This window comes from Myotis daubentonii, chromosome 1 (genome assembly GCF_963259705.1).
Source record: "Myotis daubentonii chromosome 1, mMyoDau2.1, whole genome shotgun sequence".
NCBI classification, from domain to species: Eukaryota; Metazoa; Chordata; class Mammalia; order Chiroptera; family Vespertilionidae; genus Myotis; species Myotis daubentonii.
This window is the reverse complement of record NC_081840.1, coordinates 195,749,362-195,821,450: the sequence shown is the minus strand read 5'-3', so window position 1 is coordinate 195,821,450 and position 72,089 is coordinate 195,749,362.

The window sequence follows — 72,089 nt, the reverse complement described above, 5'->3', positions numbered from 1 at the left end:
ACATAGAATTAATGATATAGATGACATCATACACCAAAATTTATGAAATAATTGTGAAAAATTCTCCATTTTTCTGGGCATCAAAATTCACCAAAGTTCAAAAAGCACCAATTTTGGTTTTTATTTTAATGACCATATTTGTAGCACTTCAAAATAGCTCCTCAATAATTGAATATTTGTTTGTTTCTAATTTCCATTGCTTGCTTTAGAAAGGACATGTGCTCCCATGCTACATTTTATTCCATGTTACCAGATTTTAAACTGTCTGCTTTATGTATTTCTTACTAAGATTATGAGCTTGGAGTTAAGATTACGAATTATTTAACTTCTTTATCACAGTACCTAGCACATAGCTGAAACTAAAGTTAACTCACTTAATTGGTTATAACTATTTTAAAATTCTTAAAATATTATTTGGTCTTCTTGGAAGAGTTGAGGGAGGAGCAGACTTGTAGGATGTGGTAAAGTCAGTACCAATGTACAGCCTTACATGGTTATATTCCAAAAGGAAAAGTTAGAAAATAAATGAAATATGTCTAATAGGAGACACCCAAGACCAAGAATAATATCTTTCTGATTAGGATGAGAGAATCAATTTTAGGATATGACTCCCACCCACCCCCCCCAAAAAGCTATAAAGTTTACTACATATATAAAATTCAGTTTGTCAATAATACACCAAAGAATGAAAAAATAACCTACAAAGTGGAAGAAAATTCTTGTGCAACACATACTTGACAAAGATTTTAGTATCCAGAATAAAGAATGCTTACATATCATAAGAACAAGACACACAGATTTCATTTTGTATCTACTTGCTTGGCAAAATTTTAGAAGTCTATATTTGGAAAGGATGTGGATCAATGGAAACATTTATACATTACTCATGAAATGCAATGTGGCATTTTCTGGAAAAATTGAGCGTTCACATACCCTACTATCCAGCAATTTGATTTCAAGACACATTTCAAGAAACTCATGTACAATATGGATTACAAAAAATGTGTGAAATATGAATACAAAGTAAATGTCTGTAAATAAGAGAATTAATAATTACAGTATATTCACATGTGCCATATTAGATAACAGTGAAAATAAACATACTAGAGTCACATTCAACATATGAACAATTAAAGCATAATTTGGGCTTTAAAAATAAGTTTTAGCAAGTTTTGTACATACCACATATTATATGAAAAAAAAGCACATACTAGGGTAAAACATAAGAAGGAGATTAAGGAGAGAGAATGGGCTCTGGTGGAAAAGAAAGTGGGGAGGGATGCAAGAGATGCTGTCCCTGGAAGGAGAACTTATAATGAAACGTCTCTCTCTTGGCTATGAAATCTATGTTGATATTGGGGAATATAGAGTTTAACTCATGAATTTTAAAAGTACAATATTCCAACCAGCCACTTAAACCAAATTACAGTGCACAAATTGCTTAAGCTCTCAGTGCCTTCTTTTCCCAGGCATAAAATGAGACTGATAACAGTATTTATCTACCAAGACTGTGTTCATAATTAAATAAGGTAATATATGGAAAGCCTGAAGAACAGTGCCTGGAATATAGCAAATGTAAGATAACATTATCATTGGTAAGGTAAGTATTTATATTTGTACCCATATTCATTCAACCTTTATTATTGTTTCTGTTGCTGCTGTTATTATTAAATAGGGGTAAACAAGGGTATACGTTCTACACAAATGCTAGTTTCAATCTGAAAATAAAAGGGAGGAGACAAAGCTACTTTTGACTTCCTTCTCAATCTGGCAGAACCCCTTTCACACAGAAAGCATCTATATGTGCCCAGCCGGTGCTAAAGGGCAAGGGGAAAGCCAGGCCAACATGTTTCATCCTTGTCTGCTGTGTGTAGTCATCTCACTTCTGTTCATTCTTATATTTTTGGCTAAATAAATCAAGAAGTGATAGCTGGGCTCAGTTGGCATGGCTCAGTGGTTGAGCATTGACCTATGAACCAGGAGGTCATGGTTCGATTCCTGGTCAGGGTACATCCCAGTTGCAGGCTTGATCCTCTGTGGGGAGCATGCAGGAAGCAGCCAACCAATTATTCTCTCTCATCATTGATGTTTCTCTCCTCTCCCTTCCTCTCTGAAAGCAATGAAAATATATGGGTAATAAAATGAAGTTGTAGCTGGTGTGTGGATGGTACCTTTCTATCATTCCATACTCTATCAGATACATATTACATATGTAAAATATTCTTCTTAAAATAGTTGATGTAGTTCCAGACTTTGTAAAGGAGAAGTACTTTTTAAAGTGATAGCAAAATAATCTAAGTAAATATCTCTGTATTACTTAAAATCCAGGATTTACTAGGTGGAGATAGTTTTTACAATTTTACTTGCAAATATACATTTATATAAAACTTTGCAGCTCAAGAACTCATGTAATCTCCCTAGACCTTAAAAAGATCATTTGATCATTTACAGTACAATAATCTCAAAGAGTATATTTTGCCAAATCACAATTTCTTGAGAGAAACCACCAGCCTCAGAAAGAGTAACTCTTCTCCATTATAAAAATGGTTTGCAAAACAGGACCCTCTTTCCCCAAGACCAATATAAAAATAGTAACTCTGCGGCATCATGAGTCATTCAGTCAAATCCTCTATGTTACTAAATGGTGCTGCCTCTGGCTTTCAGAAAATGCTCAGAACCCCCAATGTCCCCTCAGCAGCCCACTTGATATTTTCTCTCCTACAATAACACTGGGAATAATTACACTGTTAAGAAGTTTCATAATGAAGCAACAAAACACAAACCAAGGCAAATAGTTTATGCTCATTTTATTTGCCTTCATTAGTATTTAAAGGTCAGAAAAACATTTACAATTTGGAAAAAAAGAATAAAACATAAATGCTCATTTCCTCTTGGTTCCACTTGGAAAAATATTAACATTGTTCTGAAGTGTAAACACAAAGGCAATTAAAAAGAAGCAATAATCTTTAGGATTAATGTATGTTGTATCATTCATTTGCAGTTTTCAAAATCTTAAACCAGAGTAGCCATGATGCTAAATTAAGAGAATGGTAGATTTTAACCCTTATTCTTAAATAATCAAAGAACTTCCCTTAAGTGTTATTTAGATTTGAGGAACACATTTTTTTACATGGCTGCTAGGATTTACATTTAATATACTAACCTCTTATTACCTTATTCAGATAAAGGCCATGCAGTCTAGGATAAAGAGCTAAAAAGCTCCAGGCAAAGTGGAAGTTCTTGGTTAAGTCAGGAAACCAATAATTCCATCACTGATTTTGAAGTCTATTTCCTGAAATTTATTTCTCCATGGGTTTATTATCCCTCAGAAGCAATTCATTTCACTTGGGAGAAATTTATCAAAGACCTATTTCAATTAATACTGCTAGACAGAAAATGAGGTCAATTTAAAATGGCTTGGTCAAAATAGCAAGCACTTTCATTCCCAAGTTATAGTATATTTTTATACATAAGAATAAAATTCTAAACAAATTTCCAAAAATCACATCAGATGCTGCTTTTTTTCTAATTTATTAATCCTTCTTTTGAGTACCAACAATATTCTTTCTACTATATCTAGTATAAAATTATTCTATGAAAAACAAGGAACAGAATTCTACTTGGGGAAAAAAGATACATCCGAAAGATTAACATAAGCATGATAAATTTTATTAACTCTACATCCCTTTGAATTTTCAATAATTTAGAAGGAATTTAAACTGAGGTTTATCTTAGTTTATCTACCCAATTCTTTTCAGATTCTATAAATGTATGGCATAGACAAAATAACTAGGGATTTATTTTAAAAAGCAAATCAAAGACCTATTTTCAAGAGTTTCTCTAACAATTTATATGTAGAAATATGTTAATTAAAATATTTTTCTAGTTATCTATTAAAATAGTTCTCCAGTGGTTTGCACTCAGAAAAGTATTTTAGGCTAGTCCATTTTTTTTTAGTTATTCCTCTGGGTAATTGTATGCCTCTAAAATTAAAATACTGTGTTTCTTTTCATTTTTGCCTAATTTAATTTTTAATTTATTAAAATGACCTTTACTACAAATCATCCTCACTGAAGAGAATTTTCATCAAAGCACTAAATAATACTTAATCTTCCTACTAGAACAGTTAAGAGTAGAGAATGTTTTGGGCCATTAAGGACACTTGAGGATCCTATTTATTATTATTAGATCTGTACTACAATAACTCATGCCTTCTAATTCTTGGCCTTTTTCTTTTCTTTTTTTTAAATATATTTTTTATTGATTTCAGAGAGGAAGGAAGAGGAAGAGAGAGACAGAAACATCAATGATGAGAGAAAATCATTGATCAGCTGCCCCTGCATGCCCCACACTGGGGATGGAGCCCACAACCTGGGCATGTGCCCTGACCAGGAATCAAACCGTGACCTCCTGGTTCATAGGTCAACCACTGAGCCTTGCCAGCTGGGCGTTCTTGAACTTTTTCTCATCTCACCTTATTATGTCTCTTAGAAAGCAAGTCTAAAGTCTATTCGATTCTGGAACACAGGAAACCCACAAACAAACCTCAAACAGCCAAATTTATTGCCAGTGGCTCCGCTCAGTCTTTGTGATGGCTAGTTTCATGTGTCAACTTGGCTAGGCCACAGTGCCCACATTTTGCATTTAAACGTTTCAGTGAAGGTGTTTTTTGGCTAGGATTAACATTTAAATCAGTGGCCTTGAGTAAAACTCCCTTCCATAATATGGGGTAAGTCTCATCCAATCAGTTGAAGGTCTTAAAAAAAAGACTGACTTTCACCCCACCCCACCCCCAGCAACCCTCTTCCCGCATCCAAGAGAGGGAATAATTCGTCCAACAGAATACCTTCAGATTTGAACTCAGCTCAACTTGGGTTTCCAGCCTGCAGACTTACCCTGCACCATTTGAACTTGCTGGCCTATACCACAACCACTTGAACCAATTCCATAAAACCTCAATCTCTCTCTCTCTCTCTCTCTCTCTCTCTCTCTCTCTCTCTCTCTCTCACACACACACACACACACACACACACACACACACACACACAAAGATATATATGATGATTGTGTACACATCCTATTGCTTCTGTTTTTCTGGAGAATCCTGACTAATACAATCTATAAAAGTGGGAAAAACAAACAATTTAGAAGAAAGTTATTTTACTATCTTCAGATATAATTGTTTAAAGAAATTATTTGATTATATTAAATTGCATATTAAATTATATAAAAACTCTAGGCCCAGTGCACGAAATCCATGTGGGGGTTGGGGTGGGGGGGAGCAGGGCTATCCCTCAGCCCAGCCTGCACCCTCTCCAATCTGGGACATTCCTTTCACAATCCAGGACTGCTGGCTTCCAACCACTCACCTGCCTGCCTGCCTGCCTGATTGCTCCTAACCACTCCCCTGCCAGCCTGATTGATGCCTAACTGCTCCCTGCTAGCCTGATTGCCCCTAACTTCCCTCCCTTACGAGCCTGATCACCCCCAACTGCCTTTCCCTGCTGGCCCGGTCACCCCTCACTCCCCTCCCTTGCCAGTCCGGTCACCCCTAACTGCCCTCCCCTGACGGCCATCTTGTGGCAGCCATTGTGTGTCCACATGGGGGTGGCCATCTTGTGTGTTGGAGTGATGGTCAATTTCATATTACTCTTTTATTAGATAAGATGTAATTATACTGATCTTTTACCATTAGTCTATAATTATTTTAAACATATTTTAGCAAAGTTAGATTTTCCTTTCACCATATGACCATGATGTGGAAAAACAGTAGACTTAAGGCTTTTTATAATTATAAAATAGAAATAACTAAAAAAATCCAATAATAAGTGGAATGGTTAATTAAAATTTGGTCCTTCCATATGATAAAACATTACTAAATAATTAAAAGTAATATTTATCAAAAAATGTTAATGTATTACATACAAAAGAGGCATTCTAAAGTGTATATAAAGTACAATCTTAACTCTGTAAAATACTGTATATAGGATATATATATATATAATTAGACATAAAGAAGAGCATGTCAAAATTTAATTAAAGGTTATATCTAGCTAACATGTGATATTATATGTGATTATCCTTCTATTCCCTTTTATATTTTCCAGATGATTTTCTTAACAAGTTCTCCAATGATTTCAGATGACACTGTCTTTCCATAGTATTTGTCATATGCCAATTTATGATCATTTTTATCTAGTGTACTGTAATCATCTATCTAGATATCTGTCTTCCATTATAGTCTGTGAGTTTTGCCTGTGTATGAGTTCATAATGCTTTTCATGATAGACAATACATAATGCCCACAGGTCTTTAATACTACCAACTATTAAAACTTAGTAATTGAGTCATGGCTGTCATCAATAGTATTATTTATTTTCCTAGGCAATAGGACGTTTCTTATTACCATCTGCTGTTTTATGAAAAAGTACATAAGAAAATTAATAGTGGTTGAAGTTAGCCTTAAATGATCTTCCTCTTCCCACCCCATACACCCTTGATTTCCCCCCCTAATTGCCAGGAGTGGGAATGGGAACTTGATGAGATATAATGCCTGTGATTATGTTTGGTTACATGACAAAAGCGATTTTGTAGATTTAATTAAGGTTACTAATCAATTGACTTTTAGTTAATTCAAAGGGAGATTATTCCTGTGAGTGGACCAAATCGAATCACATGAATCCTTTAAAAGCAGAGTCTCCTTTAACTGGTAGCAGAAGAAGAAATCAAAGAGATTCAAAGGATGGGAAAGACATGATTTGCCCTTGCCGCTGTGAAGATGAAGGAGGCCACGTGAAAGAATGCAGGTAGCTTCCAGGAATAGAGTAGTCTTTGGATGACAGCCAGTGAGAAAACAGGTACTTCAGACCTACAATCCACAAGGAACTGGTTCTACTGTCATTTGAATGAGCTTGAGGTAGATTTTTCCCTATAACAACCAGATAAGAGCCCAGGCTAGCTGATGATTTAATTTCATCCTTGGGAGATGAAGCAAAGAACCCAGTTGAGCTTGCCCCGGCTTCTGACCTACAGAACTATGAGCTAATAAATTAAGATTGTTTTAAGCTGCTAAACTTGTGATTTGTTCTAAAGCAATTGAACTCTAATACACTAATAAACTATCCTTATTTTAATGCAGAGATTTCCAATTATGAGAATGTTTTAACCTGTGAGTTATATTTTGCTGTGGTTATAAGACCCAAATGAGTACAGAACATCACATAAACGTGATGCCTAGAGGTACATAGAAAAGGTTAGCTCCTGTATTCTCTAAACATGGTCTAATCTTCTACCAAAGTGCGTCCCACATAGAAAAAAAAAAAAAAAAAAACTTACAGTATGTCAGTTTCCTGGTTGTATACTTTAAAGTCCAGATCCCCCAGAGAACTCTTTTAAAGAGTGTTTTGATTTTTTTTACTACTAAGAATTTCTAGGCCCATATTCCATCTTTTTTTAAAATATATTTTTATTGATTTTATCGAGAGGAAGGGAGAGGGATAGAGAGTTAGAAACATCCATGAGAAACATCGATCAGCTGCCTCCTGCATGCCCCCTACTGGGGATGGAGCCCACAACCAAGGTACATGCCCTTGACTAGAATTGAACCTGGGACCCTTTAGTCTGCAGGCCAACACCCTACCCGCTGAGCCAAACCGGTCAGGGCTATATTCCATCTTTACATTCTGCCCCTTTACTCTGTCCTTCCTCAAAGTGAGATGTGAGTATATTAGGAGGCTCTCATTGCTTTTAGGACAACAGAGTGAGGGAGTGCTGGAATGCTCTGGGTCCTTTGACTACTCTGGGTTCTGAGGAGGTTTCTTATGTGTCTGGCTGCTGCTCTCACTGCTGGAGTCCCCTGCTGTAATTCATAGCCCGGGCTCTGCAAGGCCTCCTAGACCTAGTGGCGAGGTCTGATTCCTAAGGTCTCACCTCAGCCCATGCAATTCTGTGAATCTCTTCTACATCTGCCATCCAGAATCTTAATTAGGCCGCCCACCTCTAACCTCTAACAAGTGCAGTGGGGTCATATTGCCTTAAAACTCCCCACTGGGAGCAGGGTCATGCAAGAATATTGCATTCTACTCACATTCATAGATAATACAAGCAACTCAGGAAAGCTAAACCATATCTCTTCTTCAGCCTAAGCATGCTGAGTTCCAAAGGTTAGTTTTTAATGGCCATCTGAGCAGCTATCTTCTTTCAGAGTTTCAGAAATGAATTTAGACAAGTACCCTTAGTCTTGGCAATTGTTTCAACTTATATAACAAGGTGTCCTTATGTCCAAGACAAAGTCTGCAAAAGGAGATTGGGGACCAGGTTTTTCACTCCTTCACTTACTTGCTTTTCTCTCCCTTTATTTCTCACAATTCCTCGGGATCAAAAAGGGTAGGCTCTGGGCTATCTATCTACTTATATTACATCACATCTTCTTACCATGGGTACCAAGACATAAAGACGATCCGTGAAGGTAGAAGTCGTGCCCTCTCTACATTTAGAGAAAATTTTTAAGAGTTTGTGCCCTTGATGTTTGAGCATTATCAGTACGTTAAGAAAATGTATGCCCTAACCGGTTTGGTTCAATGGATAGAGCATTGGCCTGTGGACTCAAGGGTCCCAGGTTTGATTCTGGTCAAGGGCATGTACCTTGGTTGCAGGCACACCCAGTAGGAGGTGTGCAGGAGGCAGCTGATCTTTATTTCTCTCTCATCGATGTTTCTAACTCTCTATCCCTCTCCCTTTCTCTCTGTAAAAAATAATAAAATGTAAAAAAAAAAAGAAAAAGAAAAAAAATTTACAACGTACCTACTCCAAAGTCTTCTTACAAACCCATATTTTTTTTGGAAAATTCTTTTTTGGTTTTCTGAAATTAAACATTAATTCTGTCTTAATCTTTGCACACCTGCTATAAAACTCCTAATCCCACTTACCCACCCTCTGAAACCAACAGAAGGTTCAGTTTAGCTAGATAGACATTCTTATAAACAGAAGCCAAAAGACTATATCATAATAATAAAATTAAAATATCACCCCAGATATATGGAACACCAAAGTTGAGAACACAAATGATTTTTAAAATTTTTTCTCATATTTGATAGACATGAACCAGTTTACAAAGTTGCAGAAATAAATTTTACCTGAATCTTACTGTATCACTGGAGAAAAGCAAATGTTATTTTACTTAATATCTACACTAAATACTGCAATGAGACATCTATCTAGTCTTCCCATGGCATTAATGACTGCATCAATAGTAACATTTAAAGAAATTTTCCATAGGATGATTTATAACTGATTCACATTATATCAACATCTATACTAATAATAGCCTAGGTCTGTCATGACCTAAATGACCAGACGGACGACCAGTCACCAGGAAGTGCATGGAGTACCTCCCGGTCCCTCCCCCGTGGCCCACAAGGCTGGCAGCAGGCAGGCGGGTGTGGGAGGTCATTAGCCTTCAGCCCGGGGCTGAGTCAGAGGCCTAACGACCTTGGCACTGCCACAGTGGCTGCGGATCAGGTCCAGAGAGAGGCCTGGAGAGAGAGGCAGGTCTTGATCAGCAGCCACTGTGGCTGCTGGCGAGGGCTGGAGAAAGAGAGAGACAGGGCCTAATCAGTAGCCGCCTTGGCTGCTGGGGAGGCCCGAGAGAAAGAGAGAGGCAGGACCTGATCCACAGCTGCTGCAGAGGCTGTGGATCAGGCCTGGAGATAGGCTTGGAGGGACAGATGTCAGCGGGGCTGTTCTGGATTTCCCAGAAGAGCCAATGGCTGCCTAGGAGGCGGAACTTTTGACGCTGACTGGCATAGAAACCGACCAATCAGAACCTAATTTGGGTGAACTGCGAAGGCAAAACCTAAGGTGGGGGCTGAAGAGGGGTTTTAAGGGCAACAGCTCTTTATTGTAAGGTATAAGAAAGCGGTTCAATTTTTTAATAACCGTATAGTGCATATGACTGGCTATCAGTCCAGATATAGGGATTATGTATTTTTGTCTGCCAAGAGCACCTCCTTCTGCTGAAAAAGGCTCCCCCTGCCCCATTTAAGCAATCCTATCCTATATAATCTATCTATACTAATAAAAGGGTAATATGCTAATTAGACCGGGTTGACCGGCCATCTTCCAGATGTCCTACTTTTCCAGACAAAGCCATGATGGTGGGGGCTGAGGCAGAGGCAGTTAGGGGCAATCAGGCCAGCAGGTGAGGGTAGTTGAGGGCGAGATCAGGCCAACAAGGGGGTTAGAGATAACCAGGCCAGCAGGGAGGGACATTGGGGTGACCAGGCCAGCAGGGGAGCAGTTAGGGGTGATCAGGCAGTTGGCAGAGAGGTTAGGTGTGATCATGCAGAGTGGTTAGGGGCGATCAGGCAGGCAGGCAGGTGAGCGGTTAGGAGCTAGCAGTCCCAGATTGCAAGAGGGATGTCCAACTGCCGGACAGACATCCTGTGGGATCAGGCCTAAACCAGCAGTAGGGCATCCTCCAAGAGGTCCCCAATTGGAGAGGGTGCAGGCTGGGCTGAGGGAACCGCCCCTCCCCCCTGCTGTGCACAAGTTTCGTGCACCGGGCCTCTAGTAATATATAAATGGCCACCTTGGAAAAGGCTTCCTTCTCTAATTTAAAGCAATGATAATATTTCCATATATCTGGAAGCCATTAAAACATCCAAGACTACCATTGTGGACAGAAACAGCATCATGTGGGGCAGTTCCCTGCTGATACAACTTGGATTATAACTAAACCCTGGCTTTGTGTGACATTTAAATGCTTATAAACTAAACATGTTGCTTTTACAGATGTTTCTCATACAGGTAGTATTCATCCAGCTTTTTAAATAGAAACTTGGCTTAAAATATAATGTTAAGAAACAACCTTTTCTCTACACTGCAAGGCTCTTATTGTAAAAATACAATGAAGTAATGGGTTGCCCTAATTTATTTTTAATCCACTCATGTGATTTTTTTTTTTTTGTAGGACACTGGACACGCCCTAGAGAGCTAGAATTCTGCACCACAGCAGATTCAACCCTGCCATTTACTCATGTAATTCTGCAATTCTAAAGTTGCAGTATCTGATACTGCCAGGAAGTTCTCACAGTCTTACAGAGTTTGCTAAATGGAAAATCCCATTTGGTTTTTCAGCTGCAGAGAATTCCACTTTCTGTGGAGAAATGTCAGTAACAACTTAATTTCCTCCTGTTGTGTGAATATCTTTCATCAACAAAAATGTTTATAATCACATCACATTTTAGAATGCTACCTTAGGTTTAAACAGATTGAGGAGTTTAGTGAGAGAAAGAGCAAAGGGAATTGGAAAAAATTAATTGTGTGATAAAGAGAGATCAGTGACTACTAGCTGTGTATGAAAATGAAAAGTGTTTAGATGAACTGATCTGATACCATTTCTATCAGTCTCATTTATTAAAGCTGTAGCAAACTGTTTATCCTGCTGGTTAGCTCTTGCAAGAGTGACTCTGATCTCATGGATGTCAGCACTTGCCTTCCAGGTTTACCTAGCTTTCAGCCTGGGTACATTTCTTGTCCAGCTCTTCAAAGCAAAGAAAAGAAGAAAGGAGAAGGAAAAAGGCATCTAGTGAGAGATTACAGCATCCTCCACAGGGAATCCCTCCTGAGATCTGCTGACTGTAACAACATACTGAGAGGAAGCTCAGTGTGCCATAATCCATTCTCAATGTGCCTGGAAGCTTCTGTGCAAGGTGAACTGAAGGTCGCTCTCATGTCAACACAGAGTTGGAAGAGAATCCATATTTTGCACCTATAATTTCTTATTGTGAGAGGCAAAGTCATTCTTTTATAAGGTTTTTCTAATTTTGCCAAATGAATTACGGCAGGAAAAATATTCACCTACAAATATTTTGGCAAATATATATATATATATATATATATATATATCTCTAATTTCAATATTTGTACAACATCATCCAGCTGTAAGAATGTGTAACTAGACTTTGGAGTAATGTTCTAAGTAATCTCAGCTCTAGAGAAATCTCTAGAAAACTTGAGCAGTTTAATAGCTACCTTAAGGCAGAATTAATGGGACCATATTCTTCTGCCATTCAATCTAGTTATTACAAGTCTACTTTATCTGAGCCCATTTAGAGAGGCTATTTTATTACAAAAGGTTAGTCACTCTGCTAAGAACAAATCATTTTTAGGCAAATGTATATGTACGAGACAAATGTAATTGAATGGCAAATTCTAAGTAGGATATTTATCCAACAAATTGAAATATTAAATTTTTTTCTGTTACATGTCACTTCCATGTGTTAATTTCTCTTGTTCTTTTTATAGCATGCTCAATTGAAAGCTGTGTAATCTCTCACATTATTTCAATGGCCCACTATTGAAACTAACTTCTTCCTCTCTTCATTTCCTACACCTCTACTCCGACAACACACAGCTTTCTAAAATGTAGTTGTGATATCACTTCCCTATTGAATCTCTTATGGATTTTTGTTTCATACTAAATAAAGTCCAAATAGCTCACCATTCAAATATGTTTTCGCAATCTCTTTGAACTATCTTTTCAGACTCATCTATTCCTTCACTGACACCCTCATTTACAAACTCCACTCACAATATGTTCACTCCTTACAATGTACCAGTTACTTCACAGTTTTGCCACCAGAAGACACTGTTCATCGCTATGCCTTTGCACATATCTAGCATACCCCAAATGCCAACTACTTTCTCATAGTCTTGTTACTTTTAGCACAAATGTTTTCACATCCCTCCCTGACCACTTCATACGGGATGTATTTCTCCACTCCTCTGCCCACTCGGAAGGTTATTCATAGTTAGAGACCACACTCCCCATAGACTCTCACCTCCTTAAATCTAGGGGCTTGTGTTATTCAAGTTGTTAAAATAGGAATTGTAGAAATGTTCAAAATGTTCACTGAATAAAAACATTAAAAATGTAGTAAACTAATATCTGATATTACTCCCTATGGATCTATCCATTTCAAAGTATCAATACTAACTCATTAGCTCTAAGGCAGTGTTAACTTCCATTAATACCTCTGATATAATTGCTGTGTACAGCTATATTGCTATAATCCCATGGAAATAAGTAAATTACTATCATACCATCTGTGGTAAACAAAGACACCAGAATTGCCCTCGCCAGTATTCTTAGTGGTTAGAGCATGGGCCCTCAGAGCAAAGGTGTGGGTGCAATTCCCAGCTGCAGGTTCCCCAGCCCAGGTAGGGGCACGTGTGGGAGGCAACCAATCCATGTGTCTCCTTTCTCTCCTCTCTCCTCTCTCCTCACTCCTCTCTCCTCTCTCCTCTCTCCTCTCTCCTCTCTCCTCTCTCCTTTCTCCTCTCTCCTCTTGTTTCTCTCTCTCTCTCTCTCTCTCTCTCTCTCTCTCTCTCTCTCTCTCTCTCTCTCCTCTCTCCTCTCTCCTTTCTCCTCTCTCCTCTTGTTTCTCTCTCTCTCTCTCTCTCTCTCTCTCTCTCTCTCTCTATCGCTCTCTCTCTCTCCTTCTCCCTCCCTCCCTTCTACTCTCTCTAGAAATCAATGGAAAAAATATCCTCAGGTGAGGATTTAAAAAATTTAAAATACAGCAGAACTTTACTGAGATCTTATTATTTCATTATAAATTAATTAGGCTGAGATGAAACAATACAGGATTTCTAGTTAGCAGCATATTTCCCTATTTTTGGCAACATTATGTGGCTTTGCCTGAACAGTTTTCACAAATCTTGAAGCATTATTAAGAACACCCACATGAAACAATGAACATATTTTATGAAGTTTTCACATCCAATGCTTTACAAATATAAACCTGACCCCCTTGAGAATAAGCTTTTACAATCTCTGGTAAATTGAAGAAAAACACTTTTTTTCCTTCTATAATTGTATAGGTAACTATCTTCAGTGTACTTTCCTTTCAAAACATGAAGTCCATCCTATTAATATACAACAAAGGCAAAGTAGGTAGTAATAATTATTTTGTTTATTAAATAATCATATTTTGTTTGAAAATTTTATTTTATTGAATTAACTTCTAAATTTTTCAAATCATTTCAGATTTATAACTAAGGATAAAGCATACAATCTTTTTCTGCTACTTCCTTCTAGCAAAAAATTCAGTGTCATTTCATATATAACTTTAAATATATTTGAACATCCATCTGAGAGAAGTGTTTAAGAGACTTTTATAAACATGTTTTAAAAAGCAATGTTATTGATCTTTAAAAAATGGCAAATCCATGAAATGCTTACCAAATGATAAAGGATTTAAATTCTAGGAAAGACAGTCAATATTAAGACAATTAAACATGGATTTTTTTAAAGGCATTCTACAATCCTCCTGTTTCAACTTCAAATTAAAATCAGTGACAGTGAAAAGTAGCAAAGAGCATGTTTTCATATGTCTCTTGGCCTTCTGTATGTCCTCTTTTGAAAAGTATCTATTTAGGTCCATTGCCCAATTTTTGATTGGGTTGTTTATCTTCTTTTTGTTAAGTTGCATGAGTTCCCTATAAATTTTGGAGATTAAACCCTTATTGGTGATAACATTGGCAAATATGTTCTCCCATGCAGTGGGCTTTCTTGTTGTTTTGTTGATGGTTTCTTTTCTGTGCAGAAGCTTTTTATTTTGATGTAGTCCCATTTGTTTATTTTCTCTTTAGTTTCCATTGCCCTAGGAGCTGTATCACTAAAGATACTGCTTTGGCATATGTCTGAAATTTTGCTACCTGTGGATTCCTCTAAGATTTTTATGGTTTCCCATCTTATGCTTAAGTCCTTTATCCATTCTGAGTTTATTTTTGTGTATTGTGTAAATTGGTGGTCTAATTTCATTTTTTTGCATATATCTGACCAATTTTCCCAACACCATTTATTGAAAAGGCTGTCTTGATGCCATTGTATGTTCATGCCTCCTTTGTCAAATATTAATTGAGCATGGTGGTTTGGGTTGATTTCTGGGCTCTCTATTTTATTCCATTGATCTACATGTCTGTTCTTGTGACAGCACCAGGCAGTTTTGAGAACAGTGGCTTTGAAATACAGCTTGATATCTGGTATTGAAATCCCTCCTACTTTGTTCTTTCTCAGGATTGCTGCAGCTATTCGGGGTCTTTTTGTATTCCAGATAAATGTTTGGAGAGTTCGTTCTAGGTCTGTGAACTATGCTGTTGGTATTTTAATGGGTTTTGCATTGAATATATAGATTGCTTTGAGTAGTATGGACATTTTAATCATGTTAATTATACCAATCCATGAACACAATATGTTCTTCCATCTGCTTATGTCTTCCTTTATCTCTTTTTTCAGTGTCCTTTAGTTTTCTGATTACAGGTCTTTTACCTCCTTAGTTAAGTTTATTCCTAGGTAACTTAATTTTTTTTGGTGCAATGGTAAATGGGATTGTTTTTTTAAACTCTCTTTCAGCAAGTTCACCTTTGGTGTACAAAAATGCCAAAGATTTCTGGCCATTAACTTTGTATCCTGCTACATTGCTGAATTCATTTATTAAGTCTAATAATTTTTTTGATGGAGTCTATAGGGCAGCGGTTCTCAACCTGTGGGTCGCCAACCTGTGGGTCGAGACCCCTTTGGGGGTCGAATGACCCTTTCACAGCAGTCGCCTAAGACCATCAGAAAACACATATATAATTACATATTGCTTTTGTGATTAATCACTATGCTTTAATTATGTTCAATTCGTAACAATGAAAATACATCCTGCATATCAGATATTTTACATTACAGTTCATAACAGTAACAAAATTATAGTTATGAAGTAGCAAAGAAAATAATTTTATGTTTGGGGGTCACCACAATATGAGAAACTGTATTAAAGGGTCACGGCATTAGGAAGGTTGAGAACCACTGCTTTTGGGTTTTCTATGTACAGTATCATGTCATCCGTAAATAATGACAGTTTTACATCTTCTTTTCCAACTTGGATACCTTTTATTTCTTCTTCTTATCTAATTCCTGGCTAGCACTTCTAGTACTATGTCGAACAGGAGTGGTGAAAGTGGGCATCTCTGTCTTGTTCCTGTTCTTAGGAAAAATGGTTTTAGGAATTCACAGTCAACAAAATCTCGGACATATGCAGAAGCCATATCTTCACAGATACAGCTCCTAGGGCAATGGAAACTAAAGAGAAAATAAACAAATGAGATATAAAAAGCTTTTGCACAGCAAAAGAAACCATCAACAAAACAAGAAAGCCCATAGCATGGGAGAACATATTTGCCAATGTTATCTCTGATAAGGGTTTAATGTCCAACATTTACAGGGAACTCATACAACTTAACAAAAGGAAGATAAACAACCCAATTTAAAAAAAAAGGGGGGGGGGCAACAGACCTAAATAGATACTTTTGAAAGAGGACATACAGAAGGCCAAGAGACATATGAAAATATGCTCAAAGTCATTAATCATCTGAGAGATGCAAATCAAAGTGACAGTGAGGTACCATCTCACACCTGTCAGAATGGCTATCATCAACAAATCAACAAACGACAAGTGCTGATGAGGATGTGGAGAAAAAGGAACACTCGTGCACTGCTGGTGGGAATGCAAACTGGTGCAGCCACTATGGAAGACAGTATGGTGTTTCCTCAAAAAACTAAAAATGGAACTCCCATTTGACCCTGTGATCCCACTTCTAGGAATATATCCCCAAAAACTAGAAACACCAAACAGAAAGGATATATGCACCCCTATGTTCATAGCTGCACAATTTACAATAGCTAAGTGCTGGAAACAGCCTAAGTGCCCATCAGCAGATGAGTGGATTAAAAAACTGTGGTACATGTATACAATGGAATACTATGCTGCTATATAAAGGAAGGAACTCCTACCATTTGCAACAGCATGGATGGAACTGGAGAGCATTATGCTAAGTGAAATAAGTCAGTTGGAGAAAGATAAATATCATGTGATCTAACTCATTTGTGGAATATAATTAACATAAACTGATAAACAAAAACAGATCCAGAGTCAGAGAAGCATTGATCAAACCATCAAACCTCAGAAGGAAGGCTGGGGAGGGTGGGGGCAAGGGGGAGAGATCAACCAAAGGATTTGTATGCATGTATATCAGCACAACCAATAGACACAGCCACTAGAGGGGTGAGGGCATGAGCGGGGGATGGAGGACAATGGGGGAATAAGGACACATATGTAATACCTTAATAAATAAAATAAAATAAAGTAGCAAAGAAAATTATTATTCTTATTTGCTACTTGATGTCATTAGCATATCTCCACCAATTTTTCAAAACAAGCTTTGTGTTACCAGTCAGGTAAAACATATTTAAATGATTATTTATTTATAACCAATCCATGGCTTCTCATAGGATCATTATAGAGGCTGTCCCAAAAAATGTATATGCACTTTGAATGATTATAAAATCAGTGCTTATTAACATACAGTTCATATTCAAAATTTCAAAGAATTTACAGAAATGAATACCTATTTTTGTCAATGCCTGTTCTCAAACTGATGACTTTTCTGGTCCAGGCACTGCTGACAATGCAAAGCAATGGAATCATAAACATCAAGAATAATTTTGGAGAGGAAACCAAGATGGCGCCATAGGTAACCACCTATACTTGCTGCCTCTCACAACAACATCAAAATTATAACTAAATGGCAGAACAACTACCACCCAGAATCACAGGAAAGCTGGCCGAGTGGAAGTTCCACAAGAGAGGTGAAGAAAGCGCACTGAGACTGGTAAGAGTTGCGGAGGCGTAGAAAGTGCTGGCACCTGGATGTGCTGCTCTTTAAACCGGGAGGGAGATACCAGCTCCCGCTTACTCTGAACTCCAAGAGTTCCGGGCGAGACTCTGGGGGGCCCAGACACATACAGGGAGAAACTGGACTGTCTGGCATCGGGACAGGGATGCGAGGGCGGCTTACTCTTAGAGGTGCTCGCAGTGATCATTGCTCCTGCATGGGGGCATGGGACGCAAAGAACCAGGGACTTCTCCGGTTCAGGGAAGCCATTGCTGTTTGCTCTGCCCTAGTGATTCCCAGAGACCCCACCCCACCCAATTTACAACCCCACCCAAGCTGTGTGCATTGGCTTTTTCATATGAATGGCCTGTCCTTTCATCTAAAACAAACTGCAGCTGGGTCAGAGAGCCCCAGAGATTCCAAAAGAAGGCCCACTACCTGGCAGCAGCAGCAGCCTTGCTTCACAGCTGGGCCTCGTCTGGGCACTTCCAAATCCCATACAAAGAGGAGGAATCTGCAGATCTCTCTGTAGCTCCTGCTGGGTGCCCCAGACAGTAGCTGACTTTGCACCTCCTTAGAAATGATAACGGATTACAACTCTTCACATCCATAAGAGACACACTCAAGGGGCAGAATCAGTGAGCAACAAAGCCCCACTGAAGCAAGGCCTGCCCCATAAGGGTGTCTCCTGCGCAACAGATCTTCCAGTGTAGACACAGCTGGTCATCACAACCAATTGGCCTGGAGGTCAATTCCCCCCAGTGATACCAACAGCAACCAAGGGTTAACTACAACAAGACTGTGCAAACAGCCCACAAAGGGGTGCACCAAGAGCATCCACCTCAGGTGACTGGGGAGGCTGAGCCACTGGGCCCTATAGGACACCAACCACACAAAGCCACTCTATCAACACAGGGAAGCAGCCAAAATACAGAGACAAAGAAACAAGTCACAAATGAAAGAAATGGGTGAAAGCAAAATACTGGATATTGAATTCAAAATCATGGTTATAAGGTTACTCAAGAATCTTCTAGAAACCTCCAAGAAATTTAGTGAGACCCTCAAGGATATGAAAAAGGACCATTCAGAAATTAAGCATACAATGACTGAAATAAAGCATAAAATACAGAGTTCCAACAGAAGACGAGAGGATCCCAAGAATCAAGTCAAAGACTTGAAATACGAAGAAGCAAAAAACACCCAACCGGAAAAGCAAAAAGAACAAAAAAATCCAAAAATATGAAGATAGCGTAAGGAGCCTCTAGGACAACTTCGAGTGTACCAACATCCGAATTATGGGGGTGCCAGAAGAAGAGAGAGAGCAAGATATTGAAAACATACTTGAAGAAATAATGAAAGAAAACTATGGAGTTAAACTTTGTGGCTGAAACTTTTAATCTCAAATCCATTTAAATTTTAAAGTGCTAATAATGAAAAGAGTGTCAGATACAATAGCAAATTCTCAAATACAAATGTTCAGTAACTGAAAAATGAACTACATATACTTTGTTATCAAAATCTTCCTCTTTTATGTTAACATCTTAATATAAAGAATGTTACAAGATTAATCTCAAACTGTAGAAATAGGAAATGATGAAAACTGTCATATCTTATTATATGAACTGAAGAATTATTTATTAAAACAGCAAAATGAAATTCAGCTTTTAAATATAACTATATGGAATCAAGACTTGCACATTTCAACTAGGTTCTTACAAGTCTACTAAAAGCAAATACATGCTGCAGTTGAAACAATATTAAATAGGAATTAATGTTACAAATGGATAAATACATAGATTCCAAATTTACCAAGAAAGAAAGAAAGAAAGAAAGAAAGAAAGAAAGAAAGAAAGAAAGAAAGAAAGAAAGAAAGAAAGAAAGAAAGAAAGAAAGATAGAAAGAAAGAATGGAAGAAAGGAGTGGGAAATTATATTCACACATTTTGAAAGAGCCTGGAGCAAGAGTGAGCATACAGGCATATTGACAAAAATCTTAACCAATTCCTAGATATTTCTATGAAAGCCATACATGGACTTCTTGACAAAAATGAGGGGAGGATGATAAATTATCTTCTTTATGCTTTTTAACATTAAAATCCTTTTGTTTGAATTACATCTTTCAAAAACCAAAAGAATTATGTCATATTGAACATATAATTTTATATTGATAGGGTGTTCTTCATCCATATTTTAGGTGAAATCTGCCTAATATCTGACTGACTTTATGATAATTTGGGGGGGCATTGCCTATTATCAGACACTTAGGGAGTACTCTAAAGTTTTAGAAGAAAAATTAGGCTCAAATTAGGTGATTTTTAATCAAAGCCAAGAAAAAACAGAAGTAATGTTAGGAAGAAATTGAACTTGCATGTACTTCCCACTACATGACATTGTTCAGGGTATTTTATAAATGCATCTACTTTATTTTATTTTTTCATTGAATTTATTGGGGTGTCATTGGTTAATAAAATTATGTAGGTTCCAAGTGTATAATTCTAGCAACATATCTAATTTAAATCTTATCATAATCATGTGAAGTTTGTACTATATTTATTGTCCCCAATTTATAGATAAGGATTTGGGCACAGAGAGGTTAAGTTGGCCAACAGCACACAACTAGTGAGTAACTGATAGGTCTGACCTAGCCAGTCTGGCCCTAGAGGTCATGAGCCTCGTCAGTACAGGGTTCTGTTTTCTTGTTATGAAAAATCACAGATATCTAAGAAAAAGGAAAACTGCAGTTTGCATCTGAGTATAAACATCAAGCTACATATATTTTATTATACATCATAAAATCCACAGAGCACTTTATCTCTCCCTCTCTTAAGGCATTTATTTTACTCTATCTAGTACTATAAATACTTTTTACATATCTCCTCTCTCATAAGTTTATATCAAGACCATAAGCTCCTTGACATAAAAACTGAGCCTAACTTTTTATATCCTCCAAAATCCCTAGTAAATTCTTATATATTTGTTATGCCTTTATATAGCATTTTAAATGATATAACACAAATATGTCTCCTTCATTAAAAAACAGAAGAGAAAAATAATTAACATAATGTGCTACAGATCTGGATTAAATTTTGACTCTCCATATAATTACTTCCTGCCTCCCCCCGAAAAATAGAAATAAATATCAACTCTCCCACCAAGACCGAATGCACTTCATGAAAACTGAGCAACATTTAAAAATATAAACTTTTAACCCAGAGTGCTCTTATTTTTGTAATTTTAAAAATTCACAACCTACTATGTTTAAGATTTAGTACACTATTATTTAGTCATTAACTTCCAGTTTTCTGAATTTAACTGGTAAAAAAGGTTTTAGAAATCATAGAACTTTGGCAACATTTGCATTTTCAGTATTTTGGCACGCAATCATAGGGAAATGGCTAAGGCCAAAGGCAGAGAATGACCCAGATAATAGAAGTGAGAAACACTAGACAGCGGTTCTCAACCTGTAGGTCGCGACCCCTTTGGGGGTCGAACGACCCTTTCACAGGGGTCGTCTAAGACCATCGGAAAACACATATATAATTACATATTGTTTTTGTGATTAATCACTATGCTTTAATTATGTTCAATTTGTAACAATGAAATCGGGGGTCACCACAACATGAGGAACTGTATTAAAGGGTCGCGGCATTAGGAAGGTTGAGAACCACTGCACTAGGAAGTCATGTTAATAATACGGTAGTAAACTCATCATTTGGATGGTATGTAAGGAAATAGTAGGAAGTAATAATGAAGTGCTAGAGATTAGGGATAGAGAAAGAACTGGCATTTAACCTCTTTTAATATAAAGACAGACTTTGAGTATTCATTATGCTTCAAGGGCAAGGGATATATATGCAAAGGAAAGGAAGAAATGGAAAAAGAACTCGTTGGCATACTAGCTTAGTTCATTTTTTAAAAAGCAAGTTAACATGATTTTCATGAAATAGGTAACAAGAAAGATAAAGTTTCAAGTACTATAGACAGAATAATGAAAGTGGAAAGAAGTGTTCAGTTTTAGTAAATAAACATTTTTAAAGACTGTAGAATGGCTTTATTTGAATTTGGGAAGCTATATCATGGCTGGTAAAGAATGAGTATTGTATGAGAACTGAGAGAGAAAAAATATATGTACAGATTGCTTTTTAAGAAAGATAGTGATTGAGTAGTCAACCTAGAAGTATGCAAAATCATGTTCTGAGCATTAATAATCATTGTTAGAACTCCTAGCAGACGGAAAATGATTTTAACTCAAAGACTTTTAAGTATAAACATTCTTGAGGTGGAAGTCATTACAGTTTTCCAAATACCCTGCCCTATGATATATTTGATTCTGAAATACTTTAAAAAGGCAATACCTTTAGAAATAGATCTTATATTTATATAACACTTCATATTCCCCACATAACTTTCCTAGCTTTGAAAGTATTGTGACGCTCACAATAGCCATATATGTAAGGAGGAGAACTGCCCCATCTTTTCAAATGAGGAAATATGTTTCCTGAGAAGTATCATTTGACCTTGCAGAATTAGTGGCATTGCTTGGGCTAGAACTCAGTGCATTGACTTCTAGAACTAATGGTCTTTCTGCTAAAACCAACAGCATTCAGGAACAGCTGCCATCAAAGTTTATAACCAAGACTTGACTTAAAATACCTTGATAACTCAGATATGTGTAAATGCAAACAGTTAGATACCCTTTCAATATTTCAAAGCAGTCACTGGCCACTCACTTCTTATTATTTTTTTTTTTATCCTCTCTCACAAAACCATTACTTGAGTTGATGTAGCAAGCACTATTTTAGAGCAGAAATTTATTTGAATGAGATATTTGTGTAAGTTCACACAATAGGTCAGTGGCAAAACTGGCATCAGAATTTTAAAATCTTCATTTCTTATCCAGCTGCTGTTACTGAAAAACCCTGTCCTTCATAAAACAATTATATTTATTATAACAGGTTTATTACCTTACAATAAATATGTAAATTATTATGTGCACTGGTATATGCATATACATTTATCAAATATTTGATTGTGTATACTTGAATTATGCAATATTGGATTTTCAAGCAATTGGGAGGATCAAAAATTCTTTCCCTCCTAACTATACAAAAACCAAGAACTGAAACAGGTTGTCCTTCATTTTGTTACTTAGTTAATGCACCCTCTTCTGATCTTGACTTTGCTGTCAATGAAGCTACATAAGCTGTCAGAAGAGCTCGTGGTATACTTACTTCAATGTGAGTGGAGGAGAGAAGTATGTAAATATGATAGATATAAGGAAATAAAAGATAATTTAAGCTTAGACATTAAGAATGATTTCAAAATATAAACAATGTGGGTTCAGGTTGTCTGGCTCCTCATCATTATCTGGGGAAATAATGGCTCCCTGTGAGCATCCAGGACCCATGAAACTGTAACAAAATATTGTTCAGAGACAGCTACTGATTGTAAAATTAACTTCATGGGGGAAAAACTGAATGTCTATTGCACCAAAGCATAAAATATATCATATCACATTTACAGGGTACATAAAATCTTATTGGATCAGTGATAAATATTTGTGCTTCAACAAGTTTACTATTTTACAGGCTAGCATCCTTGAGAATATTTACAAAGTACATGGACAACTTCTTCATCAGTTTTAAAACACAATTTGAAATCCTACAGCATGAAATGTGTGCAAATATTAATTAAATATTTTTCAGCCACTCTGAAAAATATTTAATTAATGGGATAAAATTCCATTCAAAAATTATTTTCTTGGAATAAAATTCTCTTCACAGAGAGACAACATTTATGAGGCACATGGAGACTGGAAGGCTCTTGTTCAGAACAGAATGTTATACAAATAAAAAGTGTTTTTCTTTTGATACTAATCACATTTTAGAATACATTGACATACACATTAAATATTGAATGTTTTTATTATATATGACAGTCAGCTGCATTTATTTCTTCTGATTCCTGAAAATTTAAGTACAATGTTTTACTATTCTTAGTTCTTACAATTTCTGCCAATCAGATTCTATTTTAGTGTTACTGGTTCACAGAATGTCAAGGAGCTATTTAACTCTCCATTTAATACTCATGTGGTTAATTTGGAATGATGAGAGCATGCTTGTTATTTTATAAATAAATTATTCATTACTAAAGACAATACACCCATTAATAAGCAAGTAGTGTAATCAAGAAAGAATTAGGGTCATAAAGCTCTCATAAAAATAAAAAGACAAAAAGGAAGAAAATGCAAAACTTTTAAATGCAAGTAGCTGAAAAATGGGTAAAACCCTACATATCTTGAATTCTTCCTTAACAATCATGTGTAAGTCATGACATCTCACAAATCTCATATTTCTAAGGATTTTAATTATTCTTATGCCATTAAAACTATGTGGCCATTGTATTAACAATCACCTCAGCCCACCCCAACATTCAAAACTAAATTTAGCTTCTCATGTCTAGTTTGGATTTAATAGTATTGTGACCTATGTTCTCTCCAAAGCAAATTCTTTCTAACCAAGAAGGCAGAACAATAGCTTGAAATATATTGATACCTGGTTATCTGAATACTGTTCTTCAAATTGAATAACAATGTTAAATTTTTAAGTAGCTAAACAATTTTAAAACTAATCAAAGACACTTTAGGCCACACTGTTTTTATTTGTAGCCAGGATACAATGATGATGATGATGATGATGATGGTGGTGGTGGTGGTGGTAATAGGGATGGTTAAAAAAGCCATGAAAACTCTGCCTATATCTTTTGTCATGTAAGACCTATGAGGTAAATATTATTATGTTTATTTTCCCATTGAGAAAATAATAGTTCAAAGAAAATATGTAAGCTATTTATTATAACACTATCAGTGTGAAATTGATTCAATATTTGAACCAAGATCTGTTTAACTGAACATGCTGCTTTAGTTTCTTTTTATTTTGATGACCTATTTTTAAGGGGCTATAGTATAAGATCAAACATGGTAGATTAAATAATTACATTTATCTTTGCTCACTCCAAAAATCCCACTAAAATTAAAATAAAGAAAAAAAAGCATAAACTCATGTAGACAAAGAGCAAAGAGGAGGGAGATAATGAGAAGTAAATATTTGGGGAATAAAAAGCAGATGGAGGGGAACTAATATGGCAGCGAGGCAAAAGGAAATTCCTCTTGGAAAGCCCAGAAAATATTAAAGCTGAAGTATGGGTTTGGGTTTTGAAAAAGATAATTGATTAAATTCTTTAAAAGTTTGATAACTTTAAAATCCTTGCCTTTCCCCCCTCCCCCCGCCACCCCTGCCCCCAAGTCCCTTTACCTACATTTCCCATTTAGGAAATTGTTCAGTCTCATCCTAGCAGAGGACTCTAGTTTTAGAGAAATTAAACCTGAAGAAAATCTTGTCTTGAGAATGTGAGCGCAATTTAGGGTGGAAGAAAGATCCAATCCTGGCAAAAAGGGAGATAGAGAATTCACTTCTGAAATGATGAAGTTCCTTCCTGGTGCACCTACCTGCAAGCTCTCAGAATGTTTCCTAGGAAGCTTAGACCACACCAAACCTGGACCCGCCCTGTCCCAGGCAGGACCTGGAGTATTCCTCTCTTTTGGATAACTGACCAGCACCAGAAAACAGCCCTTCAGTTACTACAATTTGTTTCTTCAGGAAAACAGTAGTTTTAGTCACTCTGTGGCCTTTCATCTATCAATTTATTTGTTCCAAGTCTTTTTCTCTGGTTGTAGTATAATCAGTTTGTCCCTTTTTTGGTTACTACTTGCATGATACATTATTTCCATCTTTTTATTTCCAGCCTATTTGTATCATTAAATCTAACGTGTGTAGAAAGCATATAGTTTGTCTTTTTTCATTTAATCTGATAATATCTAACTTTTGATTTGATTATTTAACCCATTCCTATTTAATTTTGTTATTACTATAGTTAGATTTATACTTGCAATTTTATATTTTTTCTGTGTGCTTTATATCATTTTTGTTCCTTCTTTACTGTCCTCTTTGTATTAAATGGATGTTTTTATAGTAACATTTTAATTCCTTTAATAATTTTAATTATATTTTACATTTATTTTCTTAGTAATTGCTCTAGGAATATATGGATAATCTTAGTCTTCAAAATCAACTTCGGGTTTATATTAACTTGATTCCTGTAAAATATAAAATCTTTACTATTATATAGCTGCATCCTCCCCCGTTTTTATCTCAACTGTTGTTGAGATATATATGTGTAATACACACACACACATATATATATATATAACATTGATATATGTTACAAGCACTATGATACATTGGTATAATCATTACATTTTATATTCTTTATTTTAAAGAGAAAAGAGCAAATATATATTTATAGAGTTTGTTATATTAATATTTTTATTTATCATTTAGGATTCTCTTCATTTTTTTCCTGTGGATTCAAGCTAACATCTAGTGCCATTTCCATACTCAAATAAAACTGTATTCACACCCGCCACCTTTGTTCTGTTTTTGTCAAATACATTACATTTCTGTATGTTGTATCCTCAACAATATAATTATATACATATTGTTTTATGCAATGCTTTTAAAATGAGCTTTAAAGAAGGAGAGTAAACATGCATTACACTGTCATGTATAATTACCTACATAGCTGCCTTTACTGACACATTTTACAAGTGTGTGTAGACTTGAATTACTGTCTGAATGTCACTTGCTTTCAGCCTGACATACTGCTTTAGTTGTGTGTGTTTTTTAAGTAGAATTGCTAGCAAGAAATTATCTCAGTTTTTGCCTACTTGAGAATGTTTTTACTTCACTTTCATTTTTGAAAGATAGTTTTGCTACATATAAAATTCTTGGATGAAAGCTTTATTTTATTTGTTTTTTTACTTCATCACTTTGAATATGCTGAATGTGCTGTGCCACTGCCTCTGACCTCAATTTTTTAAGAAGAGAAGTTAGCAATTAATTTTATTGGGGTTAGCTTGTATGTAATGAGTCATTTTTCTCTTTCCAATTTCCAGGTTCTCTGGTTCTCAATATTTTGACTTTGATGAATATGAGTTGATTATCTTTGTATTTATCTTACTTGGAGTTAATTAAGCTTCTTGTATGTGTTGATTATTGCTTTCAGCAAATTTATGAAGTGTAAGGAGATAGATAGCATTAGAGGCGCTATTTTTAAAGGTGGTAAAGAAAGGACAATCTTTGGATATAAAGTTTGACCAGAGACATGAACTAAGTGACAGTAAGGTTAGCCTACTCATGTACTCAGAACTTCTAATCTGCTTTGTGATTTTTCTCTCTTAAATAGAAAAAGACAAAACATGGACACCAGACTTATCAGTGTTCTATGGTTATGTGAAGTATTATCACAAATTTAGCAGCTTAAAACAACATCCATTTATTAGTTCTGAGTTCTCTAGGTCAGAAGGCTAGAAATGGCTCAACTGGGTTCTCTACTTAGTGTCTCAAAAGACAAGCATCAGGGTGTCAGCCAGGCTGTGTCTTCATGTGTAGCTTGAGTAAGAAAGTATTCATTACTAAGATCATTAAGGGGGTGGCCAGATTTTATTTCTTATGTTTGTAGAACTGACTTTTGGTTTTAAAGTTTGTCTCAGCACTTAGCCGGTGTGCTCAGTGGTTGAACATTGACCTATGAACCAGGCGGGGGACATGCAGGAGGCAGCCGATCAATGGTTTTCTCTCATCATTGATGTTTCTATCTCTCGCTCTCTCACCTTTCCTCTCTGAAATCAACAAGAATACATTTTTTAAAAAAAAGAAAGAAAAGTAAGTCTCAGCTACATAGACTAGCCTCTGATTCTAGCCTATGGTCCTTTCCATACAGGGAAGTTTGCCTCTTCAGGACCAACATAAGACACTCTCTCTATTCTGCCAAGATGGAGTCTTTTATAACATAAGTTAATTTCATGATTGACTACCCTACCACTTTTGGCCTATTATTATACTAATCAAAATGACTATCCCATCACATTGACAGGTTTGAACACAACCGAGGGAGAGGTTTATACAAGGCATATACGCTAGGGGCAAGAATTGGGGGCCATCTTAGAATTCTGCCTACAACACCAAATATTTCCAGGTATTTGAAAACAAAACAAAACACCTTATAATAAATTTAGAGAAAACAGCAATGACTAAGAAAATTTTTAAAATCAAAGGAAATATTTTCAAAACAGGTATCAAAAAAAAAAAAAACTTCAAAGGAAATACCTATGGTAAATATTCTAAGAGAGATAACAGAAAGCCTTGAGCTCAAGAAATAAGAATAGGCAATTCTATATAATAAAAGCATAATAAGCTAAGTGTCCAACTGATTAGTTGACTGCTCGAGAGTTGCTATGACACACACTGACCACCGGGGACAGACGCTCCGACCAATAGGTTAGCTTGCTGCTGGGGTCCAGGCGATCGGGACTGGGCAAGATGGGCCAGCCATGCCCCAGAGCCCTCCCGCAGTTCCTTCCCTGGCTGGCCAGCCCCTATCAGCCTTGATAGGGACTGGATGAGACTGCCCAATTGGCCTGATTGTCAGCAAGGCTGAGGGACCCCACCCGTGCACAAATTCATGCACTGGGCCTCTAGTTAATAAATAAGATATTAAAGATATCTCAAAAACTAAAATTATATTTGAAGCACTTTTTCATTAATAAAAAGTTTGAAACGTATAGCTAAAGAAAACTTAGAGAAAAAATGAGAAAAGGGACAAAAAAATAAATGAAAAAGAAAAGAAAATTAAAGGTACAAACCAGAAGCTCCAACAACTACATATTACAATTGCTATGAAGAAAATAAAAAATAAGGAAAGAAATTTAGAAAAAAAATAGTATGAGAACATTTCCCAGAATGAAGAAAATATTTTCAGATTAAAGAGACCCATCTGAAGTCCAACTAAATAACTGAAACTATATTCTCAACATATAATATCATTGTATAAATTCTGAGACTACATAGAACATTCAAATAAAAATAAAAAATAATGTCACATGAAATAGCTGGTATCAGAATGGCATAGAACATATCAACAGCTTAGAAGATTGATCAGTCCATTGACCAGTATCTCCAACCTTCTTGGAAAAAATATATTTGCAATATAAAATCCTATATTCACCTGAAATATTAGTCATGAGAGAATAGAATAAAAAACCAGTTTATACATTCAGTATATAGGGTGTCCCTAAAAATGTATACACACACTTTGAATAATTATAAAGGCAGTGTTTATTAAAATACATTTCATTTTCAAAATTGAGCTATCAGCTTTTAAAGTGTGTATACATTTTATGAGACACCCTCTATAAAAGTTGTAACTCTCATTCACCACTTATCAAGAACTTATTGTGTACTTCACCAAAATGTGGGAGTGAACCAAAAGAGGAAGAAGTGGTATCTAGGAATAAGGAAATTCAACACTGGAGAAAAGGGATTTTTCAAAATTAAGGCAGAAGGAAATCTCAAAACAGCTTCTGTATTTCAGCCTAAAGAGAAATCTGTATTTATAGGTAAAGGCTTCTAAGAGAGATGTCTCCAAGGGAAGTTGGAATACCTAACGTGAATAAATGTATTGATAGGAGCATTGTAGATTTTCCAGAAATGCTGGAATATATTAGTGACAGGTACATAAAAGACTTGCCACCCAAAAAATTAACTCAGTGGAGGTGTGCTGGGTGGCCACAATAACTATCTGAAGTATGCAAAGCTGATATCAACAAAAGAAATGAAATAAAATCTTTATTTTGATTTATAATAGAGAATATTTTCAGTTAAAAAAATCAAAACACCTATAGAAATTGCAAATTTTTCATAACATTTCAAAGTTTTCTCTGTGGGAACACTGAACATACATTATATATCTCTTTTTATTGGCGAAGAAAATGGAAGAGAAGTTGGAGTTCAAAATCTCAACAATACAAAAATTGAAAACATGAGAAGTTATATTATCATTTATGACTTGACTACAACTATCAACTCTATTTTATTTCCCTTTGTTTAAATAAAAATTATTTTCTTAATAAATAAATAAATAAATGTATAAAAAGTAATATACTAGTAATCACAGTTAACTAGCTCAGCTTAAAAATGAACACTAACACAGGGTGCACTTAAAGGAGAGTTTCCCTGTGTCCTAATAATGGAGTTACAGCAATTCCTCGTCAGCTTTTAAGAAGCCCAGTGCCATTTATCCTCCACGCTAAAACAAGACAATTGATAAAACCCTGTTACATAAAATGCACTGATGAAATGATGGTTTCCTTCCTCTTTTCCTAAATTCTATATTAGACTGTGTTACTCCTATGCTTAAGTTCCTGAATGGCTTCCCTTAATTTTTAAAACAATTTGAAAGTCTTATTTTAACATTCAAAAACTTCTGAGATTTTTTACCTATTCCTACTTTTCAAGGCTCACTTCATTCTCTGCTCCCTGTCCCATACACTCCCATCACCAGTGATAGAGTGAGCTACTCATGACATTTCATATCCCTGCACCTTTGCACTTGCCATTCATTCTGCTGAAAATGTCATTACCAACTCTGCTTCTGTAAGTTTCATCCTTTCTTCAAGTCTCCACCCTAGATTCACTCAGCATATTTCTTGAATAATAAGTAGCAAACAGCACCTTTTGCACCTTTCTAGCTCATAAGCAATATTAAGATCCAGTTTCCCAAATTCTAAGACTGGATATTATTCAAGATTTCTTCCTCTCCTCTATGCCACTCATGAAATCCAGGTTTAAATTCCATCACTTCTACTGACAACATCTCTCCATATAGTCTGTCTTTTTCCTATCTCAATTGCCTATCTCAATCTCTGTTTAGAACATTATCATTGCTCCTCCAGACTATTACAGCTCCTGTGTCTTTATTTCCTGTCTTACCTCCTGTTCCAACCCATCATCCATCCTAGAGTGTTAAAGGGATTATATGTTTCCTGTGACCCCACTTCAGAGGGAAATTTCAAACTGACAACATCTAGTCCTATACTGGACATGAAGCAAGTCTTACCTTTCATTTCGCTACTCCCACCAAATTGTCCAAATCTCCACTTTCTGTCCTAATAGCGGGCATGATTAAAATTGTCAGGCAATCTGCTTTTGGGTTCCTCACAGGTAATAGTATGATGGAGCTGAGGAGAAGCAAAAGCTGTGAGGCAAATGTCACTTTGAATTGATGGCCAATAGGTGACCACTGCAGATTTTAATTCTCCCTGGATAGTTACAAGAATTGTCGGTCACTGGGTCAAGTTCCAAGTAGCTTCCTAGTATTTTATACCCTTTGCTAACTCAAAGTGGGGTCCATAGACCACTAGCAATTTCATCTCTTGGTATCTTGGAAGACATGCATATTCTCAGGCTTCATCCCAAGCCTACTCAATTAAAATATGTTTTTTAACAGTGTATCATGTGATATGTATATGTACATTAAAGTTTAAGAAGCTCCTCTCTAAAAGAAAAATTCTCTACTAAAGGACCCTGCCCCATGCTGTCCCCCTTCTGGAATTATATGACATTCCTTCTTTTTCCATTGTCATGGCTTCTCCCTCCATTCTCAACCCAAATCCTACCTAGTATCTAGATGTAGAAAAACTTGCTCTGCTAGCATGCACCTCAATCTTTCTGTCTGGAACTTTGGACAGAATCTTCTTTTAAGTCTCTGTTTGTGCTTCCAGAACCCATGAGTCATACTCATCACCATGATCTGGCGAGGGAAAAGGCCCTCAAGCTGCAGGTGAAAGAATTCTGATTTTTCTCAGAGGAACCATACCTCTAGACTCATATAGTCTAGTATTGATAAGTAAAAAGCAACATAATATAAGTGAGGTATTAAAAATCAATAAATAAATGATGCAGAGAAAAAAAAAACTGTTGGGCAAATTAGCTAGCAAGGAGGAAAAATTCCCAAACAGATCTTCTCCTTACCTCTTACAACAAAATAAATCCTAAATAAAGTTGGTAAATTTAAAAATTCATATGAAACCAAATGTTTACCTTCAACATAGTTAAATACATGTAAATTGAAAAAAAAAGGTCTTTTCTTAATAAATATTTATACAAATTATACTTTTCATTGCTGGAATATTGTGGAAACAAACACAATGATATGCTTATTATAATATACTAGAGGCCCGGTGCACAAAAATTTGTGCACTCAGAGGGGGGGGAAGGAGGAAGGTCCCCAGCCCAGCCTGTGCCCTCTCACAGTCTGGGACCCCTCAGTGGATGACCATCTGCTGGCTGAGGCCTGCTCCCCAGGGGATTGGGCCTAAGCTGTCAATCAGACATCCCTCTGTCAGCCCGGCAGTCATCGGGGGATGTCCACTTGCCAGCAGGGAGCAGACCTAAGCTGCAGTTGGACATCCTTAGTGCTGCTGAGGAGGCAGGAGAGGCTCCCACCACCACCGCTGTGCTGGAAGCCATCAGCCTGGCTTGTGGCTGAGCAGAGCTCCTCCATGTGGGAGCACACTGACCACCAAAGGGCAGCTCCTGAATTGAGCATCTGGCCCCTGCTGGTCAGTGTGTGTCATAGTGATCAGTCATTCCCAGTCTTTCTGCTGTTAGGGTCAGTTTGCATATTACCCTTTTACTATATAGGATAGAGGCCTGGTGCATGAGTGGGGGCCAGCTGGTTTGCCCTGAAGGGTGTCCCGGATCAGGGTGGGAGTCCCGCTTGGGTGCCTGGCCAGCCTGGGTGAGGGGCTGATGGCTGTTTTCAGGCTGCCGGCATCCCCTTCAGGATGGGGGTCCCCACTGGGGTACCTGGCCAGCCTGGATGAGGGGCTGATGGCTGTTTTCAGGAAGCCCGCACCCCCTTCAGGGTAGGGGTCCCCACTGGGGTGCCTGGCCAGCCTGGATGAGGGGCTGATGGCTGTTTTCAGGCTGCCGGCACCCCCTTTAGGGTTGGGGTCCCCACTGGGGTGCCTGGCCATCCTGGATGAGGGACTGAGGGCTGTTTTCAGGTGGGCCAAGCCTGCAACTGAAGCTCCCAGTCTCTCCTTTTGTGTGTGTGTGTGTTTTTTTTTTATTCTGGTATTTATTTACCTTCTATAATTGAAACTTTGTTGCAGCTCCAGCTCCGAGGCCAGCTGGCTGAAAGCAGGTTTCTGGGTTTGTTTAGCTTCTATAATTGAAACAATGTTGCATCCAGAGCTCAGAGCTGGGCTGCAGCAGGCAGGGAACCTTGGCTACCTCCATCACTGGAGCAAGCAAGCCTTCTGTTTGCTTCAGCTGCCTGGCTGCCAGCCGTCATCTTGGTTGGCAGTTAATTTGCATATCGCCCTGATTAGCCAATGGGAAGCGTAGCAGAGGTATGGTTAATTACTATGTTTGTCTATTATTAGATGGGATTCTCCAATGATATACGGAAAATATAAATAGTTACAGACAATTTTTTCAGAAAAGGATTTTTCATCATGAATAAAGAGGTTCAAAAAAGTTTATAACTTTTTATACAGAAATTAGCCTTAGAGAAAACCAGAAATATGTACAAATATGCACATGAAAAAAATGTCTAATGCTCTATAATTTAAAATAGATTTTTAAGTCTAAACATCCAAATATTAAAAAATTAACTTTACAAGAAGAATGTAATACTTTCATTAGGACAAAAGTTATTAAAATCATAGATTTATTTGAATATTTAAGTACCTCCTAAAATTTTGATATATTTAAGTCACGCACAACTAAAATACCACCTTTTTAAAGAATGGTAATTTTGGATAGTTTAGTATAAGAGATTAAGCTTTTTGCTACACCATTTACTAGTTTGGGGACATTATACATAGTGCTTCTGCTTTCTGGGTTCTATTTTCCAGTAAGTAATGGGGCGGAGAGGAGAGCTTAACACTATAGTAGTTTTGAAGATTATATAAAATGGCTATAGTAGACCTTCACTTTACTCCCCACACACTCCTCCTGAGGTTTTCTCTAGAGTTGTATCTAATAAAAATGTGTGTGTGTGTGTGTGTTTTCCAGTTGAGTTGCACTACATTTACAAAGCATAACATAAACGCAGACACCCAGTTTTACCTAGGAGACAGTTGAGACCAAGAAAAATGATGATTTGTTCATGTTCACACAAACACAAAGCATCTGAGATGTAGATCCAGGCCTCCTGGATGACAGTTTATTGCTACAGAGCACCCATGAAATATCAATGCTGAAACTGAGGTAGCCTGTAAAGACCTGAATGCCTAAAGGATATCCTCCCACGTTGTAACAATTACCTTCTTGTTTCTGGTATCTGTGATGCATCCTGACTTGGATGTGCCCCAATTTATTGTCTTGTTTCTGTTTTATTTTTAACAGGGATTCAAATGCTGGCAATAATAAAGCTCTCTGAGATTTGAAATGCAAGAGTAGACTTTTATTGACCATCTAGATTAGGTACCTTTATAAGGAGGAGAATAATAGTAATGGAGAATGTATGCGAAAAAAGACCTAAAATTTATTTTAAAAGCACTGGGTGAATGGATACCTATCAACTAAACTAAGTTAATTTTAGAAACTGAATAACCCTAGGAATGTATTTGCTGAACATTTTAAAGGATCTTTTTTGACCATAAAGATTATTACAGCATCATCATCAACTTTGTATCTGCCTACTTATGTTTTAAAAACAGGGATATAAAACTAAAATAAATTGTACTTCCTTCTGCATGATCTGTATGATTGTTTTGAGATGTGTGGGAGAGCCATGTGTGTTCTTTCTTGCATATCTTTGTAAAAATATATTACAGTGATCCTGTCGGCTGGAGGAGCGGTGGTGTAGTGCCATGTGGAGTTAGTAGCGTGCTGTGGGAAGAAAAGCTGTAGGAGTCTGGTGTGATATGTCGGGAACATGAATTGGTTATGAGTTAATGATGAGTCAAGAGAGTACCTAACAGTCAGTAAAATCTTTTACTCAAGTGGGGCAAATTTTATTCTGAGTATACCTTGAATTAGATTTGAGCCCACCCATTGAAAAATCCAGGGAATTGCTTCCAATAGTATCTTCAGAGTGAAACATGAAGCGGAGGTCGCCATAGGAGCACAGGGGGAACCAATTTTCAAAGGCATGGAAACTCTGCACTTCCATCATGTGGGAACCACGCCAGGTCCCCGGATAGTCAAGGCCGGTGGGAGCACAAAGGCCTTATTATCAATACACCAGAATAACTAAAGGCCGCTCTGAGCATGTGCCTGAACAGAACGTTCAAGGACTCTGAGCCTGGGAATCCTAATCAGGCCAATATACCATGAGCAGGTGCTAGGACACACGGTACACTGTGCCCTTCAGTAGCCAACATGATTGATGTCACTGTTGGCATGAAGCCTTCTTTGTCTAAATGGTATAAAAGTAAGTTACTGACCATCTAGTTGGCTGGAGTCGGCTGAGGACGGAGTGAGAGAAGTCTGCGGGAGAGAGCAGCTGGGCAGGAGAGACAGGAGAAGCTGCTGAGCCAGAGAGCTCAGGTACCGCTATGACATGAGGCGGTGAGTCTAGCAGGCAGTGTGCGGCTGCTCAGATAATACCTGTGGGTACAGAGACTGATGCTGTCTTATGGGAAAGATATATGTTCACCAGCCAGTGTCGGCTGCCTGCGTGTATGGACTTTGCTGAGGACTATTCTTGTCTGATGGCTATTTGACCACTGGCTGCTGCAATAAAGACTCATTCCTATAAACCCACAACCTCTCATGGCTTCTCCGTCTAAGACCCGGCGTCCTAGGAGGTCCAGCCCCAGGCAGAGGGGCTCGGACCCAACACCTGTTACCAGTGAGCAGAGGATAAAGGAGGAACCTGGACTAAGTTCCCAACAGTTAGTGCAGCGGGCAGGGTTCAAGCAGGAACCAGCCCTGGCGTAGTCGGATAGGAGAGTTTAGAAGAACACGTGGACTCACAGCCACGCAGAGCCCGTCAGACCAGCAGAGCTGAGTGGTGTTCTTGCTGCTGGCTCCGACACATCACTACCACAGAATGAAAGCAAACTTCCTCATTTACCTCTACTTTAGAAGCAGTGCTGGGTTTTAACATGCTGGCCACAAAAGAACCTCAGTTTTTTTTTAAAAAAAAAAAATAGAATATATATACAGATGTCAAAATATAATGTTGTACACCTGAAACATATATAGAGAGAGTATATCAGATAAACTCAGAAGAATTTAGTATAGAAGTGTGTCCATCTTAAACATTTAAAATTGGCTCTTAAAATTATGTCACATGACAATTAGATCAATAGAAAATATACTTTTAATTGTTCATTACTACTAATAATATTGCTCAGAATGTATTCATCAATGTATTACACATTCATTGAGAGCCTTTTAATTATTACTAGGTATAGGTATATACATTGAATAACATATTCTTCAAGTCCCATAGCCCACTATAAATAAAATACATTTTCAGCTTATATTTTTTACCGCAGACAATGGTCATCTCTATGCAAATATTTCACCCAAAATATTAAAATTTTAGTTTGCCATCTCTTTTGACAACTAAATTGCAAATTTTTGAGAGGAGGGATGATATAGTTTTGTTGGTACAACGCTCAATAAACATTGATAAATTGAGTTCAAATAAAATGAATATGTAACAATTGAGATAGGAACTATAAAATATCATGAATGTAAATAAAATGGAATAGGTAGACAAGAAACTGTTTATTTAAACCATAGAAACCTAAGTCCTGATGAGTGAATAACAGTTTGTAGAACAAATCTTTCAACTCATTAGTCTTCCTGATGCACTATTACATTAATTCGTATACCAATCTCCAAAACATGTACTCCTATCTATAGAAAGGAGGCATCAGGTAGTAGACCTTACTGGCTCCCCTATGGAGATAGTTTTCTGGAAGGAAATGTGTAGCAATGAGTCAATATTGAAGAATAATGTGAATAAAAAGCCAAACTCACTGTTCAGCCTTCACCCACATAAAAAATATGTCTCAAAATAAAATAAAAACATTCTAAACGTTGATAACTAAATAATAATGTCTTACTGTATCCATTCATTCATTCATTTGACAAAATATGTTTTGCCCCTACTATGTACCGAGCACTATTCAAGATTGGAGAATGGGGAGACATTTCTTCTCAAACTCCTTTTATTACGTTCTGAGGGCACACTGAGGGCCTGGGAACAGCATGCCTCATTCAAGACACTAAAGAGAACACATTTCTCCCAGTTTGTAGTAGAAGCCTTCTAAAAATTAACGAAAATAATGTCACAGCAAAGACAAACCAATAAGAGAAAATGTATAGATGTTACAAATGTTTGGCCCTCTTTGCAGTTATCTAACCGAACTTGGGGGAGCAGGAGAACATCGACAGATCATGTTTAACCTATTAAGATCGATAGTTAGTCCACTCGGCTTTGTAACATTGTAACTGTGAGTGACAGAAAATCTTAGTACCCACAAGGAATGTCTTCCCAAGGTTTTCCCACAGCTGGCCCTTATTTACAAGGACTCCTCAAAGTGACAATTCAATGAGCATACCAATAAGAAGCCCCCCAAACGACATACATCAGAATTGCCTGTATGTACTAGTATCATCTCAAATCGTGCAGTGAAACATGCAAATGAGATCATTTTGAAACTTGCATGCAATCAATCCTTGTATAAGTCTAAGGTGTAGATCCATCATACTGAATTCTACCACACGGTTGACACTCATACAGCCATTTCCAAGTGAATTTTGTAAAAGTTGTACCTAGGACTTTTTGCTGGATTACCTTTTGGCAATTTGGAAAGTCTCTCACTTTTATGCTCATCCCAATGCCACAGGGTGTGAAAGCCTGAGGACTACATTTCCCAGAATCCCTCGGTTAATTCCCACAAGTGACAGGCATTCCTAGGAGATTCTGAAGGAAGAAGGAAGGCAGAATAGACTTTGCAGAAGCTTCCTGTGAATCATTCCGCTCACCTCTGGCTGTGATCATCACCAAGTAGTTTACTGCACATTTTAAAACTTCTGAACCCACTCGAAAACAATGCTATAATTTCCTTTTTCAAAAAAAAAAAAAATCCAGTGATTAATAAGAAAGATTTCTTGAGTATCTCCTCTATGAGCCACGTACAGGCAAGGATCTGCTGACACAAAGTTGAATAAACATTTCTCTGCCCCAAAGGTGCTTATTACAATGTTTATAACTATATGACTACAACAAGACTCAAGTGTACAGAGATTGATTTTCTCCCATTTGCAGATGGGAAGAAGAGGCAGTGCTGGTTTTCCTTGCACTGATTACTGAACGCAGGAATTTGATCCTGTAAAGTTGCCAAGGGAATGCCAACTGTCTATGACAGCATACGGGGGTAGACAGACACAGTGATTTTGAAAGCATCCTTTATAAGATACCAAACTAAAAATAAAAGGTTTTATCAAGACTATATTTTATCACATTAAAATAGCCCAATTTGCCAGGCTCTGGAGAAGAGATGCATACCATTTCCGGCTGTTTGAAAAGTTGATTTAAGTGTATTAGAAGATGAATTTCTTTTACCACATGCACTTCAGAGTCTCCTCACTGAAAAGCATTGCAGGTAGCATAAAGAAAAGAATACGAATGTTTATCACACTCTTCATTCCTACATTACTTAATGGACACACACTTCCTCCTATCAGACTAAAGGAGACTATAATGAGGAAATGATGAATAAATCATTTAAGTCAATTATCTTTCTATATATAGTTTAAGACATGACTTTAAAACTAAAGTGCTCATGATCCTAAAGTTCTCTGGCTGCACTCAGGATGTCAATTCTACATTAAATTCAAATAGGAGACACGGAGCTGTTTTTATAAAAGACAGACTGAGATAGCACTAAACTTTTGATGTCTTTTTACTGAAATCAATGAAGAAGCCAAAAGGAAAGAGAATACTTTGTTTTTCATTTTGTATTTTAGTTTGCACATTTCTGTTAACCAAATGCCGTTTTCTTTTACCCCTATGACACTACTGAAACATGAACATTATATATAGAATAATTCATTAGGTTAACAAAGAGAATTAACAATAATGTATTCAGGAGTACTTAATGATAAAGAAAATCAGGGCTCAAAATAATATCAGCCAATATAAGTCATCAGCCTTTTCAAAACATAAAATTTCTCTGTATTAATGGCTCTGTGTGTTCTTCAAAGCTTTGTTCTAGCAACAAAAGCTCTGCATTTTCCTTCTTCAACTTGTTTAGAAGGACCAAAACAATCCCCTTTTTATTTAAAAGCAAAGCCAGATATACTATAAATCTCTAATATGTCAAGGTAAAAATGAGTCATTACTAATAAATTGGAGAATGTATCCAGGGCAAATAAAAAAGCTTACCTTTAAGTTATTGCAAAATAATACCTAATGTTCTTATAGAATAATACTGTCATTATATGATATAGTGGCAATATAACCACAAAAGGCAGGGATATATGAACAAATGAAGTACATTTCATGGCCATCAGATGGTTATGGATAATACTACCATAACTAGAGCCACAAGTTGGGTCCTTGGAATATTAATCAATGTACTATCATCATGCTTCCAAAGAAGGCAACTCTCTTTAGTTTGATCCCCAAATGGAAAGTGACATTGCTTCCTACAGTGCCTGAAATAGTAATGAATGGATGGATGAATAAATGAATGGATGGGTGGATGGATGGATGGATGGATGGATCAATCAATGAATATAATCCTGATTAGTCGAAGAGCACACTGATACAGAAAATAACAACACAAATGCTGAACAGTACACTCCCATCAGAAAGCAGCCATCCTCAAGTTAAATATTCATAGGCACTTTGCAGGAAATATCTTAGGGAATAAATATCCGTGGAAAACTTGTGATAAAAACTCCGTGCCTGAAATGAAATATTATCAGAGACAAAAAATTTGCTACAAAACTGAAAATAACAATCCTAAAATAATAGCATGGACAATTCACAAAGGACCCACAGAACTGCTGATTAATGCCCTGCTTCTCATCCTCCAGTGTTCATCAAATGCCTGGAAATGATCTTTTAAAAAATAGATTTATTAATATTTTGAAATAGAAAATAGCAGCTGAATAGGCAGCGGTGTTGTGCACCTCCTCGTGGGCCAGGCCAGAAAAGCAACTGAATCAGAGAACATCCACCCTGAATTAACAAATTAGACACAGCTGATGAGACAATTTTCAATAAGGAAGGGCAGAGGACAACTAGAGAATGCCTCTTGCCAGCCATAACCTACATGGAACCACCACTGTGCCTTGGCAGTGAGTGGTGCAGTACCTCCCAGCAGGCTTCCAGACGTCTGCAAGGAGCGCACGTGCTGCCAGAGTGAGCTACCGCACCAGGCCTCCTCACCAGCCCGCTGGAATCCGGCTCCAAGATCCCACAGTGAGTGTAAGCCAGGGGGAACCCTGTGCCCCACCCTCTCCCCAGACCCCAGAACGGTGCTGCTAGCCTGACTGGGAACCACCCAATACCAGCTCCACCCTCAGACCCAGGACCTAATGTCAGGTCAACCCAGAGCAATCTAGAGCATGCCCCACTCTGGGCAACAAAAGTGGACTGTGTGAACCAGAGCAACCAGTGAATGCTTCACCAAGGTCCCCAAACAGCCCTGCTGGTGTGACTGAGGAGGGGTGACCCAGAGCGACCCAATGCAGGCCTCACTCAGGGCCACAGGGGAACTCTGTGCAACCCAGAGCAACCTGTACCCGCTCCACCCTGGCTCCCAGGACAGTCCTGACAGGGGCATCCTGAGCAACCCATCGTGCACCTCTCTCTGGGCAACAGGAGAGCACGAACTAAGCAACCCAGGGCAACCTTCTCCTACTCCACACTGGGGAGGAGCAAACTGGAACAACCCAGCATGCCTTTCACTCCGGGTAACAAGAAAATAAGGAATGAGCAACCTGCACCCACTCCACCCGAGCCCAGGACCTTGCTGCTGGGGCAACCTGGAGTAACCCAGCATGTGCCCCACTCAGGCCACAGGAGAGCGCTGCCCAGGCAACACAGAGCAAGCCGGTGTGCCTAGCCAGGTGCCACAAATGCACTGCCAGAGGAACCTAGGTGTAACCCTGACACGGGTGCTTGGGCCACACAGAGAACTGCATGCCACAGAGCTCTGGGTCTTCACAGGGAGTCACACACCAGAGGAACTGTGCACACACTCTCACCACCCGGAGCATCTGAAGCAGACAACTGAGGGATCAAATCTGTGGGAGAAGGGGATACAACTCAGAGCAGAGACAATAAAGGCATGAGACTCAAGGCAGACCCGGCCTCTGGGCTAATGATTTCCAGATCATTGCCATGATCAGGTGTTCAAACTCTCAAACCCCAAGCAGGGTGTCCAGGGCCAGAAAGAGAAAGCAAAACTGAAGAGGAAAACCAACAACCCCCCAAGGAAAGAAAAGTCAGAATTGCCAGAAAAGGAACTAAATAAAACAGAGGCATGCTTATGTCAGAAAAACAATCCAAAATAAACTGGATGGATGAGAAAAGCAACAATTTATGTAAGAATCAAGAGGAAATAAAAATGATATAGCTACAATAAAAAACAAAACACAACAGAAGGATTCAATAGTAGACTAGAAGAAGTGGAGGACCGAACTAGTGAGTTAGAAGAGAGGTGAGTCAAACACACCCAATCTGAACAACTATTAGAGGAAAAATTAGAAAGCAGAAGGAGAGCCTAAGGGAGCTTTAGGACAACATGAAACGAAGTTACATATGTATAATAGGGGTGCCAGAAGGACAAAAAGAGGAGCAAGGATTAGAAAAACTATTTGAAGAAATAATGACAGAAAACTTTCCTAATGTGGGGGCAGAAAAAAGTCATACAAGCACAGAGAGTCCCAAACAAAATGAACCCCAAAATATCCACACCAAGACAGGCTGTACTTACAATGGCAAATATTAATAAAATAAAGAGAGAGAATCTTAAAGGCTGCAAGAGAAAAACAGAGAGTTACCTACAAAGAATCTCCCATTAAATTACCAAATGATTTCTCAACAGAAACACATTAGGCCAGAAGGGAATGGAAATATACAAATTGATGCAAAGCAAGAGACAGAATCCAAGAATACTCTATCCAGCAAGGTGATCATTCAAAATTGAAGATGAAAGCAGCAGCTTCAGAGATTAAAAAAAAAGGGGGGGGGAGGGGAAGTTATCACTACCAAGCTAGCAATACAAAAGATGCTAAAGGTACTGTTGTAAAAAGAAGAAATAGAAATGGCTACAAAAAATATTTTTCCATCTTTCACTTTCATTCTGTGTGAGTCCCTTGTTCTGAGGTGGGTCTCTTGTAGAGAGAATATATATGGGTCATGTTTTCTTATCCATTCAGCCACCCTCTGTCTTATTTCTTTAAATGTATTTTTCTTGATTTCAGAGAGGAAATGAGAAAGAGAGAGAGATAGAAACATCAATGATGAGAGAGAATCATTGATTGGCTGCCTCCTGTACGCCCCCTACTGGGGATCGAGCCTGCAACCCAGGCATGTGCCCTTGACTGGAATCAAACCTGGGACCCTTTAGTCCGCAGGCTGATGCTCTATCCACCGAACCAAACCAGCTAGGGCCACTCTCTGTCTTTTGATTGGAGCATTAAGTCCATTTATGTTTAAGGTTAATATTGATAGATACATGTTTGTAGCTATGGCAAATTGTGCTGCTATGAACATAGGGGTGCCTATATCCTTTCTGATTGGTGTTTCTGGTTTCTTGGAATATATTCCTAGAAGTGGGATCACTGGGTCAAATAGAAGTTCCATTTTTATTTTTTGTGGAAACTCCATACTGTTCTTCACAGTGGCTGCACCAGTCTGCATTCCCACCAGCAGTGCACGAGGGTTTTTTGCTCCACATCCTCACCTGCAAACCACCCGCAGCCCCTCGCCCAGGCCAGCCCCACCTCCCTTCACCGCGGGGCTATCCACCAGGTGCCAGGATAGGTTGCCATCGACGGCCCTGGGGTCTCCATCTCTAATTCAGTCCCTTCTGGGGCCTCAGTTCTATTCTTTTCCACATCACTACATTGACTCCAGCTGCATCCTTTCTGGGAAAGCTTGTAGGAGAGCAAGTCAAGCACCAGCTCCCGGGTGCTCTAAGACATGTTTGTAATAGGGGCAGGCTCCACCGGTTCCTGGTCCAAAACACGTGCTCACTTACTGAGCCTGGACTGTGGTTAGTGGTGGCCTTCTGGGATCCAAAGCCAAGATAAGGTTCTGAAGGGAGAGAAAGAGCTGAAGCCCAGCGAACCATGGGGGCCACACACACACACCGCCCACTTCATTGGCCAGGTCATTTCCAGATGCAAAAGGTCTTCTTGGCCAAGTTCTGTGCCCACTGACCCAGGCCGGCCTACTTGATTGATGGCTCCCTCCATCTCTTTTGAACGAGCTGGCCTCAATTTCTCCTGAAGCGACCCGAGGAACTTGCAAACTCAGTCACTTCTGGTGCCACGGCACTGTGCGCAGCCCCTGTATTTCATTACTGTAGACAATATAATAATCACAATATAATTTAGGATGCTGTAACAGAGATATACCAAAATGAGGTAGCAGCTTGTTTCTCTTTTAAGTAATAGCCAAAAATACAAGCTTGTACACTGGTACAGAGTCCTCTGCCATGTCTTGTATCCAGGCTTCTGTTTCCCAAATATGCAGAGGTGGTAAGCTTTCTTCTGTATACTCAAGTGAAGGGAGAAAGGGGGAAAAAGGACAGCATGTACCTACCATTTAAAGCACAACCAGGGAGGTGGAACCACAATTTCTGCGCATACTTTATTTAGCTAAGATTTGTTACATCATCATATATGGCTGCAAAGAGGGCAAAGAAATCTAGTGATTATTGTGAAAAGCCCTGGCCCATCCAAATCATGATTTCTATCCTATGAGAGATTAGATAGTAATAGATATTGTTTCTTTCTTTTGGTTTCCCCCAAAATAAATGCTGATACAGAAGGTGATTTTAGATAGTGATCCCAGGAAGCAAAAAATAAGGACAAGGGTAAAAGTAAGAAGAAAACCTCAAAATAATAAAGCATCAGTAAGCAGTTCACTTCTATGGACCATGGGGTTCTAGTCCTTTGGGTACACTCAGAGAAACAAAATGAAGCATGCCTCAGAGTCATCCCATCCCATATAATAAAGAGGTAATATGCAAATTGAACATCACACCCTTGCACAAGATGGCCTACCACATGTGGTCAAAAGATGGCTGGCAGGGGAGGGCAGTTGTGGGCAAACAGGCCACAAGGGAGGGCAGTTAGAGGCGACTAGGCCTGCAGGCAAGGGCAGTTGGGGGGAACCAGGCTGGCAGGGGAGGGCAGTTGGGGGCAACCAGACCTGCAGGAGAGGGCAGTTGGGGGTGACCAGGCCAACAGGGGAGGGACGTTGGGGGGACCAGGCCTAAAGGGGAGGGCAGTTGGGGAATTGTGCCGGCAGGGGAGCAGTTAGGTGTCGATCAGGCTGGCAGGGGAGTGATTAGGGGTTATCAGGCTGGCAGGCAGAAGCTGTTAGGGGAAATCAGGCAGGCAGGCAGGTGAGCAGTTCAGAGCCAGCAGTCCTGGATTGTGAGAGGGATATCCAATTGCCAGTTTAGGCCAGATCCCACAGACATCCCTCGAGAGGTCCCACATTGTAGGGGGTGCAGGCTGGGCTGAGGGACACCCCCTCCCCCCAGTACATGAATTTCATGCACTGGGCCTCTAGTCTGAGAATAAGAGGCTGAGGCATTTATTTCCCACACCCATCCCCATTAGATGAGTGCTGCCTGTAAGAATATTCACGTTCTTACGTGCCATGTGCCACAGAGGAAGCTTGCACCGTGCCACAGAACATTCTCAGGCAAAGAGAAAAAGAATCACATACAATTGAAGTAGGAAGCCAACAGCACACTGGAAATTTTACTGCTTTTGCTGGTAATCTCAGGTGAGTCAATGAGATATGGGACTCCAACAATATTTACAACAGGCAAAAATGATCATTTTTGGGGTTTCATTTGTATGACATTTTTTAACTTAGAAAAGTTGTCTCTTATTAATAACTAGCATAAAATTACAATATCAAAAGAATGCTCCTGCAAGATATGCATTTCATATATGTTCATGTTTAAAAACAAATGTCAAAAAACCATCAAAATATTTTAACATTTATGAGATATTTGTATGATTGGCTCGAATATATTCTGCTTAGTCAAAACCAATTTTATCTGGCAGTCACTTTTTAAGGGCAGAAACTGCATATTCTAGTACTTTTGAAAATATGGCAAGTATGGTTTCAGAGTTAATATTAACTATCATGCCTTTATTACAGTTTTCCCGCATTCTGATCTGTACATATTAATACTGCAATGTATCTCCTATTATTATAAAACATTTGAGGACAAGATAGTTGTATAACCTTTCTAATACTCATGGAGAAAAATCTACCCATTGTTCTCAGTGAGTATTCAATTAAGGCTTACAACACTGACAATGATCTACCATTTTAAAATTCACTCACAATGAATAATGAATAAAGTCATAAATCCTATCTCTGAAAATAGAAGTCGCTGACAGTGAATAATAAAGTAACAATAACATAATGATAAAAATACTATTACTTAAACTCATAATACAAACATAGAGAAGGATATTTTAAAGGAAAGCATCTCCTGCTGAGTTTTATCATTCAGATCCTGCCCTAAAATTAGGGCCTTAATGGGATTTTGTTTACATGTGGACATGATATTCCTGGCCACCTCTGCGAGTCATTATCATCATGCAAATACCAAATAAAAGGACTAGTATTTAGCTTGGAATAAATTAGCTCTGGGAGAAACTTAGATATCCTCTACAAAATATAATAATATCAGGATAATCCAAAAAAGACTTTACATGAAGAATTCAATCACAGGTAGATCCATTTTGAGCTCTCCTCAAATTTCATTAGCTAAAATTACAAAATGATCTTTTAGTCATGGAAGTAATAGGACATCATGGATCTGGAACAATACCATTGGTACTGCAAACTACTGTACCAATAAATATCAATTTTTTCATTTCTTTCTATTCTTAAATTGACTTTTTCTAACACTATATGTTTTCAATTAAGTTCACATCTGATTAAGAAATGTTTCATACTTTATTCACAATCTGACTCTGGGCTAGTAGGTAGTGAAATATATAAACAGGTCTCATGATAAGCAGGCAAATAATGATGACAGATTATAGAATCCTATATAATAACAGCCTCGTAACAGCTAAGTGTCCGGTCATCTGGTTGTCTGTTCAACCAATCAAAGCATAATATGCTAATGATATGCTGAGGCCACTCAACCGCTCACTATGACGTACACTGACCACCAGGGGGAAGATGCTCCAACTGGTAGGTTAGCTTATTGCTGGGGTCTGGCCAATCGAGACTGAGCAAGATGGGCTGGCCATGCTCTGGAGCCCTCCTGTGGTCCCTCCCCAGCTGGCCAACCTCCCATGTCCCTCCCCACCCCTCTGTGCACTGATGGGGTCCCTCAGCCTGGCCTGCACCCTCTCGCTATCCCGGACCACTCAGGGGATGTAGGAGAGCTGGTTTCAGCCCGATCCCACAGGCCAGGCCAAGGGACCCACTGGTGCACAAAATAATGCATTGGGACTCTAGCCTATAATATTTAGAAAAGTGGATCTCAGCCACACTCTATAATGGAATCACCTAAAGAACTTTTCTAAAGTACCTTAATGTCTGGTACACATCCCCAACCAAAAGAATTAGAATCTCTGAGGTAGGGATATATTATTTTTTTGTCAGATTTCCCAGGCTATTCCAATGTTGCAGGCAAGGTTGAGACCTATCAAATTAGATAGAAAAAAAAACTACAAAAAAACACAACATATTATTAAAGTAACATCATATCTCGTTACAATTATTAGTACATTATAAAGTTACAAGGATGCTATTCTATGACACAAAAGAATATTGAACATGAAAATTTAGAATGCAAAATATCATACAAAAAGGTAAAACATGGAATGAAAATAGCCTAATAATAGTTTCTTAAGGAGTAAACCTTCAACTTTTTATTATTTTCCTTGTGTTATCTGTTATCAGCTAGATTGAATTATAAATAACTAACTTACCTAGAGGGTTCTCAATAGATAAGAGAAGCCGCACCATCAAACAAGATGAGGTAATAGTTCTTAATGAGCAGTTTTCAGAAGTAATAAGTAAATTCAATCACAACATGTACTTTTTCCTCTCCCCTTCTTTTAAGAATATTCAAAGTTTTACTTAAACAACCTTAAAATGAGAAATCAAAGTTATATATCTATATATATAGAAATCTTACATTTATCTTGCAGATCTTTTCTTCTTTCAAAACCAATATTTATATTGTTATAAAAACTAAAAGCTATATAATCTTTTTTACTTTTACAATATTTTTATTGTGTACCCATATAACTCAACTAAAATTCATGCCTTTTACATGTTTTTCAATTAACTATAACATATATATATATATATATATATATCAACACTAATAAAAGAGAAAAATGGTAATTGGCGTACGAGCTACCCTTTTCATTGGCTAATCAGGGCTATATGCAAATTAACTGCCAACTAAGATTGGCAGTTAACTGCCAACAAGATGGCGGTTAATTTGCATATGTAGGCACAATGCAGGGAGGCGAAAGGGAAAGCAGGAAGAAGCCCCCTGCCACTGACAGTGATTGGAAACCCAGGGGGGAGCTAAGAGCTGGGGGGCAGGGCAAAGGCGGCCCTGAGGCCACCTTTGCCCTGCCCCCCAGCCATGATCGGAGAATCAGGTGCCTTTTCTGCCCTGGCCAGTGATAGCAGGAAGTAGGGGTGGAGCCAGCGATGGGAGCTGGGCACGGTCGAAGCTGGCAGTCCCAGGAGCTAGGGGTCCCTTGCCTGGTCCTAAAGCGAAGCCCATGATCGCGGGGCCGCTGCAGCTGCGGGTCCCCGCTGCCCGGGCCGGATGCCTCAGCCAGAGGCGTCCTGCAGGGGCAGGGGCGGAGCCCGCGCGATTGCGGCACCCCCCCCCCCCCCCGCTGCCACTGCAGGTCCCCGCTGCCCGGGCCGGACGCCTAGGCCAGAGGCGTCAGGCCTGGGCAAGGGGCCGATCCTGCGATTAGAGGGTGATGGGGGTCAACGCCTGAGGGCTCCCAGTATGTGAGAGGGGGCAGGCTGGGCTAAGGGACACTCCCCCACACACACACCCAGTGCACGAATTTCGTGCACCGGGCCCCTAGTATATATATATTAGGACTAAAGGGAACTTCAGGTTCACTCCTTATTTTTATTTATTTATTTTTCTTTTAAAATATATTTTATTGATTTTTTTACAGAGAGGAAGGGAGAGAGAGAGTTAGAAACATCAATGAGAGAGAAACATCGATCAGCTGCCTCCTGCACATCTCCTCCTGGGGATGTGCCCACAACCCAGGTACATGCCCTTGACCGGAATCAAACCTGGGACCCTTCAGTCCACAGGCTGATGCTCTATCCACTGAGCCAAACCGGTTTCGGCACTCCTTATTTTTAGTTAAGGAAAAAGTTAAGGATCAAAATAATGTCCTCAAGGTTACAAAGAACAGGAGTTCTCAACAAGGAGTCTCAATACACTGTTGTCATTAGAAGTTTTGAACCATAGTACAAGAAATGTGCCATTAATAATAGGAAAACATTAAAATGTGTTAATGAGTTTCAGATGTATAGAGCAAAGAATTTGTCAATTTATATCTACACATATATTTCTCTTTCACCTGAAAGTCAATATGCTATTTTGAGTATGTACAAAATATTAACTTTATGACTAGGATGCTAAAATTTGCATGTGAGAATGTAATTTTTATTTACTGTGTACATTTTGACATAACAAGCAAAAATGTTGAGAACCTTTAGTATAAAGAATTTATTGTAGATTTAAGCTCAGAACGGGAAGTTTCTGGATGTCTAATCAGTCATTTTTCTACTTTGATAAGTAATAGTCTATATATTTCAGTGCAGCATCTTTAGTGTATCCCTCTAATAGAATGCTAAAACTGAAGCTTTTGCTAAGACTCTAAGATAAGAAGTGTCAAATATCAAAGTAAGATGTCAATCTATATTCAAATCTCAAAGTACTTGGTGAAGAACCAGTTGGATGACTCACTGACACTGAAAATATAAAAGGGCTTCAGATTAGTATGCAAAGGAAAAGGGTTTTATTAAACAGGGTGTTTTCTTTCAAATAACTTTTGGCATACTGTGAGGGGGGAAAAAATGTCCCTGAAGTTGTCCTTTAGCATAGAGTTTATATCGGAACTCATCATATGTTTACAATCTGCTAATCAAGTGTGATGGAAAATCTTCCATGAGAGCCCTAAGAAAACTTTGAACTTGGATATTGCATGTTAGATTGAGGTTCTAAAGGAAGAATCTTGCCCCTCACCAAGGTAAACTAAACTGAATCAATTCTCACTATGAGCAAAGACAGCAGTGCACACAACACCAGAGTAGACCCCTATTAAATTCTTCCTGTTTGATTGTGTTATTAGATAATAAAGACTATTTTACTGACTATTCTCTCCAGCTTCATATAATACTAGAGACCCAGTGCACAAAATTCGTGCATGGGTGCAGTCCCTATGCCTGGCCGGTGATCGAAGCGTGAGCATCTGGCATGGAAGGGCAGGTCCCAGCTGACGTCTGGTCCCTGGGCAGCATCTGGGCCCCCGCTCACACCTTCCTTGGCCTGGTGCCACCTGCTCACCTGCTCCACCATCAAGCCGTGGTCCCACTCTCATCAAAACCTATCAGGGCCAGCAGTGCCTCCACTGCCAGCGCAGCATCACCGACACCCGCCATGTTCCGCGCGACCCCCTGGTGGTCAGCGCACGTCATAGTGAGTGGTCGAACTCCGGGTCTCCTGGTCGAACTCCCAGTCCAACAACCGCCCAAGGGGACAGTTTACATATTAGACTTTTATTATATAGGATGTAATTTTGATACATAATCTAGGATATTAATGATTAAGGGCACAGTTGTGTAGCATAATGTAATTACATTAACAATTCCTTCCAAGCTGGCCTTCATATATTAATCAGACCCTCTAGGGAAAGCGTTTCAACTACCATATTTCATTAATTCTGAGACCTATATTTTTTCACATCTTAACATATCCAAAATCAGAATTGTGGCTCATAATTATTCTTGGCTGGGCAATGATCAATGGTGTAGTTTCATTGCCAACTCTTACTAGCATCAAAATGAGCAACATGGAAAGTTTCAGAATGGGCAGCAGCTGTTTGGTAGAAAGTTCTGGAGACAATAATGAAGGGCTATTTGATAATTACTGCATCACCAGTTCTCTTAAAGCCACAGAGTACAATATTGTGTGGAAAACTTAGATCCCACTTTCTGGGCTAACTGTGATTCTGAGAGTCAGAATGTGAAGACATTTTAGAAATAACTAAAGAAATATGGGAATTTAAATGTTTGCATTAATATAAACATAAAATTAAAATATGAAAAAATCTGTCAAAAACTAAACTAAAACAGCTTTTTCATTAAATATAATGTAACACTTCTTTGCAATAAGAAAGTACTGTGTTATATTAATTGAAAATGCTTTTATTTTCTTTCTTTGTATTATAGGATTAGGAAATATACAACTAATGAAATCTTAAATTCATAACAGATTTATAATATAAAACTATAAATACTATTTTACTATTTATTTATATGTAATGTGTAACTACATATAGTGAAGGATAAAAACTATATGATAATCTAAATAGATGCAGAAAAAGTATTTGAGAATATTTAGACCCTTTTATGATAAAAATTCTTAGCAAACTAGGAATAGGAGACCACTTCAACATAATAAAGTTACTATCTGTCAAGCCTCAACTAATATCACACACAACAGTGAAAAGCTGAAAGCTCTTTCTCTAATATGTAATGTGTAATTACATATAAATAAAATATACTATAATAATTATATTAAAAATAAATTAATTGGTAAATCATATTGTTTACATTACATCATCATATATAATAAAAGCCTAATATGCAAATTGACCAAATGGCAGAATGACCAGTGGAATGACCGGTCACTATGAGGCACACTGACCACCAGGGGGAAGATGCTCAATGCAGGAGCTTCCCCTAGCCCACAGGCCCCAGGCCAGCCCAGTTAGGAGCCAGCACGGGCCCCCTGATCACCCCATTGGTCACCCCACAGATCGGCCCTGATCACCAGCCAGGAGCACAAATTTCGTGCACTGGGCCTCTAATATTAAATATTATAATAAAATATTTATAAACAAATATTTATTTTATAGCTCCACAAACTAGAAAAAGAGCAAACTAAGTCCAAATTAATCAGAAGGTAGTAAATAGTAAAGATTAGAGCAGAAATAAACAAAAGAAAACATTAGAAAACCAATAAGACATGTTAATCAACAAAATTAAAAAACCTTTAGCTAGACTAAAATACATGATTCAAATAAATAAAATTAGAAATGAAAGAGGAAACATTACAACTGATAATTCAGAAATGAAAAGAATTATGAGATTACTATGGCAATTACATGCCAACAGGTTGGCTAACCTAGAAGAAATGAAAAAATTTTTAGAAACATACCACCTACCAAGACTGAATCATAAAGAAATAGAAAATCTAAAGAGGAATAACTGATTTGGAACAGTAACCAAAACCTCCTGACAAAGAAAAGCCCAGGACCTAAATGCTTCACTGAAAATTTCTACCAAATATTCAAAGAATGAATTGCAATCCTTTGCATTTCTTCCAAAAAATTTAAGAGGAAGGAAAAATTCTAAACTTATTTTACAAGGTTAACACTACACCTATCCAAATCCAGACAATGACACTACAAGAAAAGAAAATTATAGGCCACTGAGTCTGATTAACATAGATGCAAATATCTTCAACAAATTATTAGCAAATTGAATTAAACAACACATTAAAAGCATTATACACCATGATAAAGTGGAATCTATCCCTTGGATGAATGAATGATTTAACATAAAAATCAATGTGTGATATATTACATTAACAAAGGCATGGGGCAAGGGGTGGGGGTAGGCTAGAAGCGGTCAATAAGGGGAAAAGGGGCACATATGTAATACTTTCAACAATAAAGATTAAAAATAAAACAAAAGTTAGTTGCATGTCTGTATACTAACAGCTAACCATCGAAAAAGGAAATTAAGAAAACAATACCTATATATAAACTTAAACAAAGACAAAAGATTTATACACTAAAAACTAAAAAACATTGCTGAAAGAAATGAAAGAAAATACAAAATAAAGTGAAGGCAACTGTGTCTTTGAACCAAAAGATTTAATATTGTTAAAATGTTCATACTATCCAAAATGATCTATAAATTCAATGGCATCTATGTCATTATCCCAAAGGCAATTTTCAAAAAAAAAATAGAAAAAAAATCCTAAATTCATAGGTAATCACAAAGGATCTAAATAGTCAAAGCAATCTTGAGAAAGAAGAACAAAGCTGGAGGCATCACACTTCCTGATTTCAAAACATATTGCAAAGCTACTATAATTAAAACTTTGTGATCCTGGAATAAAGACAGACATGTAGACCAATCAAACAGAATAGAGAGCTCAGCAACAAACACATACATATACCAGTAAGGTCAAATAATCTTAGACAATAGTGACAAAGGCTACATGATGGAGAAATGCTAGTCTCTTTAACAAATGATGTTGAGAAAACTGAATATCCACAAGAAAAAAAAAAGTTGGACACATCTCATTCCACATACAAAAATCAATTCAAATTGATTAAAAATTAAATGTAAGACCTGGAAATATAAACTTCTAGAAGAAAGCAAAGGAAAAGATTTATGACATTGGCTTTAGCAATGATTTATTAGATGTGACACCAAGAATACAGGTAACACAAAAAGTAAAAAGTTCTATACAGCCAAAGAAAAAACAACAAATGAAAGGCAACCAACAGAATAGGAAAAAATATTTGCAAAACTTACATCTGATAAAGAGTTATATCCAAAATATATAAGGAACTCCTACAACTCAATTACCAAAAAAACAAATATTCTGATTAAAAAGTGGGCAAAGGAATCAAATAGACATTTCTCCAAAGAAGACACACAAATAGTTAACAGATATATGAAAAGATGCTCAACATCACTAATCATCAAGGAAATGTAAATCAAAACTACCATCAGGTTTCACCTCACCCTTGTTAGGATAGCTATCATGGAAGGAAGGAAGGAAGGAAGGAAGGAAGGAAGGAAGGAAGGAAGGAAGGAAGGAAGGAAGGAAGGAAGGAAGGAAGGAAGGAAGGAAGGAAGGAAGGAAGGAAGGATGAAGGAAGAGAGGGAGGGAGGGAGGGTGGGAGGGAGGGAGGGAGGGAAAGAAAATAGCAAGTGTTGGTGGAGATGTAGATAAATTAGAATTTTTGTGCACTGTTTGTGCGAATATAAAATGGTACAGCTGTTATGAAAAACTGTATGGAGGTTCCTCAAAAAATTAAAAATAGAACTGCCATGAGATCCAACAATTCCACTTCTGAGTATTTACTCAAAAGAATTGAAAATAGATTCTCCATGAGATATTTGCATTCATTTTTCATTGCAGCATTACTCACAATAGCCAAAAGGTAGAACATACATCAATGTCCATCAATAGATTATTGGATAAAGAAAATGTGGTATACATGGACAATAGAATATTATTCAGCCTTTAAAAAAAAAAAAGGAGGAAATCTTTGCCCTGGCCAGGTAGCTCAGTCGATTAGAGTATCCTCCTGGTACGCTGAGGTTGCAGGTTCCATCCCTGGTCAAGAAACATACAAGAAGCAACCAATGAATACATAAAAAAGTGGAACAACAAAGTGATATTTCTCTCTCTCTCTCCAAAATCTATAAATTAAAAAAAAATTAAGGAGGAAATTCTGTCATATGCTATGACATGGATGAACAAAATACGCTAGTCACAAATAGACAAATAATGCATGCTTCCACTTATATAAAGTCTCTGCGTAGTCAAACTCATAGAAACAGAAAGTAGAACGGAGCTTTTCAGGGCTGGGGGTTGGGGGAGCGCAAATCGTGAGTTTCTATTCAATAAGTGTACAATGTCAATCAAGCAAAATGAAAATGTCATATAAATAATTATACTATAAATGCTTAATAAATATCGATAATTGACAATTATCAAGTGTTGAAGATATCAGTAAAGCAGGTCACTGATTGTTTCTATTAATTAAACCAACAGTAACATTCCCCAGTAGGATAGTATTTTGAAAGTTGCACAATGGTATCTTGGTAACCTACTAATCTGTTGTCATTGTTAATCTTTGCCTAAAGCGCCTGGCAAAAGTTCTATTACTGTTATTTATTATTTCCTCATATACCAACATTCAATTAAAACTGTTTCTCATACCTAATATCAATTTTCTTAATGACACAAATAGTAAACTGACTATATTAATACCATGCAACTGTGTAGCATTAACTGAGATTATACATAGCTACTAAAACATGATCAAGAACGTTTGGATTCTAGTATGGATTTTCTCTCTTAGCTGTGTGACCTTGGGCAAAATATTTAACAAAATACTTATCTTATTGAGAGGATTAGGATGAAAAACTGAAGTGCCTTCCAGGGCTAGTGTTTTTTCCTAAGTAACCTGAATACAACTGGGCCTTCTGGCTTCTGCCTTATGGCATTTTCCCATACACAGCCCCATTCAACTGATACTAGGCCCACATTACAAATGCATTGAAATGTATTTTTATTCAAGCTTCTTAAAATAGATGAGACATACATTGCAGGACACAGAGCAATATGCTCTGAAGTTCCACTTTTCTACTTTTTGTCCCCAAATATCCACAATGGCTCGCTTAGAAAATCTCATATCTCTCTTCTGACCTTATATTAATTTCCCAAAATCTTTCCTTCCAAAACTCCCTTTGGCGCATCAGCATTGGCTTTTATTGTTATACGCTCTCTCCGCACCCCTCCAGACTCAGCTGTACGTTCTGTAGATCAGTTTAGCCTTTTTAGATTTCAATCAATTCTTTTTACCCATTATTTCCATCAGTTCCATAGAGCAAAGTAGGCAAACACTTATAACTTAATTCTCTTCCTTTTATCTGTATGAACTTTTCAAATGTTGCCAAAAATTCAGTGTCCCAATTCTGATCCAATCATGCATAACACTGAACATAATCCCTAGGAATATCCTTATAAAGAGACTCACAGTTTTGGCAGTACCAACAGTAGCATTACTGCCAGACACAAGATGTGTAATTAAAATGGATGACACAATGCTTTTCCTCTTAGGCAAAAATGTTGGTTGTTGAAAGAGTACATTGCCGAGCCCAGATCTTGGCAAAGAAACAGAAAATAATAAGTGAATTAGACTTATACTTTCTTCTGTTTGCGTGGAATCCTTCAGTTGTGTTTTGGGCTCAAGATAAGATACCATCTTCTTGGCAAAATTGCTTTTAAAAATAAGTTGCAGCATTTGTTACCAAATATCACATTAAGCAAATTACCAGTACTTTTAAAAACCATCTTTCTTGAAATAGTCATGGGGATGTCAAGCACAGCATAGGGAATACAGTAAATAATATTGTAAATAACTGTATGGTGCTAGCTGGATACTGAAATATGAGGGGGAACACTTTGTAAAGTATATGATTGTCTAACCACTATGCTGTACACCTGAAACTAATACAAAGTAATATAAAATATATAAATTATATATTTTTGATTAAGTGAAAAAGTTTTGAGTATTAAAATTTTTTAAATGTAAGGATAAATAATCTATCATTTGGCTTCTTATTTTCATATATTATGTATTTATCAGAAAACTGTTTAACTACTATTACCTGTACTTAGAGATACAGTCTTTAAAATAGAAATCCCAATGATATGGAAAAACGTAACTGACTAGAATCATTAATCATGTTTCACAGAGATGAGCTATGTAAAGTGTATGTTGAATGACTAGTACCTCACATTTCCCCCTCACTGGCTAATCTGGTTAAAAAACACTACTAGGTTTAATGCAAGTTTCAAAGATATTTTCAAGACCGTTAACATTTCTAAGCATTATTAACACTAGCTTTTTTTGAATTTGAAAATTTACCAAAGTTACTTCTCAATTATCATGAATATACCTTTAATCAATTCAGCTATTCAATAGTTTGTCCTTTAACAAATTGAGGAGGAATTTACAGACTTTTCTAAACTGAAAACTATTTTCTATCCTATGCCTAGAATTTCAGACTTCTGAAACAATACGTGCGTTTCTTCAATAGTATGGCTTAATAAGCAGAAACACACACACACACACACACACACACACACACACACACACATCCCCATTTCCTCTTATTCCCTGGAAGGATGCCTCTTTTATGCTCAAGTATTCTGATTTTTAAAATTTCTTAGTAGAAGTATGTACTAATCAACCAAAGGAAAAATGCTACAGAGCTGTGCCAGCATGCCAGTTCTGATGGCCAATACTCCCAAGGCTCCAAGATGGCCTTAAATTATACAATTTGCCTTAGCTCCTTCTTGGCCGAACCAGAAGCAGATATTTAATTCAAGTACAGCAATAATCAATAAGCTCTTAGTAACCCATGAGGTTGCTGCTATTCAAGGTAAGGTCAATTAATCTGTTTTTCTCTGGCATGTCAGCTTTGAGAGAACTGAACAATAGATGAATGGACTAATGCTGAACAATTGCCTACAGCTGATCAAGAATTTATGATCAGGGCTTAGAGGTAGGGAAGTTGAATCTGGAAATGAGCATCACAGAGAGCCAAATTCATGAGAACAATGAAGCTATGAGGTACCAAAAAGAGGAGTGGAAGAACAGAAATGAAAACTGAGTCAAAGCAAAATAAAAAAAGAACAGAAATAAGGAGAATAAATAGAAGCTAGCTAGTGAATAACTAGATAGAAGATGCACGCCCTTTCCTATTTGGGTTACTGCAATAGCATCCTTACTGTAGCCCTGTTGTTATGCTTGCCCACTAGGATCCGCCCATTCTCCATACAACAGTCAGCGTAGTCTTTTAAGTCGCACATCCTACCACTTGATACCCTTGCTAGAAATCCTCCAAGAACTTCCCAGTGTATCAAGAATAAAACCTAAGGTCCCACATGAGCTACCCTGTTCCTACTGCTTCAACCCATCTTGTACCACACTTCCCTCTTGCTGGCTTAGCAATTGTACCTGAAATGTTTTATCTCCAGATCTTTTCCTCATTTAGAGATCTAATAAAATGTCAGCTCTTCTGAGAGGATTTTCCAGATCACCTACTCGGATGCACCCTCCATACCCCTCAACCCCTCTCATAGTCACTCACCTATCACCTGGTTTTATTTTCTTTTGAGCACGTGTCCCAAGCTGCAGTTCTCTTAGTTGTGTGCTGGTTAAGGTCTGTGGCTTTCCCCTCCACAAGATGTAGGCAGAAACCTTGCCTGTATCCCCAGTGCTTAGAACATGGTAAGAACTCAATAAAATATTTAAGAAATATCAATTTCTTTAAATGAAATAAGAGGAGGGAAGGAAGAAGGGAGGGAGGGAGAAAGTGAGGGAAGGTGAGTATGAGGAAGAAGGAAAGAAGTTCCTTTTGAAGAAATCCCCAGTGCTGCTTTTATTTAAAGGGAGTCTCTTTTATTGTAGATTCTGCTTTTCCTCTAAGAGTCCTTGGATTTTTCTGTAGTTTCGCAATTCCTGCTTTGTCTGGGACCTGATCATATTTTCCTGGTTATCTGATTAACATTAAGCTTTAGAATAAACAGGTATATGAATTATCTTGTATACGTTTCAGTTCCTTCTTAATGAAAGAAGAAAAACCCTTATGAGCATAGCAGTAATGGCAGAGAAAAACTGATCACTTAGGGGATAAAATGGTTCTAGTTATTTCTTTACTAATTAACAAGGACAAAAAAATTCAATAATTATATATATTTTTAGTTTCTATTATCCTGTCACACAAATTATTTCATCTAGTTAAGTTCCTCTTTAATATAAAAATATGTTCATGTTGACACTTTTGGAAAGTATAAAAAAGCACAAAGAAAAAGTCAAAACCTACCATAATCTTACCATCAAGTGAAAACTGGTAATGTTTTGGCATGCCTTTTAAATAAAAGTGAAATCATACTAGCCAGAATTATTTGTAACCTATTAAGATATTTATAATATTCTATGTCTTTAAATATTCTTCTACACCCGCCGTTTTCATGTCTGCAGTTTATTTCACACAAAATGAATTACTTTATACTTACCATTGTTTTAAATTTAAATTAGTTATAATTTTCACAAATATAAAGAATGCTACGATGAACTTTTATAAAATTAAGTTTTTATATGTATGCATGATTTTTACTTAGGATAAATTCAAAGATTTATTTTTACTATATGTTATTTTATCTTCTGAGTCACAATCATATGAGTATAAAATACAAAAATTCAACAATCAAATGAAAATGAATTACTTATTGTTTTAAAAATTTAAGGGAGAAGGTATATTTGTATACATCATAAAATAGCTGTGTGTTTTTTTCTTTTTTTTACAATATAGTAGAACAGTGCAGATATAATGACCAGGTTAGATAGTCTGGGAGAATGATACTGTGCTAAAAGATGCACACAGGAGACATTAGCAGGACCTACATAAGTATTTTTAAATTACTTGGGTTTTAAAAAAAAACACAGTAAAGAAAGAAATATGAAGTTAAGTTGCCAATCCAATAACATATTGCAAAATTCTTGTTTACAATCATACATGCATTTAGAGTTTGTTCATCAGCATATATTACCAAGAATTGAAAAACAAATCAAACAAACAAACAAAATGCTGAATCTTTCCACTGGCCTAACATCAGTGCCTATGTTTCTTTAAGTAAGACAAACCAGAGGAAAGAAAAAAGAGAATAGATGGGGAAAGAAGCTGTCTTTTCCATACATTTTTCAAAGAAGCTCTAGGTTTGAAATCCACTGGATGAAGAACTGCCTTGCAGTCTGAGGAGCAAATAGGCTCTCCTTAATCAGAGATGACACAAAATCAAGACTTTTCAAGGCAATACCTGCAGCAAAGGGTGAGTATTCTGACAATGTCAGTGTCTGCAAACATCTCCTAATGCCACCAGGTAAAAAATAATCACCATCAGCAGTATCCAATGCTTATTCAGCTAGTCATGGACCTAAACGACCCTTACTCAGATTTCTGCTGCAAGATTTACAGAGATCAAGAAGCTGAAATTCAGCTAAAAAAGAAAAGAATCAAAATAGGATATGTGATCGCCAATAATCAATGGTTCCAAACTGTCAAATAGCAGGCAGTAGATGGTGATCTTCAATTTACCATTTCAGATCTTGTTATGTGTTATAAAAGCATTCTACACATACATAGGTACTATAGCGTTAACCCTAGTAGCGTGCAGAAGTCAGCATGACAATTGATATTGACGATCACTTCCTAACTCTGCCTCTTTAGCAACATTATGTTGGCAGCTAGAACTTGTCCATGGCAAGAGTATTTAATTTATCAGTACAGGCCTTAAAACTTAATTATATTTTTGTGAACTTTATATTCAGATATACAGATTCTTCTGATGGATAAAATATAGAACAAGAAAATAATTTGTGGCAGGCTATGCTAGTTAATGATGTTAATATTAGGCCCAGAAAGCAAACTTTTAATACAAACCATGAATCTGAGCAAAAAGGCACTTGATTTTTGCTTATCTACATTGTTTGCTAGAATAGTTTATAAATGCACTTTTTATACTAATATTATTTTACATATCTTTTGCATAGAGTAAAATGCACAGGTCCTAATACAGTTCATGACTTTTAACAGGTGTGTAACCCATACAACTAACAACAAAATTAACATTCCCTTCACCTCCCCTGCACACGCTTACCCAGGCAACCACAGTTCTGATTTCCAACATCATAGATTGTCTTTGTCTATTGAAGAACATCATCTAAATAGATTCATACAGTAAGCACATCTTTGTGCTTAATTTCTCTCACTCAAGATAATATTTTGAGATTTATCCTTGTGTTTTATAGCTGTTATTTTAAAAAATTCTTTATTTGGAAATAATTTCAAATTTATAGAAAGTTTACAAGAATTATAGTAAGAACATAAAAACCTGTATACCTCTTAGCCAGATTCATTTGTTGATGGCATTTATCTATTTGTTTTAACATTTGTGTGGGCTCTCTCTCTTGTTTTTACACAAACACACACATACATATAAACACATATGCATGCATGTATAGAAACACTGTATATACATTTCATATATTTTCTCAAACATTTGAGAAGTTACACAAATCATGGTTCTTTACCAGTGTATACTCAATAACCCACCTAAAAGAGATAGTCTCTTATAACATTATATTTAATAAATTTAACATCAATAAGGTTTTTAAAAATATATTTGTATTGATTTCAAAGAGGAAGGGAGAGGGATAGAGAGAGAAAAACATCAATGTTGAGAGAGAATCATTGATCTGCTGCCTCCTGCACAACCTCAATTGGGGATTGAGACTACAACCGGGCATGTGCCCTGACCGGGAATCAAACCATGACCTCCTGGTTCATAGGTCAATGCTCAACCACTCTGCAACACCGGCCGGGCAATAATGTTCTTTAATGAGGTGCACCATATTCTGATTTTGTTAATAGATCCATTATGTGCTCTACACTATCTTTCTCTCCTATTCAGGGTCTAGTCTAGAATGAAACTTCTTTTCTGAGAGAAGTATTCCTTTGTATGACATTGAAATTGCTCATTCTTTTGTTGAAGGACATTTGGGTTATTTCATGTCTAAGGTTGTCATGAATAAAACTACCATAAACATTTTGTCTGCATTTTTTTAGAACATATTCTATCATTCTCATAGATAAATAACCACCAATGAAATTGTTGAGTCAAAAGGGTAGGAGGTGTTTGACTTCATAAGAAATTATCACACACTTTTCTAAAGCAGTTATCCAGTAGGCCCCAGAAATATGCGAGCGTTCCAGGTGTTCCATACCCTCACAAACATTTGTTTTTGTCAGTCTTTAAATTTTAACAATCTAGAAAAATATGAAGTGTTGTCTTCTGTGGTCTATTAAGCATTTTTCATGGTTTATTGGCCATTTTTTAATACTTTCTTTTGTAATAATCTGCTCAAGCCATTTCCCATTCTTTTATTGATGTGGCTTTCTCTTTATTAATGATTTGTAGAGTTTTTTAAAAATACTTATAAAAGTTCATATAGGTTGTATTTGGGTTCTGATTTTATTATTGTTTGTTGGGTGTTTGGGTTTTTTTGTTTGATTTTGTAAAGGTGTCTTTTGATTATGAAGTTTTTAAGGTTAATTAAATACACTTATTTTTTATCTAATTTTCCTAAGAAATATTTGTTTAATCTAAGGCCTAAAACTTTTTTTAGCTTAAAATGGTTAGGCCTATAATCTGTCTTTAGTTAAATATTGAAACTGGTATTCAAGAGTCAACATTCTTTTGTTTTCTTTCTTTTTTTCATAGTTACCCAGTTGTTTCAGAAACATTTGTTTTAAAAGCTTCCCTTTCCCCTTTGGATTGTATAGGTACATTTGTTTAAAATAATTTGATCCTATATAGTGGATCTATTTCTGTACTTCTACTATATTCCATTGATCTACTTGTCTGTGCTAATGCCAGTATCACATATCACACTGTCCTAATTACTGCAGCTTTAAAGTAAACATAAAAATTAGGTAATATAAGTCTTCTTGCTTGTTTTTATTTGAGATTTTTTGTTTAACCTGGGGCTTTTGCATTCTCCTATACATACTAGTATTGGCTTATTCTCTAAAGAAAAAAAAATCATTTACTAGGAGATTATAGGGTTTTCCTTGAAACTATAGCTAAATTTGAGATAAATTTATACCTTATATATTCAGTCTTCCTAAAACAAATATAGTATATCTCGTTATTTATTCAGTTATTCTTTAATTTTTCTCAGTAATGTACTATACAGTACTGGGCAATGCAGCAATGTACTGTTGCTTGTATATAGAAATGCAATTATTTTTTATAAATTGATTTTACATCATGGGAAGATGCTGCATCTAATCTTTATGTTCTTCATTTTTCTTTTTGAATTATTGGGCTAGTAGAACTTTCAGAATAATGTTGAATACAATAATAAAAGCAGATATTCTTGCCCTTTTTCCTGATCTTAGGGATATGAGTTGAAAACTTCATTAAGAATTATGCAAATTGCCGAAACCGGTTTGGCTCAGTGGATAGAGCGTCGGCCTGCAGACTGAGGGGTCCCAGGTTCGATTCCGGTCAAGGGCATGTACCTGGGTTGCGGGCGCATCCCCAGTGGGGGATGTGCAGGAGGCGGCTGATCGATGTTTCTCTCTCATCGATGTTTCTGACTCTCTATCTCTATCCCTTCCTCTCTGTAAAAAATCAATAAAATATATTTTAAAAAAAAAAGAATTATGCAAATTGTAAATTGTTATAGATGACTTTTATCATATTGAGGACATTTCATTCTATTCTTAAATTGCTAAGAGTTTTTATTATTAAAATATAGTGAATTTTATCAAATCTCAAGGTTTTCTGGTATAGTTTAGTTTTTTGTTTTGGATGTGGGGGGTTTTTTTGGTTGTTTTCTGTGGTGTTTTTGCATCTATTACAATGTCTATATGATTTTACTTCTTTATTCTGTAAATGTGGTGAATTACATTATATGAATATACTCTGAGATATAACTTACTTTTCAAAAATCCCAAATTTAATTAGTTTGATCAGATAAACTCAAAATGTCATATAGCAGCCATTACAATAATAATATAGAACTTTCCCATGATCCCAAAAGTTGTCTTGTGCCCCCTCCACTCCTATCATCAAACTCCACCCTCATGTCATGCTCTCTTCATCACTGACTGGTTTAGAATTTTATAAATGAAATCATACAGTTTAGAATTTCGTATGTTTGGAGTCTCTTATTAAAATAATAAGAGCATCAGTGATTGAGTGTCAACCTATGAACCAGGAGGTCACGGTTGGATTCCTGGTCAGGGCACATGCCCAGATTGCAGGTTCTGACCTCAGTGTGAGTCATGCAGGAGGATGATTTTCTCTTTTCATTAATGATTCTCTCTCTCTTCCTCTCCCTTCCTCTCTGAAATCAATAAAAATATATTTTAAAAAATAATAATGCTTTTAAGAGAATACTTCCTTATCAAATTGAGTTGGCACATTTATTAAAAAAAAAGAAAACACTTAACTATACACGTGTGGGTCTGTCCTTTTCCATTTATCTATGGTATCCTTGCACCAATGCCAAACAGCCTAGAATACTATCATTTTATTTATTTATATTTTTTTATTTTAGAAATAATCTTAGAATTACAGAATTTTAGTCCTCTGACTTAGTTTCCAAAAATCATTTTGCGAAGTCTCGATCCTTTGCTTTTTCACATACATTTTAGCATGTACTTATAAATTTCTATTTTTAAACTTGCTTAAATTTTTAGTAGAATTTCTTTGAATCTATAGATCAATTTGCAGAGGAATGACATGCTAATAATAGTAAATCTTCCAATTTATGAACCTAGGATATATCTCGGTTTGGTAAGGTTTTTAAAAATATCTCTCAACTATACTTTGTATTTTTAGTGTACAGGTACTTCTCATAATTCTTAAAATATTTCAAAGAAATCATATTTCTATGCATACTTATTTAGTATTGTTTTCTTGATGAATTGATTTATTATACTGAAACATTCCTCTTTATCCATGGTGATATGTCTTGTCCTCTTCACCCAATATTAGTCTGAACAACTCCAGATTCCTTTTGTATACCCTCTCCTGTCATTTATTTTCATTCAGTCTTTTCCTTTTCATTCAATCTATGTCTGTATATGTAAAGTGAATTTCTTTTTTTAAAATATATTTTATTGATTTTTTACAGAGAGGAAGGGAGAGAGATAGAGAGCTAGAAAGATCGACAAGAGAGAAACATCGATCAGCTGCCTCCTGCACATCCCCCACTGGAGATGTGCCCGGAACCCAGGTACATGCCCCTGACCGGAATCGAACCTGGGACCCTTGAATCCGCAGGCCGACGCTCTATCCATTGAGCCAAACCGGTTTCGGCGTAAAGTGAATTTCTTATAGCAACAGCTAGATTTTGCTTTCTGTATTCGATCTGACAATTTCTGCCTCTTAATTGGAATCATAGATCTTTTATATTAATGTAATTATTGATATGAGTGGATTTCAATTTACCATCCTAATATTTGTTTTCTATTCATACCATTTGAACTCTGTCCTTTTTATTCTTTATGTTCTGTCTTCCTTTGGATAAATTGAGGACTTGGGTCTTATTTTTCTCTCCACTTTTCTCTTATTAGTAATACACTATTTATTGTCTTGTTTTGCTTTGTTTTTAGTGATTGTCCTTGCATTTGTAATATATATATATAATATTTTCAATTGTATGTTACATTGATTATATTATTTTGTTATAATTTTACATTATATAAATTTTATGTATGTATTATAATGTTTACATAATTCACTAGTATATATCACATAATATATAAAAATATATTTATTTATTACAATAAATACACTTATTATAGTCTCCCTTTAAATTATACTGTAGTTCTTGAGGTTCAGTGTCAGAACCTTACATTACATTTTCATTTTCTTTTCCCATCCTTTGGCTCATATTTTCATTTTACTTCTACATATGTTATAATTCCCACAATACTTTATTGTTATTTTTCTTTAAATAGTCAACTGTCTTTTAAAGAGTCTAAAATTATATGCAGGTAATTTTTATATTTACTTAAATATTTACCTTTTCCAAAGTTATTTTTTCTTATAGATTGAATTTCCCTTTCTGACATTTTTCTTTTCAGATTGATAAACATTCTTTGGAATGCATTTCTAATCTTTAAATCTCATTTACCTGAAAAGTCTTTATTTGTAGAAGACAAAAGTTCAGTATACGTAATTTAATTTTTTATTTTAGCAGTGTAAAGATGTCATTCGATTGTCTTCTGGCTTCCATTTTCTTTTTGTATGGTAAGTCAAACATGATTCTTCTCATTGCTCCTTGGTAATATGTCCTTTATCCCTCTGGCTGCTTTCAAGTGTTTCTCTGTATCTTTGGTCTTCAGCTCTTGAATCTGGCATTTCTATATGTACCTTTCTTTGTTATCATGCTTGAGTTTGGCTGAGCTTCTTGAATCTGTGTGTTGTTATTCTTCAAATTTGTAAAATGTTTAAAAATAATTTTCTGCTTCATTTCTATTTCTTATCTTTTTGAAATTCTGACTACGTATATATTTGACCACTTGTTACCATCCCACTGGCTACACAGGCACAGTTCATTATTTTTTATATGTTTTTCTGTGCATTTGAATTTATATAACTTAATACAACTTATGCATATGTTTATTTATATATTTTACTATGTACATGTATATATAATTTATATATAAATATTATATATAACATATATAAAGTGAATAATAAACTGCAATATAATTGCATTAGAATGTGTTCAAGTTTACTGATTCTTCCTGATGCAGAGATGTTTCCTCTGTAAATATAATTGAAAATAATATGAGATCATTTAACAAGAGATAATACTTTCAATTTGTACCTTATGATAAGTGGACCTTCTACTCAATTACTGATACCTTTTTAACCTATACACATGGGTTCAGGTATTTTCTTCAAAGCCCATTACTACAGGAACCTGTGTTTACCTCATGTTTCCTTTCCCCAAACAATTCACTTTTCCTTCCTTCTTCCTGTCACTCCTGCTTTTTGCTCAGTCTTGCCTGTAGCGGTATTTGTTTCTCATTGTCACAGGTGGAGACTGGAAGCCTGGAGAACTGGTAAGTACTGGATTTTGTTTTACCCCCTAGGCATGTGAGGCAACTGATTCCTTTTCTGCTGCTGGGAGTCTCTCAAGTGGGAGACTGGCTGTTGTGTGCACTTCTGGAAACTACTGAATGCCTGTGTCTCTGGGAACGCCCTGCTGCATCCAGGGAATTGTGCAGGTCCTACTGGGAAAGTGTTCCTTTTCTTAATGATGAAGTGGTTCCCTCCAAAATACATTCAGAGATCATTACTACTGGCTAGTGCTCTTCTCAGGAAATGGAGCTTTTAACAGGATACTGACTGATTTAGATAAAAAAGCTGGATTTTCATAAAAGGACTCCATAGAGCTTGCAAACTTTTCTTTACTATGAGTGATGGAAACTGTCAAGTTACCAAATGTTCTGATTGATGAGTATATAAAGTCACTCCATTCAACTCAGCTGGTATTCATGAAATATCTGATACATGTTTAGAATCGTGTTAAGAGGCAGAAGTATTCATAATTATAAAACTATTAAGGCCCTCGAGCCAAACTTCCTATATTTGAAATTTAACACTTCTCTTCAATACATGTGTAAATAAGCAGCTTTCTAAGCCCCAAAATAATCATCTATAAATAGAACTTCTGGTGTTACCTAATTCATAGGAGTAATACATATTTTACATAGAGTTATAATTATTACCACTTAACATGTTTTTTAATATTGAAGAATTGTATGAAAATTTTCTGCCTTCAAGAAGCTTGAATGAAGCAAGAAATCCCAATAAAAATATAGTTTATATATTTATGATATATTTATTAAAATTGCCAGGCCCCATAAAATATATCTTGTAAATTCTAGCACTATTAATATATGTAATAAAAATATAGATAAGCACATATTAAGTACAAAGTACATGAATAAAAGCAGGATATATAAGAAAAATTAAAATAGTTGAATATTTTTATATCCAAAAAATTCTGGGTTTCCATAAGAAGATATATGTATTTTAAAAAATAAATAGTCTATCATCAATGAACTCATGAGCCCTAAATATCATCATTTTAAAAAATATATAAGTAAAGAAGAAAATGACAAAGTCAATAAGTCTTGGTTCCTGCTTCTTTAGTGAAGTGGTGTCACTGCCTGATAGCAGAACAAAACTCCCTGTGTATGTGGGCAAAGATGAAAGTGCACCAAGTTATATATAAGCTAAGTCCTTGCAAATGCATTGTTTTCAGTGCAAAGAGTTATTACTAGTATTTATGCTCTGGTGCTCTAGACAATGTGTTTTGCTTGATTTTGTCTTATTTTTATGAACCATACAGAAATCTCTTTACTCTGAACCAATTACACTAAAACTCTTTGTTGTACACTTCCCTAAATTTTGGAGGATAGAAAGTACCCTTTCTAATTGTGGACAATTGGTAAACCAAAGTGAAATTAGAAGAAGATATGGTTCATTTTTCCCACTAGTGAAATTGCCCCTCTCCTGTTGATTAGTGGCTGCTGCTGGTGTTAGGTGAGCTTGGAAATGATATAACATATACATGGATGATGCCCATTCAGAAGCAGCCCTGTCACCTGATACCTTTCTGAGGTATAGCTTCCTTTTCTCTGAAACCACCCACTTCTTTCATGCAATTTAGGTGAGACAGTCATACTCCTTTGGACAAGCACTGGCATATGCTCTATACCAGGCCAATCAGAATTTCTTGCCTGAGTGTTTGTGTCTTGAGCAAAATGACATGCGTTAAAAACAGTTGAAGTTGTTGCTTTTTTTCTGCCACTGAGGTGTGTGTGGTTGACTCCATTCTTCACCATGTCTTCTCATGAGACTTTCAGGAACTAGAGATTGCTGGACAACAAATAAAAGCAGAATCATCCTATTCCCCAATGAATTCAGATGAAAACTAGTAATGAAATCACATACAACAACAAGACAAGAGGTTGGAAAAGAAGTTGCCTCTATAGGGAATTATATATAAATGGCATATTATTTATGTTGTATTAAGGTCACTAGCATCTTACCATAACAAGTTGAAAAGAACATGAGACTTTCCTGATACTTGAAACTGCCCTAGTTTCTATTCTTCCCACAGCTTGGTTGTTACAAATTTTCTGTCAATTTTTTGAGCTTCTCTATGTATTTTCAACAAATTAATCCTTTACTTAAATTAAATGAGTCAATTTCAATGTTTAGCAACCAAAGAGCCCTAACTACACGACTATACAAAGAGTGTTTCCAAGTGTCGACAGAGAGCAAAACAATAGCAGTCAGACCTTTTTATAAATAATGTCTGATAAAATGCAAAGCTTGGACAAACAAACAAAAATAAATAAATAAATCTTATTCATGGCTAACATATAATATCTCATTGTGTAGATACACCAAATGTTGTTTATCTATAAATTAGTTGATAAACATTTTATTTGTTTCCTACTTTTTGAGTGTTATGCACAATACTACCAGGAATACTCATATTCAAGTTCTTGGGTGGCCCTATTTTCAATGCTCCTGAGCACATATCTAGGAGTGAAATGGATGTGTCAGATGGTAACTCTATGTGTAATTATTTTGAGGAGCAACCAAACTGTCTTCCAACATGGGTCTCATGTTAAATTAGAGTGGACAAATCAGTCTCTGAAATGATACTTGCAAATGCTAGCATGTCAACTCTCTCTGATCCATCTAACCCTAAAGGATTCCCAGATGACAGCTGTAGTGTTGCTTGAGTAGCTTTTATTCTGCACCTGTCAGGGGAGGCCTTACAAATGAGAAACTCTTAATCTCTGTGATTGATCAAGTTCTCAAAAACAATTTTCTCTTCTTCCTGTTATGGGCAGTTCTGAACATTAGATAGCTTTTTTCCCCCATGTAATCAAAAAGTACCTATGTATTTATGATTGCAAATGCAAAAAGCAGGAGATAGAAATCAGGCATTGGCAGTTTACCCATTTTCATTTGTTTGTGGAGGGTTAATATCAATGTATAGACATAGGCATTGATGCAAGTCAAAATATTTCTGTGAAAAAGGTTCAGCAGTTCAACTTTCTGATAATTATATATAAACCTGTTAATTTTCCTGGACAATGCCAGCATTTGGATTATTTTTTTAAGTAAATTTCCCATTGGTGGTAATCAAATGGTGTTTATCGCAATTTTATCATATAGTAGATTTCATTCCTTCACTGTACATTTTTTTAACTGAGCTGTACTACATGTAAGTAGATATTTTCAATGTTGTCTTTCTTCTGTGCTATTCTGGTAAGTTTGCTATTAAAATATATTTATCTATAAAAAATAAATCAGGTAATATAATTATACATTGTGATATTTTTGTGTTTTAACATTATACATTTCATTTGAGTAAGCAGAAATTTAGATTATAAATTATATAGTCCATCTACATTTTTTAAGATGGACAATTTTACTGAATGACATTTAATATTCTCCCTGACTTGAAGAGATAACAAACTTTTCCAACTTCCAGTATATCTTCAAGTATAGGTAAGTAACTCTTCTAAACATCTCATTGCTAGAATTTTACATATATGTCATATCTAAATAAACTCTAAACTCCTTGGTTGTGGAGGATGCAAAGGTAAGATTTAACACAATAAAGGGAACACAGACCTGGGTAGATAGTTGCAGAATCTGAATCTAGACTCTGTTTCTTGCCACCTCAATAAATGTGGTCATGCACTCAAACTCTCTGATCCTCAAATTGCTCAAGGATGCAAGGTATGCAATGACACCTTCCTCAAAGGATTAGACCTAAGGTCTTAGGGCAGTTCCTCGAATGTTAAGCACTGTATTCAGAACGATATAGTATTTCTTTGTAATTTTTTAAATTTATCTTTATTGTTGAAAGTATTGCAGATGTTCTCATTCACCCCCTCCACCCACACCTACCCCTCCCAGGCCTTCACCACGCTACTGTCTGTGTCCATGGGCTATATGTATATGAATATAAGTTTCCAGCTAATCTCTCCCTACACCCCTACCCTAATTTTCCCTCTGAGATTTGTCAGTCTGTTCCATGCTTTTATGCCTCTGGGTCTGTTTTATTCATCAGTTATTTTATTCATTAGGTTACACATATGAATGAGATCATGTGATATTTATCTTTCTCTGACAGGCTTAAATTTTCTTAGCATAATACTCTCCAGGTCCCTCCATGCTGTCTCAAAGGGTTAGAGATACTGTTTTGTACAGCTGCATAGTATTCCATGGTATAAATGTACCACAGTTTTTTTATTCGCTCATCTGCTGATGGGCACTTGGGATGCTTCTAGATCTTCACTATGGTGAATTGTGCTACTATGAACATAGGGGTGCATATATCCTTTCTGATTGGTGCTTCAGGTTTCTTAGCATATATTCCTAGAAGTGGGATCACTGGGTCAAATGGCAGTTCCATTTTTAATTTTTTTAGGAAACTCCATACTGTTTTCCACAGTGGCTGCACCAGTCTGCATTCCCACCAGCAATGCACAGGGTTCCTTTTTCTCCACATCCTCACCAGAACTTGTCCTTTGTTGAGTTCTTGATGATAGCCATTCTGACAGATGTGAGGTGATACCTCATTGTCATTTTTTTTTTTTTGCATATCTCCGAAGATCAGTGACTTTGAGCATTTTTTCATATGTTTCTTGGCCTTCTGTATGTCCACTTTGGAGAAGTGCCTACTTAGGTCATTTGCCCATTGTTTAATTGGGTTGTTTGTCTTCCTTTTGTTAAGTTGTATGAGTTCTTTATATATTTTAGAAAGTAACCCTTTATCAGATGTATCATTGGCAAATATGTCCTCTGATGCAGTGAGCTCCCTTTTCATTTTGTTGATGGTTTCTTTTGCTGTGCAGAAGTTTTTTATTTTGAGTCCCATTTGTTTATTTTCTCCTTAGTTTCCCTTGCCCTAGGAGCTGTGTAAATTTTGATCTCACAGGTGTATCATCACTAGTTCTTTAGTAGTTATTTTCTAAAATTTCTTCAAAGATCTTCAAATAGTTGTTATATTTAATGTGTCTTTCTGAAATTATTAATGATTAAAGTCAGTGATCCATTGTCAAAAATATACTATTTTTAAGAAAAAAATATTTATTTCTTCATCAAAATGTACAATATAATTTTAGTATTTACTAGTGGGGACTCTAATATTTCTTATTCTTCTCTAGAGAACATGGTAGAATTATACGTCCCTTCCTCCTGGAAGTTAAATGTGGCTATGTTTTGGCCAAACAAATATAAGCAGAGGTGGTGAGAATCACCTCCGGGTAGAGTTTGAAGGACAACATGAGGTTTTCCCTGTGCTCTTTCCCTCTGTCCTGACACCAGCAGCATTTGGAGAGCAGTGGTTCTCAAACCTGCCTGTGCCACCTCAGGGGACACTGGCAATGCCTGAAGACACTCTTTGGTTGGCATGACTCAGAGGGGTGGGGTGGCTGTTACCTATATCCAGTGAGTAGTAGCCAGGTCTGCACTAAATATTATACTACGCAGAGGACAACCCTGACTCCTCCCACTCTGGGCAACCAAAACTTATCCAGCCCAAACATCAACAGTGTCACTGCTGAGAAGCCCTGGCGTGGAGACAGAAGACATGAGTAGTAGTTCCTAGCTGTCCATAAGTAGACAGGAATCATAAGCAAGAAATAAACCTTGGCTGTTCTGGACCATTAAGAGTTTCAGATTGTGTGTTATCACAGCATCACCTAGCTTTTCCTAACTGACACGTTTATTTTGTAACTTAAGTAAAATTGGAACAAATAGTTAAAACATCATCTGTTGAATACTGGTGCTTAGGTTCTGTGCCTATGGAGGCCAGAAATTTCGGAAACTTGGTAGGAAATATCAAAGTATCAGAGCAGTTGGCGCTTCTAAATCCTCCATAAGGTGCTGCAAAAGCACCATGCTTTGTTCTAAGGCAGGAGTTCCCAAAGTGTGGTCTGGATCCAATAGTATCAGCATCACCTGGAAACGTGTTGGAAAAGGAAATTCTCCAGCCCCACCCAGACCTACTGAGTCAGAAATCCTGGAGGTGGGGCCAAGCGGTCGGTGTTTAATAAGCCCTCCGGGTGACACTGACACATGCTCAAGGTTGGGAACCACTGGTCTAAGGCAATAGTTCTCCACCCTAGTTGCTCATTAGAATTACCAAGGGAACTATAAAAAGTAGGGTTGCCATGGCTCCATCCTCAGAGATTTTTAGTTAATTGTTATGTTGTAGGGGCAAGTATTTTTAAAAGCTCCCCAGGTGATTCAAATGCACAAACAGAATTGAGAACCAAAACTGAGGTAATCCAAACTGAAAGCAGAAATGGAAACAAAATGGGAATTCACTACAAAGGACTTTTTTTTTTTCTGTCTGTGATCCACAACACAAAACTGCCGAAGGTCAATTATGACTTTGGATGATGAGAGGAGCTCGATTCCCCGTATCATTTCAAACTCCATGTGAGCAAGAACAAGGAAGAAGG